The 71,390-nt window shown below is 44.3% G+C and overlaps 6 protein-coding genes across 7 annotated transcripts; 5 read left to right on the forward strand and 1 right to left on the reverse strand.

Moving 5' to 3' along the window:
* Positions 1 to 11,234: 11,234 nt before the first annotated feature.
* On the forward strand, positions 11,235 to 14,237 carry LOC125429379 (olfactory receptor 14A16-like; the record flags this gene model as incomplete). The annotated part of the gene is made up of 2 exons (XM_048490452.1): positions 11,235 to 12,153; positions 14,221 to 14,237. Coding segments are annotated over exons 1-2 (936 nt in total), but the record flags the coding sequence as incomplete, so codon positions are not given.
* A 3,257-nt stretch (positions 14,238 to 17,494) lies between these two features.
* Positions 17,495 to 19,903, forward strand: LOC125429381 (olfactory receptor 14A16-like). Its single transcript, XM_048490453.1, is given in 2 exon segments — positions 17,495 to 18,387; positions 19,888 to 19,903. Coding segments are annotated over 2 exon segments (909 nt in total).
* An 11,219-nt stretch (positions 19,904 to 31,122) lies between these two features.
* LOC125427967 (olfactory receptor 14A16-like) lies at positions 31,123 to 33,094 on the forward strand. The gene is made up of 3 exons (XM_048487534.1): positions 31,123 to 31,133; positions 31,400 to 32,124; positions 32,880 to 33,094. The coding sequence occupies exons 1-3, from the start codon at positions 31,123 to 31,125 to the stop codon at positions 33,092 to 33,094; spliced, it is 951 nt and encodes a 316-aa protein (XP_048343491.1).
* Positions 33,095 to 40,288: 7,194 nt separating this feature from the next.
* LOC125429721 (olfactory receptor 14I1-like) lies at positions 40,289 to 43,830 on the forward strand. Of its 2 annotated transcripts, XM_048491088.1 has the most exons (2): positions 40,289 to 40,304; positions 42,908 to 43,830. In XM_048491088.1, exons 1-2 carry the CDS (start codon positions 40,289 to 40,291, stop codon positions 43,828 to 43,830), a joined length of 939 nt encoding a protein of 312 aa, XP_048347045.1. The 2 variants fall into 2 exon arrangements, with proteins under 2 accessions (XP_048347045.1, XP_048347046.1); XM_048491089.1 differs by lacking the exon at positions 40,289 to 40,304 and having other exon boundaries at positions 42,898 to 43,830.
* Positions 43,831 to 54,659: 10,829 nt separating this feature from the next.
* Positions 54,660 to 55,604, reverse strand: LOC125427968 (olfactory receptor 14A16-like). Its single transcript, XM_048487535.1, has one exon. The coding sequence runs from the start codon at positions 55,590 to 55,592 to the stop codon at positions 54,660 to 54,662; it is 933 nt and encodes a 310-aa protein (XP_048343492.1). The 5' UTR covers positions 55,593 to 55,604.
* Positions 55,605 to 66,271: 10,667 nt separating this feature from the next.
* LOC125427969 (olfactory receptor 1G1-like) lies at positions 66,272 to 67,204 on the forward strand. Its single transcript, XM_048487537.1, has one exon. The coding sequence runs from the start codon at positions 66,272 to 66,274 to the stop codon at positions 67,202 to 67,204; it is 933 nt and encodes a 310-aa protein (XP_048343494.1).
* Positions 67,205 to 71,390: the final 4,186 nt, after the last annotated feature.

A 71,390-nucleotide genomic window follows, 5' to 3' on the forward strand; every position in this document is an offset into this window, starting at 1 on the left:
TAAAATTATTTTCGTTGGTACTTCATAATTGTAATTTTGCTACTGTTATGAATTGTACTGTAAATATCTGATATGCAGGATATATTTTCACTGTTACAAATTGTGATTAATCACAAAAACAACATACTGTGAAATATTTATTTCTAATTACAAATAAATAAAATTTTGTCTTGAAGCATGGGGTAGCATGGGTAACAGTCTTAATATAACAACAGTAAACTACATTGCTATATTTTGTGACAGTATGCGTGAAAAGCCAACGTCAGTGCGAAGGTTGAGATTGCTTCTTCCTCACCAGATCAGAAATTCTCGGGGCAGTCTTTGCAAGAGCACAACAAAGATCATCTTCCACAACAAGTCTACTTCTGTATTTAGACTTGTTAACCAACAAGCTGGAAAACCCTGTTTCACAAAGATATGTTGTTGGAAATGGAAGAAGGCACAACACAGTATCAGACAGAACAGGTTATGACTGCAAATCTTTGATCCAGAATTTTATAACTGGCATTGTAGAGAAATCAGTTCTCACTGCATTGCTCTTAATAAGTTCAATGAACTCCTCTTGTGCTGTCTCAGGAACATCTTCAACTTTTTCTGTGAATGGGCTTCTGGCAAGTGCAAATGGGGTGTCAGGTAGATTTGGAGCTCCCGCAGCTTTCCCTTCCCAACAGATGACCCCCAATGTGCAACCTACCAGCTGGCTATGTGTCAGGATGCTGTTAGTGTGTGCACTGTCCTTCAGTCTTTCCTGCCTGTCAGCCCTGGCTGTCTGCCTGGGTTGGGGAATTTTGGTTCCACGTTATCTCTACTTGCCTGTGTGAAACTATTCTTTGTTTAATGTCTTGTGGCGGGAAGGAGGCTTGCTACTGTTTTAAAACTATTATCAGTGTTCTGAGTCTCTCAGAATTCGCATCGCCTGTATTCGACTTTGACTGCCAGTACAATAAAGAACTGTGAGAAGTTACTTTTGCCTGGACTTTCCTAGTTCGTTACATTATGGGAGTTCTCATCTCTCAGTGTAACTTTTGACATTTGAAGTACAAGGTTACCTGATGTCTCACCATGGTCTCGCGCCCACAGATCCTAATAAGTTAGGATTCAGGGGTTAATTCAACTCGGAATATGCGGTTAGGATGGAGACCTCCATAGAGGGTCCCATTCATCCTCCCCTTGACCTAACTCACCCAGAGGAACCTGATCTGGAGCCTGATCCAGAGCCAGAACCTCTGTCTTTGGTTGCACTGTCTCGACCTCGTATCAGCCGTAGTGTTACCTTCCTGGGATTGCAGGAGCAGGTTGAACAGGCAACTCTGATGGCAACTCGAAGAACCCTGTCAGCATGCTGTCTTCCCCTGAACAGAGAGCAATGTGACACGGTTGGAGGGGCTGCCATGGATTGTGAACCGGTGACGATGCATATTACTACCCGCCACCGGATGGATTACAAACCTGTTATGAGGATGGTGACTGAGGAGTTTGGACTGTCTACTATACACGGCACCACACGCGAATCTCTGGAGAGATTCCTTGACCTGTGTTTTGAGGAGGCCATGGCTACAGAACACCTACAGAGCACCGGTGCCCAACCCAATGCTTCTCAGACAGCACATTACCGTCAAGGCTTGGATGAAACTAAATCCTCCCGTAGAGGACCTCAAGCTCCTTGGCCTGATAACAAGGAGGACTGGGATTGGTTGGGGAATCTAGATGCTTCACACCCAGCGCCACTTCCCCCTGATGCTTTTGGAGTTGAGGAACCAGCAGAGCCACTGGATCCTCCAGGTGTAGATCCTTCCCATGAGGAGGACATCCCAGAATGGCCAGAGCCCCAAGATGACCAATGCCTGCGTTCACTTAAAGTGCAACAGTTGACGTTGGAACGAGCCAAACGTGAGTGGCAGGAGGCCTGCGAAGCCTTGATTGATTAATGTGTTTGCCAGCGGCTTCAGCTGAGAGAGGAATACAACAAGGAACGTGAGGCATTATATCAGCAACTGCAAAAGGATTGGGAACAACAAGAACGCAAAATCTTGCAGAGCGTGGAGCAATCAAAACAAGAACTGCTCCGGGAGTTACAGCAACTGCACTCCTTGAACCTCCAGCAATCCAAAGGTTCCGCAGCATAGAGCGCTGAACTTCTCCAGATTCAATGTGAACGTGTTGCTCTAGAGAAGGACCAGGCTGAGCTGCGCCAGAAGGAATGTGACTTAGTGGCCATTGAAGCTCATGAACATGCCACAGCAGCAGATCTCCAATGTGAATTGATGGCTTGGGCAGAAGAGTTGCATTCGGAACACCAACGTGTAAGCGCGAGCCAGCTCCAGGGGTGGCAAGACACATCTCAACCACAACTATTGGATGACCAACCCACCCAACAGCTACCACTATGCCACACCCAGCCTGTCCCGGACCGACGTGCAGCACCCCTTTCTCCGGGTCCCCAGGGTCGTGGTTTCACCCATCCACACATTCCAGCGCGTTTCGATGGTACGGCTTCTAAGTTGCCCTACTTCATCTTACAGCTTGATGCTCACATGCAAGAATATGATGACATGTAACGTTACAAGAGAGAGAAGGTCTGTGATATTGGGTCGGTCCTGGACGGAGAGGCAGCAGAATGGTTTGTGGAACTGTTTGAACTTAATGTTGAGGAGCTTAATTCGGTTGCCGACTTTCTGCAAGGCTTGCGCCTGTGGTTTGAGGATCGCGATGCCTTTGACAATGCTAAGAAAACACGCAAAATGCTTCAGCAAGGTAACGAACCATTCACTGAATTTGCCCACCAGTTCAGAGTGCTCGCTAGCAAGATTCCTGACTGGCCTAATCGAATTAAAGCAGAGATGTTCTATGATGCCGTCAACCCAGAAATTCGAAGTTGGGCAGTGATGAACAATGAGCCCCGCACTGTCGTGGACTGGATCGAAGTCGGTAGTGTTATTGCAGCCAGACTCAATCGTTTGAAAGGATTGGGGCCCAAACCCCAGCCAACTAGACACCCTCCACCTCCAGCGAAGCAAACCTCTGTTTCAACTGCTGCACCAGCATCTACTACGGAAACAGTCTCCCAACAGCATCGCCAATTGGGACTCTGTCTGTATTGTGGCGAGCCTGGTCATATGGCTGCTACTTGCCCCAAGAAGTCTAAGCCTGCAAGCGGGGCTCCACTGGAGAAGGCAGCGGCCAAGCCAGCAAGACATGTGGCAAGCCCAAAGTCAGCCCAGGGCACGTCCAAGGCTTTAGCTGCAGAGGAAATCGATTTCCCCAAAGAGGAAGAAGGTCTCACTGGATCAGGTCTTTCTACCGTGGTTCCTGAATCCACAGAGCCCCCGAAAGATGCGGTGAGTGATGGTGGCGCCCCCATTACCCTAATGACTACACTTTCTAATCCGGCCAAGAACACTCATATTTTGGCTCGTGCACTTGTGGACTCAGGATGTTCCCATTGCCTTATGCGACCGCAAGTAGCAGAGGAACTTGGATTACAATTAATCTCCTTGCTCAAGCCCATTCCGTTCACTCAAATGGATGGCAGTCTTTTTTTGGGGGGGAGGCCCGGCCCGTTTTAAGACTGAACCTGTCCTATTACGGTGTGAAGAGTATTGGGAACATCGTAGTTTCATTTTGGCCCCTGTGGCAAGGCATCCAATTTTTCTTGGCATGTCTTGGTTGGAATCTCACAGCCCCACAATTCGATGGGTATCCCGTATAGTTGGTTTTACTGACCCACCTTGGTGGGATCACATGCATGAAGGGGAACTGCCTGAGTTGACTGTCACTGCCTTGACTTCGAGTGTCACCTCGCTGCCTGAACTTCCTTGGGTGCCTAGGCAATACTGGGACCTTTCCAAGGTTTTTGAGGAACAAGAGTGTGATTAGTTGCCCCCCCCCCCATAGAGACACTGATTGTAAAATTGAATTGATCTCAGGGGCTAAGCTTCCCAAGGGCTGTGTTTATCGAATGAGTCCCACTGAAGAGACTGAGTTGAGACCATTTCTGGACAAAAATCTGGCTTGCGGTTTCATCCAGAAGGCGACTAGAAACACGTATGCCGCACCGGTTTTATTTGTCAAGAAAAAAGATGGCTCGTTGAGATTGTGCACTGACTATAGAGGGTTGAATGTGGTGTCGGCCTCCAATAAATACCCTTTGCCCCTGATCAAAGACCTTTTGGATGCATTAGGTTCCGGTCAGATTTTCACCAAGTTGGATTTGAGAGAGGCTTATTATAGGGTTCGGATTGCGGAGGGTTATGAATATCTCACAGTCTTCAACACCAAGTTTGGACAGTTTGAATATCTCATAATGCCTTTCGGGTTACATGGGGCCCCTGGGGCTTTCATGTCTTTGATCAATGAAGTTTTGCAGGATTTATTGTTTAAAGGTGTGGTGGTGTACTTAGATGATGTTCTGATTTACTCGCGTAATGAAGAGGAGCACGTAGAGATGGTTTGGACTGTCTTAAAGAGACTGCTGGATAATTCCTTATTCGTGAAGATGTCTAAGTGTGCCTTCCATCAGGATAAATTTGACTTTCTGGGATATCGTGTGTCGGCAGAGGGGTTGGAAATGGATCCTGCTAAGGTGGAGGTGGTTGTAAATTGGCCCGTTCCTGCCACCCGCAAGGAACTTCAATCGTTCCTGGGATTTGCAAATTTTTACCATGACTTTATTCCGCAGTTCGCCCAGATGGCCTACTGTTAACTGACTTGTTGCATACTAAAGGCAAGGGTCCACAAGCCGCTAAGCCAGGCCCCCCCTTAATTGGACTACTAATTGCCAGCAGGCGTTTCAGCAGCTCAAGACTGCTTTCACTTCTGAGCCTATTCTGGTCCACCCCAACCCTGCTCTGCAATTTGTGGTACATGTGGATGCTTCCGACAAAGCTCTGGGGGTGGCCCTGTTACAGCTGGGTTTGGATGGAAAATTGTCCCCTTGGGCCTATCTCTCCAAGAAATTTTCTGGCCCTGAATTGAACTGGACAGTCAGGGACAAAGAGACTGTGGCCATTAAAGAAGCCCTCAGCACTTGGCGCCATTGCTTGGAGGGGGCTGACCATCCTTTTCAAGTTTGGTCAGATCATAAAAATTTGTCAGCCCTCTCTACCCCCCATAAAATGTTGGCTAAACAGCTACGGTGGGCTGATTTCTTTTCCTCTTTCCAGTTTACTGTACATTTTTTCCCGGGAAAAACCAACCAGTTGGTGGACATACTCTCCTGCCTTCCCCGTGGGGCGGAAACTTCCTTACATGCCATTCTGCATACTGTGCTTTCTCCAACACAATTGGGCTCAGGCCTGTGCCCAGCTCAACCCACCGCCGACTCCTCTTGTATCTCCAACGCCCCCTATCTATCCTGACATTGCCTCGCCTCTTTTGCAAGACTTTCTTCAGGCGGGGAGGAGTCCCGTTTCAGAGGGTGAAGGGGGCCATCCCTGTTTGCAGGACGGAGCATGGGGGAAAGGGGATTGTTGTTATGTGCTGCCGCACCTCCAAAAACAGTGATCTTTGCTGGTCATGATGCTAAACAGGCAGGACACTTTGGGTTTTTTGAAAACGTTGCATCTGTTACGACGCCAATCCTAGTGGCGGTCCATGTGTAAGGACATTGAGACTTATGTCAAGGGGTGTCTTGTTTGTGCTGAGGCTAAATCCATCCCAGGAAAAACCCATGGGTTATTGCAGCCCATCCCTCCGGCCGACCACCCATGGATTTCATCACTGATCTCCCGGAAAGCCAGAGCAACACTGTGCTATGGGTGGTGGAGGACCTGTTTTCTAAACAAGCTCACTTTATACCTTGTTCCACTATCCCCTCCGCACCCAAGTTGGCGAAACTCTTTATTCAGCATATTTATGATTGGACTCCACTCCTTCCAAGATAATTTTGGACAGGGGTCCTCAATTTGTCTCAAAGTTTTGGAAAGCGTTCCTGGCCCTCTTGGGGGTTGAATCTGCCTTATTTTCTCCTTATCACGTGCAATCTGATGGCCAATTGGAATGTACGAACCAGACACTGGAGCAGTACCTACGCTGTTACACTATCACCAGGATAATTGGGCGGAATTGCTGCCATTTTCGGAATACGCTTATAACAATGCGGTACATAGTAGTACCCAGAAAACCCCATTTGAGATCGTTTCTGGTCATTCTGCCCAACCATTTCCTTTTTTGGGCTTGGACCCATTACAACCCCCTGAACTTGATGATTGGATCCAAACTATTGTCAAGGGCTGGGACTCGATTGGGATTGCTCTGCGCAAAGCCCAAGAGACTCAGAAAATGCAAGCAGATAAGCATCGAACACCATTTCCTTTGCAAGTGAATGACTGGGTGTTTCCACAAAGAATCTCAGGGATGTTCACAAATACTCTGAACTTGAGGAAAAGTTTATTGGTCCTTTTAAAATTGTACAAGTGATCAACAATGTGACTGCTAAACTAGACTTGCCTAAATCTCTCAGCAACATTCATCCTGTTTGTTATTCCAGCTTGCTCAAATGGGCTCCAGATTTCGATGCTTGGCATGGCCCCCTGAAACACCCTCCTTCAGTTCTGATTGATGGGCACAAACATTACAAAATCGATGCTATCCTGGACTCTCGAATGCATTGCAAACATTTGCAATATCTCGTGAGGTTTCCCACAGGCCATGATCAGTGGGTCTATGCTACAGATGTTCACGCCCCCATTTTGGTTACTGCTTTCCATAAGGCCTTTCCTGACAAACCAGGGGGAGGAGGTTCTTAGGAGGGGCAGAATGTCAGGATGCTGTTAGTGTGTGCACTGTCCTTGGGTCTTTCCCGTACTGTTTTAAAACTATTATCAGTGTTCTGAGTCTCTCAGAACTCGCATTCCCTGTATTTGACTATGACTGCCAATGCAATAAAGAACTGTGAGAAGTTACTTTTGCCTGGACTTTCCTAGTTCATTACATTATGACAGAACAAACAGAACAAATACATCTCATCAAGAACTAAATCTGTCATGGTATTCCATTTGGTGCGGCTGCAGCTTGAATGCAGCCCGCCATTGTGGGATGGAGGGGGCCCTGGCGAAAGCCACGTCTTTGCCTTGGCAAGGGCAGGGATGCAACCTCAGGACCCAGTCCGAGTATGCACGAGGCCTGATTCCTGATTGGTGCCGCGTTCTTGCGGTAGTTGCTGGGCTGCATCATCAGCAGGCGCTGGTAGGTGCCTGTATTTAAGTGGTGTCCATGTGGGGCAAGCTCAGTCTTGCCTTGGATGCTGAGGCATGACCTACCCAGCCATCCCTGTTTTATTCGTTCTGTTACGGTGTTTTGTTTTGTTCTCCCTTAATGCACAGCCATGCTGCACTAATTGCCTATTTAGACTAATTACAAAAAAATAAAAGTGATAATACAGCAGAGGAAGAAGACTTCAGCATTGCTTGGCACTTAAGTGAAGTGAGCTCTTGGGACTTGGTTGCCAAGAACAGATCATACCTTAAGCTGCATCTCATTCCCATAACATTTTTGATTATCATTTGATGGAAGTTAGCAGAGTAAATAGTCGCAGACTCTCTATGGAATGGCATGAGCAAATGGATACGTTGATTTAAAGAGATGAAGCAGAAACCAAAACTGACCCTCTCTCTTTTGTCTCATATAATTAATGAGGTATATTCATTAGTCCAACGCCATATCTAGAATGAAGAAATAATATTTGATGTCTTGATGCTACAGTGAAAAGTGAGACAGTGACACTAAGGTCAAAAGGGCTGGAGACGAAAGAGGACTTCAAGGTACTCGTTCATATTTTATATTAGGAACTTAGTGTTTGAGTGTAGAATGATTACAGCAAAATCACCCAGAGATTCTTTCCAGCCTTTTACAATCTATCACTATATTATCTGGAAGCGTTCCATTAATCCTAAATTCCATTTATCCTAAATCTCTTCAAAAAATATTAAATTAACATCAGAGTGTCAGAGGAACTGGTCCAGTTCCCACAGTGCCAGACTTCTTATAGGCACTCATAGATTTTGTGGCCATTTCAGTCAAGCTTGGCAGCTTGACTACCAGAAATGGAAAGAGGCAAAGAGCTTTCAAAACATACAGGTTTATTCAGAATAAAATGGGCAGCATAAAGAAAAGTGGAGAGAGAGAACATAAGACTTCATAACTAAACAGCAGAATATACCCGAAGGGAGTGGTTGGTGTTCTCTAAAGGAGGGAGAGGGAGAATTCAAAACATGTTGTGTTGTATGGTTTTGGGGCTGTATGGCCGTGTTCTAGTAAGAACATAAGAACATAAGAACAAGCCAGCTGGATCAGACCAGAGTCCATCTAGTCCAGCTCTCTGCTACTTGCAGTGGCCCACCAGGTGACTTTGGGAGCTCACATGCAGGATGTGAAAGCAATGGCCTTCTGCGGCTGTTGCTCCCGAGCACCTGGACTGTTAAGGCATTTGCAATCTCAAATCAAAGAGGATCAAGATTGGAAGCCATAAGAGTCGACTTCTCCTCCATAAATCTGTCCAAGCCCCATAAAGCTGTATCTAGGTTGAAAGTGGCCATCCGCACCACCTCCTGTGGCATATTCCGGGAACAATCTTCAATCACACGTTGTGAAGAAGTGTTTCAACACTTCTTTATTAGTCCTAATTCTTCCCCCAGCATTTCTGGCAATTATATGCCCCTGGTTCCTAGTATTGTGAGAAAAGAGAGAAAAATTTCTCTCTGTCAACATTTTCTACCCCATGCATACAATTGCAACAGACTTCAATCATATCCCCCCTCAGACGCCTCCCCTCTCCAAACTAAAGAGTCCCAAACGCTGCAGCCTCTCCTCATAGGGAAGGTGCTCCAGTTCCTCAATCATCCTTGTTGCCCTTCTCTGCACTTTTTCTATCTCTTCAATATCCTTTTTGAGATGTGGCGACCAGAACTGAACACAGTACTCCAAGAGCGGTCGCACCACTGCTTTATATAAGGGCATCACAATCTTTGCAGTTTTATTCTCAATTCCTTTCCTAATGATCCCCAGCATAGAGTTTGCCTTTTTCACAGCTGCCATGCATTGAGTTGACATTCCCATGGAACTATCAACTAAGACGCCCAAATCCCTTTCCTGGTCTGTGACTAATAGCACTGACCCCTGTAGCGTGTATGTGAAGTTTGGATTTTTCGCCCCTATGTGCATCACTTTACATTTTGCTACATTGAACTGCATTTGCCATTTCCTAGCCCACTCACCTAATTTATCAAGGTCCGCTTGGAGCTCTTTGCAATCCTTTGCGGTTCTCACCACCTTACATAATTTGGTATCATCTGCAAACCTGGCCACCATGCTACCCACTGTGTTTTCCTGACATTTCACCTACAGTAGCCGTGCTTTCCTGACGTTTCACCTACATCAGATGATCCTCTGAAGATGCCAGCCACAGATGCAGGCGAAATGTCAGGAAAAAATGCTACTGGAACACAGTCCTACAGCCTGGAAACAACACCCCAGTGATTCCATCTGTGAAAGATTTCAACAATACAATTCAAAACATGCTTTTCCTTTCCACTTAGAGGGGCCGTGCATTACCCAGAGTGAGATTCTAGGAAGATTGTGGGTGAGAGATGATCTTTCGGGAAGACAGAGTCTGGTCTTGGTTCCTCAGAGTGCCTGGTTATGAATGGCTAGGAAAAAAAGTGTTTTTAATGTCATTGGTCCTACTGACCACTTGAGTTAGAATATGGAGCTGGGAAAAATCCAATTTGGGTTAGAACTTCCAAGGGGTGCTTGAGAGTCTACCTGGAAATGAGAAATGAGATGACTAGACTGGGTGGTGGACAAAGCATTAAAGTCCTGCTTGTCTGGGTGACTCTGGATGCCTGCTTTCATTTGGGGTGAAATTGATCATTTGGAAATTCTAAAAGGGGAAGGCAGCATTCACAGACATCAGCCTGGTTGAGTATAGAAATCCATGCATGTCCAAGACAGGCCATTCACAACACTACCCCAAAGCTTACCAAGATTGTATTGGCGTATTAGTTCCATATACAGTTTGCAAATCTTAACTCTTTACTAGCAGAACAAGTACTCCAAGAAGTGGGGACCTTAGTGCCCCATTTCCCTTCTCCAGTCTGCCAGGGATGGATTCCAAGGGTGGGGGCTTCCAAATAACTAATCACCATGTCAATGTGTTGGCAGGGCAAAGGGGGAACTGTCAATGCAGCAATAGCCTTGTGGAGCTGGGTTAGGGATCAGAAAGCTCCTGACTGCAAACGAGTCCTTCTGTGAGTTCTGAAACAGTTCCAGGTCCCATTTCCAGACTCTTTGGGCATGAAAGGGGTAAAAGCTTATGTCTGGGCAATCTCTCTTGTGCAGAGAACCAGTGAGATGCTGGATCCACCCATACAGTGGACCCTTGTGCTAACAATCCCATCCTTTCCTCATTCAATGCTAGCTATGCGGTGAAGATACTAAAGCAAGGTATTTTGATTAACTAGTCATTGATATTTCTTAACTGTGCAACTAGAAGAAATCTGCACGGAGTAGAGTATCAGACCCTAATTAGTAAAGTTGAGAAGTTTTGTTCTCCACTTTTCCTTGGCCTTCCCTTTAATCCCTTTGTAACAGCCGAATACCTATTTTATTAGCTGAAGCTAAACTTCAGCGGGCATTAACTCTCGCAAGATGCAATGTATTACCCTCAGCCCTACGCCAGGGGAGGGCTCTAAAACTTCCACATCACCAAACATATTGCATTTGCGTTATGAATTGCGAAGAATCTGTAGTGCATGTATTGCATTATTGCCCAGTTTATAGCACAGCTAGGGCCAAGCTTTTACCTCTCGTATTTGTGGGCACTGATTGTTTATCTGACTTGCAAACAACTGTATTTGTACTGAACAATGAAGATATGTGAACAATGAACAATGCATATTTTAGAGATGACAGCCAAGTTTCTTTGTCATATTATTACGACAAAGTCATTCCAAAAATTTGTAATTACTACTTTTATTATGACTTTTACCTAAAAGGAATATTTTATTATCCTTTTTAACCCTAATGTGTTATATTATCTTCAATTGTTCATTTATTTTGGTCTTACTATGCCATTAAAGGTGATGATGATGATGATGATGATGATGATAATGATGATGATGATGATGATGATGATGATGATGATGATGATGATGATCAGTAGAGGAGATTCTAGGCGGACCTACTAAGGATTGTCCTCTAAAACTCTTTCTCTACCCAGCCCTACAGGAAACCTGCTAATGCATATTGGAAGCAAAATGCCCAACCTAACCTCCACATCAGAATTTCTGCTCCTGGAATTTTCGAACATTCGAGAAACACAAATCGTATATTTCTTTGCATTCCTCACAGTCTACCTGACTGCAGTGACTGGCAATCTTCTTATCATCCTTGCTGTAGCCCTGGATCACCATCTGCACACTCCCATGTACTTCTTTCTCATGAACTTGGCCATTCTGGACCTTGGCTCAGTTTCTGTCATGGTACCCAAAGCCATGGCCAATTCCCTCACGAACAGCAGGTCAATTTCTCATTCAGGATGTGTAGCTCAAGTTTTCTTCTACATCTTCCTTGGAGGGTCAGACTTTTTCATCTTGACAATAATGGCACATGATCGGTATGTCGCTATCTGCAATCCATTGCAATACGAGACAATTATGCACAGAGGAGCCTGCATTCAGATGGCGGTCGGTGCATGGATTGCTGGTATACTCTATGGTGTGTTAAATACCGGAGGAACTTTTGCTATCACCTTCTGCTCCAACATGATCAATCAGTTCTTCTGTGAAATACCCCAGATTCTTAACATTGCCTGTTCAGACATCTATCTAGAAGTTGGTATGCTTATGTTTAGCTGTTCCCTTGGACTAGGATGCTTCATCTTCATTGCTGTCACTTATGTGCACATTTTTGTAGCTGTGCTCAGAATCCCTTCTGCGCATGGACAGAAAAAGGCCATCTCCACTTGCCTTCCCCACCTCACTGTGGTCTCTTTGCTTCTCTTTACTGGCATCTTTGCTTATGGGAGACCTCGCAGTTACTCTTCATCAGACCTGAATGTTCTTTTTGCAATCATTTATGCTGTAGTTCCTCCATTGCTCAATCCATTCATTTACAGCATGAGAAACAAAGAAATCAAGACCGCATTGTTGAAGCTCTCCTACTGTGGGCATTTTTCTAAATTAATTGCTAGCAAAACTTTTCTACAAAAATAAGGCTGAATCTTCATGTGCAGAGAATTATTGTATTTTATTTATGCTTTAGCAGAGCCGTAGCAGGGGGGAACTGTGCCCGGGGCAAGTGTGTGCCCTGCGCCCCTGCCATGCCCCTGTCTGCCCCCGGCACACCCCGGCACACCCCAGAACTCCCCTGCCATGCCCCGCCATGCCCCTGCACTGGTGCATGCCCGGTGCAAGATGTCCCCGCCCGCTGGGTGCTACGCCACTGTGCTTCAGATGTAATACACAAGAAAGATTAGATTGATTTTTTGAAGTACTTGAGCAAGTGCAGTTAGAGGCAGGCATTTTTGCTTTTCCTCAGCATGCTCCTTTGGATGGCTGAAAATGTGGTTCTGAGTGCTGGCAATTTAACAAGGAATGGGATCCATCCCAACAATATGGCTGTAGTGAGGAGGGAGGAGATTTCAGAAAGAGATTTCAGACCAAATCTTGACCATTACATGACAATGGGAAATGGACAATAGATTACACATCATATCTGACTGAAATATATCACCTCATGAATAATATGTAGGATTTGATCTGCATGAAATATAATATAGAGACAGATTAGAAGAAGAAGAAGAAGAAGAAGAAGAAGAGGAGGAGGAGGAGGAGGAGGGGAGGAGGAGGAGCAGGAACAGGAACAGGAGCAGGAGGAGGTGTTTGGATTTATACCCCCCTTTCTCTGCTGTAAGGAGACACAAAGGGTCTTATAATCTCCTTTAAATGTTTGATTTCCTGTTTTCAGATGCTATTTTAGGGCAAGATTATAAGAAATCTAACTAGCAGAGACAAACTAAAATCCACGGATCCTTTGCCCTGATTGTCATATTTACAGGCTTCCAATTTTGTGGGTCTGATTTAGAAGATCTGCATTACATTATGATTGGGCTCTCTACATTTAGGGAATCAGGTTTGTTTCCACAGATAAATAAAAAAATCAGACCCCTGTTTGGTTCATCTGTCTGAGTCCCAATCTGTCATTCTTCCCATTGCTTCCATGATGAATCATATTGGTTTCCTATTAGAGAGAACAAAGAGGATCCCTACAGTTGTGACTTATGTTATCTGTCTGACCTTTTCCAGAGATAAATCCACACACTGGGGACCAACCAGTCGGCATACTTGTTGGGGCACTCTCAGTATTCCGCATTATCCCTTGGATTCATATGTTGAATACAGATCAAGAATGTTTATTGAACATGTCTCTGCACAGACTGAATGGCCCCTTCCGCACACGCAGAATAATGTGTTTTCAAACCACTTTCACAACTGGGGTGCTGTGTGGTTTCCGGGCTGTATGGCCCGGAAAAATCCACTTGCAAACAGTTGTGAAAGGGTATTGTATTGTCGAAGGCTTTCAGATCCTCTGAAGATGCCAGCCACAGATGCAGGTGAAACGTCAGGAGAGAATGCTGCTAGAACACGGCCATACAGCCCGGAAACCACACAGCACTCCAGTGATTCCGGCTGTGAAAGCCTTCGACAATACACTTTCACAACTGTTTGCAAGTGGATTTTGCTATTCCGCACAGCTTCAAAGAGCACTGAAAACAGTTTGAAAGTGCATTATTCTGCGTGTGCAGAAGGAGCCAATGTGTCTGCCAAGGAGAACCAGGTGTGGTGAGAATACAAAGGCACATGATAAAGGAACCAGTTTTCCTGTTTTCCCATTCACATGTGTTCTGTGAAGGCAGCGATTGGAGGTCACAGAAACAATCCAGGTTGCTGTCACACCTTTGCAAGGAGACAACTCTCCTTTTGAAAATTGTCCTGTAACACATGAATAGCTACGCAGGCAAGGCTGAAATAAACCTCCACAGCCATACTGATGTCCCACAATATGACCAGCTGCATCTGCATAGCTATGCAGCTGCAAGCTACAAAACATTTTTTCAAAGGGAAAAGAGGTCACCCTGCAGTGGCCGGGCAATGGTGGGCAGCTTCTCCCTCACCATGGAAGATGGAGTGGAAGGGAAGGAAATAAAGCACCTCCTGCCTGGCCGTTCGCTCAGGAGCAGCTCCAACCTGGGATTTTTCAAAAGGATTGCTTGTTTAGCAATAAAAAAATTGGGTTGGAGGAAATAACATGGGGGCAGACATGTTTTGGGGGGTGGGACCTGTGTGAAGTACTTCCCCCCAAAATACAGGTTATATAGCATCCCACACCCATGTTTGTTGGCCTGTGCAGAATGGGTCATAATTCTTCCTGGCCCTTGCCGCATGGGTGGAATATGGTGGCCTGGGGACAGCAAAAACACAGTCCCCAGGCCGCCATTCGCACAGGGGGCGCAGCTGCTTTGCAGCTGCGCCGACCTCGCACCGCCCGACCGGCGCCAAACCGGTGTTTCCAAACCACGCTTCCCCAGCGTGGTTTTTTGGAAACGCCGGCTGAAAGCCGGTGCCATGCGAACGGCAGCGGCTTCCAGGCGCTTCCCCCCCACTCCCTTCCTTCACTTACCTGCTCTCCGGCCCTCCGGCACATTGCCGGGCCTGGGGACACGCCCCCCTGCTCTGCGACGCGGAAGCAGGCGCGCACGGCAGGGGAGGCGTGTCCCCAGGCCCCGGCAACGCGCCGGAGGGCTGGAGAGCAGGTAAGTCGACCGGGCGATGGCGCCCAGCGGCGCCGTCTTCCCGGTTCTTTCTGCAACGCCGGTTCTTTCTGCAACACCGGTTCTTTCTGCAACACCGACCCAAGCCCTTCCGCCTCCGTGTGGAAAGGGCCCCTGAGACATATTTGGTCTTACTTCATGCATAGCCATGTGTTGCTAGTGGTCTATTTCTGCTAGTTATAAAAATAGAAGTAATAATGCAACACAGGAAGAAGACTTTAGCAACACTTGGCAGTTAAGTCAGGTAAACTCTTGGGAGCCAATTGCCAGGAACAGAATGTCAAGTAAACTCTGCCTCATTCCTGATTCCTTTTTGATTACAAGTACATGGCAGCAAACCCTCTATGGAATGGCGCAAGCAAATGGATGCATGAATTTAAATAGCTGAGAGAGCAATCAAACGTTATCATCTCTCTTTTGTCAAGGACCATTATGACAGTTATTGATTCATTGGTTCAAATCCACATCAAGGATGAAAAAAAATAGTATTCTGTGATTTGATCCTACAGCAGACACTGACACGGGGAACTTAAGAGGAAAAGAACTGGGGAAGAAAGACGACTCCAATGTATTCAGTCATGTTTGATATTGAGAAATTTGTGTGTGAGTGTAGAATGACTGCAGCAAAATTACAAAGAGATTCAAAGCAAAGCAAAGCCTTTATTGGCATACATAAAACAACAGCAACAAAACACAGCAAACATAAAAAAATTTAAAAGGCAAAAAGGATAACCTCAGATACATACATATTATTACTAGCTCTGAATTATTTCCATAACAAAGCTTGCAACCTCTTCACAAAAAACAGAATCAGAATTGTTCAACAAGAGAAATAATCTAATTGAATCTGTTAACTCAGATTGGAAGAGAGGGTGTAGATTGACATATTTAGATCTAATTTTAGCAAATTTAGTGCAATGTAACAGTTTAGCTGGTGGAGCCAATGTTTCAAATCTACGCCTAGAATTACAGCTACAGAACCTTTTAGATTTTTCCAGGTTATTAAACCTGCCATGTAGTAAGGCAGATGGCATAAAATTGAATCTAGCAATTGTGAAGGCTCTCCTTGAGCAGGGGTTAGTTAGAAAATGTAAGTTGTGGGCCATACGACCCTGCTCAAATGGAATTAAAAATTGGGTGGGAGAGCAAGTTCTTTTAGCTGCTAGATACAGTTCTGCAAATTCCCAATCTAAGAGTCGGTCTTTGAGTAGTTTGTACGCTTCTGAGCAGGAAAGAGAGTAGAGTGATTCGAGAGACAAACTGATAGATACAATTTTCTTTTCTTTTTAAAAAAACATTTTTATTGATATTTTGGAATTATTACAGATTTATATTGTATATTTTGTATTCATCCTCCATATCCTTTCCCCCACTTTCCCCCCTCCCCTCTGTTCTTCTTTTCTTTAGATGCGCAGCAGCAGGTCCATTCTTTTCAATCTTCTTGTCCATTTTTCTTCTGTAATTCCAATTTCGTTTAGCCAGTCTTTGAATTCCATCCAAATCCACTTCATATCTTTTTGTTTTTCTTGCCATATTTGATTTCTTGACATTATGTCAAACATTTCCAATTGTATTTGCTCCCATATATATTCCAACCATTTCTGCATTGTCCATATTTTTTTGTCTTTCCACCCCAGTGCTATTACTGCCTGGGCCGCTCTGATCATGAGTTTGAAAAGCTTTCTCTTTCTTTGTTCTATTATTGTGTAATCTGATATGCCTATAGATAGATAGATAGATAGATAGATAGATAGATAGATAGATAGATAGATAGATAGATAGATAGATAGATAGATAGATAGATAGATAGATAAACCTTTATTAGGCATAGATGCCTATAAATAATAAATCTATATTTATCTTTATTTTTACCTTCACATATTTTTCTATATATATTATCACATTTTCCCACATATTTTTTACTTCTGTACATTCTAGCCACATATGGGTATATATTGCATTTTTCTCCCCACAATGCCAACATTTAGGACTGAGTCCACTTATCATATATGCCAACTGTTTCGGTGTTCTATACCATTTTAATATTAGTTTCTTCTCCAGTTCTGCATATTTATCTATTTTTATCTTATTTATATTGTCTATAGTCCGTTTAATAAGATCTATGTCACAATTTTATTTTCAATCAGAGAAAACCAGGGGTTAGCCTGTGTACAAAGAGATTCCTTCCAGTCCTTTTCCATTTTTTTGCTATATTACCTAGAAGTGTTCCATTAAAGCTAAATCCTCTTGGAAAAAATGAAACTGGCATCAGAGGGTTCCGGTTGCCATGGTGCCAGACTTCTTAGATGCACTCATAGACCCATGTCCGTTTAAGTCAAGGTTGGTAGTTTGTCTCCAAGAAATGCAAAGTGGTCAAGGGCTTTCAAACCATACACATTCATTTAGAAATCTCCATTGAATAGACCACAGTATGGTTCTGGGGAGACCTGATGAGGATTGTTCTCTAAGGCTCATTCCGCATATGCAGAATAATACACTTTCAAACTGCTTTCGATGCTCTTTGAAGCTGTGCGGAATGGCAAAATCCACTTTCAAACAGTTGTGAAAGTGATTTGAAAACACATTATTTTGCATGTGCTGAAGGGGCCTAAAACACTTTCTCTGGTCAACCCTGCAGGTAATCTGCAAGTGAATATGGGAAGCAAAATGCCCAACCTGACCTCCACAGCTGAATTTCTGCTCCTGGAATTTTCAGACATCTGAGAAGTACAGCTCTTGTACTCCTTCATATTCCTCACAGTATACCTGACTGCAATGACTGGTAACCTTCTCATCATCCTCGCCGTAGCCCTGGATCGCCATCTGCACACACCCATGTACTTCTTTCTCATGAATTTGGCCATTATGGACCTGGGATTAATTTCAGTCACGTTACTCAAAACTATAGCCAATTCCCTCCTGAACAGCAGGTCAATTTCTTATTTGGGGTGTGTCGCTCAAGTGTTCTGCCTTTTCCTGTTCGTAGGAGCAGATTTTGCCATTCTAACAGTAATGGCACACGATCGTCACATTGCGATCTGCAATCCGTTGCAATATGAAATAATTATGCACAGAGGAGCCTGTATTCAAATGGCAGCCAGTGCATGGATTGCTGGTCTACTTAATGGCATGTTACAGACTGGAGGAACTTTTGCCATCACCTTTTGCTCCAATATAATCGATCAGTTCTTCTGTGAAATACCACAGATGCTCAAACTCTCCTGTTCAGACTTGTATCTGGTGGAAGTTGGCTTGATGATACTCAGCTCTTTCCTTGCATTAGGTTGCTTCATCTACATCATTGTCAGCTATGTGCGGATTTTTGAAGAAGTGCTCAAAATCCCTTCTGTGCATGGCCAAAAAAAAGCCATCTCCACTTGCCTTCCCCACCTCACTGTGGTCTGCTTGCTTATATTTACTGGCATCTTTGCCTATTTGAGGCCTCAGAGTTACACTTCATCTGACCTGAATGTTATTTCTGCAATAATTTATGCTGTAGTCCCTCCCTTGCTCAATCCGTTCATTTATAGCATGAGAAACAAAGAAATCAAGACTGCATTGCTGAAGCTCTCTGACTGTGCACATTTTTCTAAAATAATTGCTAGGAAAGCTTTTCCTCAAAAATGAGACAGAGGCCCCTTCCGCACATGCAAAATAATGCGTTTTCAAACCACTTTTACAACTGTTTGCAAGTGGATTTTTGCTATTCCGCACAGCTTTAAAGAGCACTGAAAGCAGTTTGAAAGTGCATTATTCTGCATGTGCGGAATGAGCCAGAATATCCCTCAGCAAATATTTTTGGGGTGGGGGTGTCAGACACAATACACAAGAAATACTAGGGTAAATTTTTTTAAAGCACTCCAGAAGATCCCATCAGATGTAGAGGTTTTTTTAATTTCCCTTTCTCCCCAGCATATACTTCTGAGCATAGAAAATGTGATGGGTTTTCACAGTACAATATATGATATTGATAGATAGGCTGTCCATCAAAATCTGAACATGGCTTATGCTAAGTCTTTTTAAAAACACCATCGACAATGTGGATTTTGAATAAGCAAAGTCCATGGTGGCAAACCTTTGGCACTCCAGATGTTATGGACTACAATTCCCATCAACCCCTGCCAGCATGGCCAATTGGCCATGCTGGCAGGGGCTGAGGTTAGAAATCTGGCAAAGTCCATTTCCTTCGCAGTGCTAAAGGTTCGCCACCACCTCGCTCGGTAGTTATGTGGCGGAACCGCATTTCGAATATGTCGATTGAAAAAAAAAAAAAAAAAAAAAAAAAAAAAAAAAATCCTGGCAATCAATGGAATGACGGATATCTCAGCCAGATCACCCTCAGAAAGCCTTATTGATGTATGACATCTTATTGGAAATGCATAAATATATGAGAATGGCTGTATAACATTTGGAATATTTCATATTTGAACAAAATGAATGATTATCTGATGAGGTTTTTTTGAAAGTGGACTTTTCTTATTATGGCCTTTCCCCCATGAATTGTTTGCAATGTATCTTGCTACCTAATGCTATGGGTCCCCCCCCTTTTAATTCCACATCCCCCCCCCCGTTTGGTTTTGGGAATGTTTTCCCTTCATTTTAACCTTCCCTTCATCTTAACCTACTGCATCTGTGTATGGTTCTCCAGTTGCACAGTGGCAGATAGGAAGGCGCTCCAAAGGGTGATCACTACTGCACAGAGGATTATCAGCTGCCCTCTCCCCTCCTTGGAAGAACTCTATAATTCCCGAAGCCTAAAGCCCAAGATATTCTGAGAGACCCGTCTCATCAAGCACACTCTCTTTTTGAACTGTTACCGTCTGGCAGACAATACAGGTCTATAAAAACTAGGACAAATAGGCTTAGAGACAGCTTCTACTCTAGAGCTGTGGCTAAGCGTAGAACTCCATGGCTTTGTGTGTTGATGTGGGGTTATGCTTTGAACTCCATGGCTTTTTGTGTTTGGGAGCTGTATGGTAGGGATGGGCGGGAGAAAGGGGAAAGTGAGGATGGGGGTATGAGTCTGAAATTGTGTGCATCGAGTGAATGCTGCTGTAAAGGGCTGTTTCATTGTAAATTTTTAATGACAATAAAAAATGCTTATGCTTATGCTTATCTCTGTTGTTTTCCCAAGCATTTTACTACAATTTTTTAAAATTCATTTCCATGTCGAAGAAGCTTCCCAAGAAGAAGGAAGAAGAAGAAGAAGAAGAAAGAAAGAAGAAAGAAGAAGCAAAGAAGAAAGAAAAAAAAGAAGAAGAAGAAGAAAAAAGAGGAGGAGTTTGACGATTTATATCCCCCCTCTTTCTCTCCTGGAGCATGCGGGATCATGTTGAAACTGTATTTATTCTTTGCCAATTCCCACCAAACACCCTGACCCTTCATCCATGTCCCTATGTAGTCACTCCAACCTCTCAGCCAGCCTTTTTTTCCTCCTCCCCTTCCTCCCTCCAGAACTTTCTCCCTCTGTCATATTGTTTGTTTTTTTTCAATGTAAACATAAAGGCACAGAAACAAGCCAGGTTGATTTATCAGCTTTGTCAATTTCATCCCATAGTGACTGATGTCACATTAATAGTGCAGAGATACTCCATGTCCATACTGGGGAGTGAGTGAAATTGGTAAGAAGGAATTGATTGCTGCCTGATGAGCAGCAAGCTACTGCCAGTCCACAGACCACTGCATCTGCCAGATGCTGGAGCCTTGCTGGTCTCACATGCCAAGACCCAGGCAGCAAACTAGGAAGTGAAGCAGCCAAGCTGCATGCTCACCTTTGCCCGGCCAGCTGCAATATAGCCGCTTGTGATGAAGTCGCGAGCACGCATTTTTTGTTGATGCTAAGGACTTTGATTCACGTGGGAGGTGACCACCCAGCCCTGAAGTGGGGGGGGAAATTCTAAGCCCAGATATTTAAAATGAGCTTAACTTGCTCCAATTGTTTAAGCTTCTGTCAAGAGGGGTGTCAGGATCTTAGAAAAAAACCATAACCTTTAGACTTAGTTTTACCTGATGACAAGGTTGTTGGTACTTCAATATTTCCCACACATTGGTTTTAGAAATTAAATTTAGGCCCTGCTTTGTGCATGTAAAGCAGGATAGCATCATCTACAGCGTAAAGCAGAATAGGGAATCCTCTTGAATTCCACAGGGAAGGACCTACGTGAATCAGCTCCCCTCAGGTCCAGGCCTAAGTCATTTAAGAAAAAGTTAGGAGTGTAGGGTCAAGAATACAACCCTCTGTTTAACCCCCCTCTGTTGGATGGAATTTTGGCGGTGAGTGCTCCTTCATTGGTACATTTCACTCTAACAAGCAAGTTGTTAAGCAATGGAATGTAATAATGAGAGAAAGTAGTCTTTTTTTCTATACCCATCCCATTCTAACTTAACTTGCTCCAAAGGGGAGGTCTCTGGGAACAGAGTCGAGAAGGCAAGCACAGAGATCAAGAAAGGCAACATAGAGGTTTGAGCTTTTTTCTCTAGTGTATTTAGTCTGGCTCATTCCAAGACATGCAAAATAATGCTGCACTTTCAGAAAAGCTGCTTCTCAGTGCTCTTTTTGAAGCTAATGCAGGAATAGCAAAATTAAACTTGCAAAACAGTTGTGAAAGTGGTTTGAAAACACACATTATTTTGGCGTGTGTGGAAGGGGCCTTAGGAGTGTTCAAAACCAAACAGTGGTCAATACAGCAGAATTGGCTCCCCACTTAAGAAGCCAATCTGCTCATAGTCGAATTATGCTGTTGTCTGATATCCATGTTCAGGCGGTTTTAGCATACAGTTTCCTGGTAACTGATAACAGAATTTCTTCACTATCCCTCCTTTATTCCTACACGGATGGGTCCTGGAATTTGCCTCTTTTGGCCGCCATCCAGAAGTCTCCCTTGCCTTTCTACCTTGCACGTGTAAGATAGAACCTGTAGTTTGCCAGAATGACAGCAGCTGGAGACTACCAGAGATCTGTTCCCCTGGAGGAAATGGCACCACCAGAGGAAGGACTCCCATAAGAACAAGCCAGCTGAGATCACACCAGAGTCCGTACAGACCAGCGCTCTGCTACACCAAGCGAGTGGCCCACCAGGAGCCTTTGGGGAGCTCACATGAGGGATGTGAAAGCAAGAGCTCTTTGCTGCTGCCTGCTCCCGAGCACCTGGTCTGCTAAGACATTTGCAATCTGAGATCAAGGAGGATCAAGATTGGTAGCCATAGATCAACTTCTCCTCCATAAAGTGTCCCGAAGCCCTTTTTTAAAGCTATCACGGGTTAGTGGGCCATCACCCTCCTGTGGCAGCATATTCCAAACACTAATCACACGCGTTATTGTGAAGAAGTCATTTCCTTATTAGTCAGTCTAATTCTCCCCTCCCAGCATTTTCAATGTATGCACTCTGGGTTCTAGTGACAGGAGATTGTGAGAGAATTTCTCTCTGTCAACATTTCTACCCCAGCCATAATTTTATAGACTTCAATCATATGCCAGTCCAGGTGCTTCGGGGAGCAACAGCCACAGAAGGCTGAAGATTGCTTTCACCTCCTGCATGTAATGAGCCTCAAAGGCACCTGGTGGGCCACTCTGCGGTAACAGAGAGCTGGACTAAATGGACTCTGGTCTGATCCGGCGCTGGCTGGTTCTTATGTTCTTATGTTCTTATGCCTCTCAGATGTCTCACCTCTCAAAACTAAAGAGTCCTAAAAGCTGCAGCTCTCTCTTCATAAGGAAGGTGCTCCAATCCCTCAATCATCCTCGCGTTGCCCTTCTCTGCACTTTTTTTCTGTCTCGCCGATATCCTTTTTTGAGATGTGGTGACCAGAACTGAACACAGTACTCAAGTTCGCTGCACAACTTCTGCTTTATATAAGGGCATGATAATCTTTGCAGTTTTTTTATTATCCAGTTCCTTTCCCTAATGATCCCCAGCATAGAGTTTGCCTTTTTTCACAGCTGCCATGCATTGAGTTGGACATTTCTGCATGGAACTACTCAACTAAGACATGGAAATCCCCTTTCCTGGTCTGTGACTGATAGCACTGGACCCCCTGTAGTGTGTATGTGAAGTTTGGATTTTTTCTGCCATTATGTGCATCACTCTTACATTTTGCTACGTTGAACTGCATTTGCCGTTTCTTAGCCCACTCCACCTAATTTATCAAGATCCGGGTTGGAGCTCTTTCAGCGAAATCGCCTAGCGGTTCTCACCACCCTACATAATTTGGTATCATCCACAAACTTAGGCCACCATGCTACCCAGCACCCTACTTCCAGGTCATTTTATGAATAGGTTAAAGAACGCACTGGTCCCAAAGCGGATCCTTAGGGGACACACCACTCCCCAAGCATCTCTCCATTGCAAGAACTTCCCATTTACACACCCACCCCTTTGCTTTCTGTTCCTCAACCAGTTTTAATCCATAGAAGGGACTTCCCCTCTTATTCCATACGGTTGGTGAGTTTTCTCAATAGTAGTCTCTGGTGAGGAACTTTGTCAAAGAAATATTTTAAAATCCAAGTAGACAATGTCTATTGGTTCCCCCTTATCCCACATGCCTGTTTACACCCCTCAAAGAACTCTTCCCTCAGCAGGTCTTGCTTTTCTACATGTTCTATAATTTTATCTTTAATGTTAGATTCCACTAATTTACCAGGAACAGATGTCAAAACTGACTGGCCTGTAATTTCCCGGGTCCCCCCCCTTGATCCTTTCCTTAAAGATTGGTGTGACATTGGCCATCTTCAGTCTTCAGGGATGGAGCCTTGGATTTCAGGGATAAAGTTGCATATTAAAGTGAGAAGATCAGCAGAATTTCATGCTTAGATGCTCAGCTAGGAACCTCTTGGGTGAATGCAATCCTGGGCCGGGGATTTGGTAGGCATTTAGTTTATCAATGGCTGCCAGAACTTGGCTTACATGTCTACCACCATTCTCTTGCTAGTTCGCTTGGATCTAAGCCTCCCTAAGAAGCTTGGTTCAGGGCAGGAATTTTCCTCACCTCCTCTTGGGTGAAGACAGATGCAAAAGTAATTCTTTCAGCTTCTCTGCAATCTCCCTGTCATCTTTTAGCACACCTCATTGTTCCCTTTGTCACCTAATGGGCTCCTACTGCTTCCCTTGGCTGGCTTCCTGCTTTGGTGTACTTGAAGAATTGTTTGTTGCTGATCTTGATGTTCGCAGCCATGCGTTTCTCATAATCTTTTTTTTCCTCCCTTACCCGGCTAACTTTCTTCTCTTTTAGCCACCATTTGTATTGTTCCCTCTGGTATTCCCTCCCCAGTCAAGTTGGACTTCCATTTTCTAAAGACATCTTTTTTCCTATGAATTTCCTCAACCTCCCTTATTAACCATGGTGGCTTTCTTCCTGGACTGGGGCACTGCGCTTTTCCTAACCTCTTGGAACATAATTCCAGCTGAGCTTTTTATAACTGTGTTTTTAAATAACCCCCCAAGCATCTTGGACAGTTTTGACTTCTCTTGATTTTCTCTCCTTTTCAGCTTCCCAAGCACTCATCCCCCTCTCATCTTTAAGAAATTTCCCTTTCACGAAATGAAGGCGGTAATGTAACTACATTAGTAGTTGTCACTTTGTTCACATGCTGAGATACCAGAATCCCGATACAGAATGTGTGGTCACTGTTCCCTATCGGCTCAACAACACTGACTTCCGCACCAGGTCCTGAGTCCAACATAGAATTTATCTGGGATCACTCTCTCCCCTGGTTGTTTCCACAACCATCTGCTCTTAGCCACAGTCATTTAGGCATATCCAGGAATGCTCTCCTCACTCACTATGACCTGAACACATGCATTTTTTCCAGTTTATGCTTTGGGGATAATCGATAAGCACTTCCATTACCAACTACATTTTTTTGCTTTTGTTGACCCTCTCGAATTTCTTTTTTCCATCTCAGAATCTTCTTGTGCACTTTGAAGTCATTAAACTATCCTTCACCCCTAGGTATTGATATCCACTGAAATGCTTCTGTAGGGGGAATCAGCTCCCCTTTGCATTGTCTATTTTATGTGACACTGTGCCTTCTCTTGACCCTTAAATTCACCCCCAATCACTACCTCTATCCCATCAACATCCTGTAGAGCTCTGTAACCTGGGATAAACAGCATCCCACTTGGTCTCTCCTCATCTCCGCCATGTCTCTGTGTGGTTCTCTATGGTGTGGTAAACTCTGTGCAGAAAACAGAAATAAGAGTAATATTATATTCCTACTGAGATCTCCTCCTAGATGCCTGTCCCAGGATTTCCAGGAATTTCCTGGCCAGAGTTGGCAACATATTTCTCAGACAGTTGTGCCCTGCTAGCAGTGAAGCTCATGGAAGTCCCTAGCATGGCGATGATAGGGAACACCCTCCTTGCCTCTCCCCTCTTTAACATCTTGGGGAGCTGTGACTTCTGGGAAGGTTTTTTAAGGATAGATTTTTAATGCTGGACCCCAAGTGGTTTTTGTAAAAGCGCTGTAATTTTATAAGTTTTTATGATGTTATTTATATTAATTATTTATTGGTTATGTGGTATTTATTTGTTAAGTTCAATGCCTAAGACTCCTCAGGGATGGAAGGTCTATAAATATGATAATAAATAAATAATAAATAAAAATAATAATAAATAATAAATAAATAAAATTGTATGGTACGGCAATTTTCAGAACCAAGTTATTTGTCAGTTACACAATACTAGAATTGAAGATTAGCTTCCTCATGGGAAAAATTCACTAACTGCTAGAAGAGAGAGGGTTTTTTTTAACCACCTGGAGATACCCAGAAAGACAACACATAAAACTATATGAGATGAAGTGGCCAGATTCACCAGCAAACTCTGGTCACTGGTGAAGAAAAGTTGCACATGAGTTGACAGACATCTGCATAACATTGGTATGTTATCCAAGATACTTTATACTTTTGGGTGATCAGATAAATTAATTCTTACTCTACATACTCGAAATGCTCACCCAGGCATAGCCCTTCTGGGTGCAGCAGCATGGTAATGATGGCTGTGAGTGGCTAAGAGCAGTGGCTAAAGAGCAGGTGCACTCTGATCTGGAGGAACGAAGGTTTTGATTCCCAGCTCATTGCCGCCCGAGTTGTGGAGGCTTATCACAGAATTCAGGATTAGCCTGTCCACTCCCACACATGCCAGGCTGGGTGACCTTTGGTTTAGTCACAGCTTCTCAGGCTTCCTCTCAGCTCCCACCCACCTCACAGGGGTGTTTGCTGTGTGGGGAAGGGCAAGCAGATTATGAAGCCCCTTTGAGTCTCACTGCAGGAGAGAGAAAGGGGGGATATAAATCCAAACTCTTCTTCTTCTTCTTCTTCTTCTTCTTCTTCTTCTTCTTCTTCTTCTTCTTCTTCTTCTTCTTCTTCTTCTTCTTCTTCTTCTTCTTCCTTCTTCTTCTTCTTCTTCTTCTTCTTCTTCTTCTTCTTCTTCTTCTTCTCCTTCTCCTTTTTTAATTTCTTTTTTTACCTACTACTTGACAAACAAAGCTGGATGGACGTCTCTCAATGACCAAGGATTTTTCCACATGGTAACCAAGGATGCATTCTACAGCTGCTCTGCTTATTTCTTTTGTCCCTGTGTATGCTTGCTCCTTTACTCATTCAGTCATATAAGCTGTGAGGTCAGATCTTATCAAATAATATTCTTTGCATGGGGCCTTTTCCCCTGGTTAGTATCTCAATGGAAGACCATGAAGCAAGCAGCCAATGCATATGGCAGTGGTGAGGTGAACCTATGGCACAGGTGCCAGAGGTGGCACTCAGAGCCCTCTCTGTAAGGCACAGGCAAACAGAGTGCTCCCCCCCACACATCTATATAGGGCTGGCCTGGACCACTGGGCTTTCGACATTAGCATTAAACCCAACACCTAGTTTTGGGAAAGCAGTGTGGGTAACCCAGTTAAATGCTTTTAAACCCCTTCGAATTTTCAATGCTAAGAACTAAAGTGTGATCCTTCTTTACCTGGGAGTAAGCTGGGTTGCTGGCAAAGGGCATTGCTTCTGAATAACCCCTCCTAGGGTCATGATTGGAAGAGTTGCCTATGGTTGCTTCAAAGCAAAGCCACCAACTACCACCAAGTTTATTCGAAGGTAATGCAATTGGAGCCAACTGTTTTTTTCTAAACTGAAACCTCAGTATTCAGGTAAAATTGCCGTGTTGGCACTTGGCGATAAATAAGTGGGTTTTGGGTTGCAATTTGGGTACTCGGTCTCGAAAAGGTTCACCATCACTGCTATATGGAGGCAGGAAATAGCACTTCACGCGGTCTCTTGCTTTGAAAATGCAATTCGGTTACCATAAGTTGGTTGTGACTTGATAGCACTTTCCACCATGACCACCAGTGATTTTCAAGGAGCCCTTGCCCAAACTGAAGGGCTAGATGAGCAGGAAGCCCTCACCGCAGCAGAGGTCTATAGCACACAGGATCCACGCCCAAATTTAATTTAATTTGCAATGTGTCTACAGTCAGAAGTTAACCCAAAACCAACTTCACAGTTATCTAAATATTATTATTATTATTATTATTTATTATATTTCTAAACCGCCCTCCCCCGAAGGGCTCAGGGCGGTGAACAAACAGATAGATAGAGCACAATAAAATCAATAATCATTAAATAACGGCTCTATATACTTAAAACCAACCCCATTAAAATGCAGCGTTCTAACATCAATATATCGATGGTGTCCTATTAAACATCCCCTAACGGAAGAGGGGGAAGAAAAGAGGAGAAGAGAGACAGCAGGGTCCACAGATGTTAAAAAGGGAGATCATTTTTCCCCCCTCTGGTTAAATATGGCAGATCATTTTTCCCCCCTCTGGTCTATTATTTATTCTGCCAGATTAAGAGAATGTATTCTCTCATGGAGCAGCCAACAGAACAAAATAACTTTCTCCTATGGCACCGGGACCTACATGCAATCAATGCCATCTTAATCTTCTGGAACCCAGAGATTCATAATTTCTCCTCAGGTTTGACAAGAGGGGTCTGAGGGGCTTTATAGTACAGTGGGAAAGAACTCTGTTTCTTTGCTAACGAGTAAGGAATAAAGAGCAAATTTCACTTTGCAATGGAAAGGTTTTAGATACAGGAGATACCTGAATGCAAAGCTTCAGAATTGCTTGGAAAGGGAGAGGATCAAAAATAGAGTGAAACAGAACCCTTGTAATATTTATATCGCACTATGTTCCCTGCCTCTTAAATCAACATCATGGAGAACTGAGGTTTGGATAGAAGGGAAGAAGGTTCAATTTCTTTCACGTTTTGTTTTCCCTCTCCTCAGCAGTTAAACTTTTATGTACATTCAGCATTGCCATGTTTAGATCAGGTTCATGTCTGATGACAAGAGAGAGGCAAGCATGTGAGAAGTTGTTCATTGATGAAACTGTCTTGTTGTAGCCTTGAGGCTGGATGCCCCCCAAAACCTTGTCAGGTGGATTCCACATGGGCCAAAAAACAGCGGTGTGAAAACGGTGTAAAATGGCTTAAAATGGTATAAAAGGGCTTACACCGTTTTCACACTGTTTCAGGGGTGTAACAAGGCAAACTGTAGCCCTGGGCAAAACCTGAGTTGGATGCCTGCCCCCGCATGGGCGGCCACCCCACCACGACCAATTTTGTTTTTGCAGCAGGACATTGGTGCCTTCAGGGAGATGGGGCTATCCTTTTGAAGGTCCATAACTTTGGACCCCCTGAACCAAACTGCACCAAAATTGGGGGGTGCCATTAGGACAGTCTCCAGATGATACTCTGAAATTTTGGTGCTGATACATCCAAAAATGCACCCCCTGCAGGAACATCCCAGAAATTTGCCCAAGAATCTTTGTTCTGCATTGAGTTTTCTGCATTGCTGTCAACGGGGGTTGCAGGCTGGGGGGGGGGTACATTTCTGAAGGCACAGTCTCAAAACTTTCAGGGTCTCATCAGGAGACTTCCTTAATGATACCCCCCCGGTTTGGTGCAGTTTGGTTCATGGGGGCCAAAGTTATGGACCCTCAAAACTGTAGCCCCCATCTCCTATTAACTCCCATTGGAAACAATGGGGGATGGGGCACCCCCTTTGGGAGTCCATAACTTTGGACTCCCTGAACCAAACCTCACCAAACCTGGGGGGTAGCATAAGGACAGTCTCCTGATGATACTCTGAAATTTTGGTGCCACTAGCCTAAAAGCTGCGCCCCTGCAGGCCAAAAATGGAAAATTACTAAAAATACCCAAACACGAACCCTGCATTTTGATGCCCCCCACAAGGTGGTGCCCTGGGCAGCTGCCCACCTTGCCCAATGGGCATTACGCCCTTGCACTGTTTTCACACCGCTGTTTTTGGCCATGCGGAATCCGCCTCTGTCTTTGCTCCTTGTGATATAAAGAGAAGCTGGGGAGGCTCTTGAGATTTGGCAAGTGTCTGTCACACAATTGAGTGAGGAAAGAGTTAACTGTCTGTATGCTAAGTAGACACTGAGGCCACTGTTTAATGAGAGAGTAAATGGGCTAACCATTGGTCAGCTTAGTCGGACATAGCTAGCAAGTCTTATAGCACGTGTGACCAAAGTTATAAAGCTAACCCAGGGGTAGGGAACCTGCGGCTCTCCAGATGTTCAGGAACTACAATTCCCATCAGCCCCTACCAGCATGGCCAATTGGCCATGCTGACAGAGGCTGATGGGAATTGTAGTTCCTGAACATCTGGAGAGCCGCAGGTTCCCTACCCCTGAGCTAACCTGTTCCCTTTGTTCCAGCAGAGATAAGAGAAGGCCACGTGTAGAATGTAGACCAGACTTGCATCAGCTAGCTGGATGCAACTGACAGAAAGCATTTATCTTTTTGTAACCTTGTTTCCCATTATCATAGTTAGTAAAGTTTTTCTCTTTTTATAAAGCAACTGTCATTGACTCTGTCTTGTTTATTCCTGAAACTCTGCTAAGCTGTGGTTATAAGCACATAATTTTTCCGTCGAGACTCCTGCCTGAATCTCAGTTCCTGTAACAAGTGAGATTCAATACTCTTCTCCTACATTATTTTTATTTATTTATTTATTTATTTATTTTTAATTTATAATCAATTTTATATACCGCCCCTCCCCCGAAGGGCTCTGGGCAGTGAACAACACAATAATAACAGCAATGACATTAAAATCGCAATTAAAACAGCGGATTAAACAAAATTACAGCGGCATCCGACAAAACTTCATAAAACGTAATAAACCCACCCTGGAAAACAGACCCAAAAAGCTGAGGGCCCCATAAAATTAAGGGCCCAGAGTGTAAAAAAGGGGGGAGGAGGAGGAGGGCGCACATCAGCGGTCGGCCCCTCCAAACGCCTGGTGGAACAATTCGGTCTTACAGGCCCTGTGGAACTCTCCGCAGACCATTTGGAAAGGTGACTTGGAAAAGCCTGGGGGAGGGGGTTCTGAAGAAGAGGTTTTGGGGAGACATGAACAGAGGCTCCAGAATATTGGAAAGACCTATCTGTATCACTAAATGGTATAAGCAGAACAGGAATAACATAACATTTATGGAGGTGGAATAAAGGTGGAGAGAGATGCTGTTCACTAGGGTGTGATATGGTGATCCCAAACAAGCTGCCCACTCATGTGTTTACTGAAGAACCTTTATATTTTCAGGGAGTACCTATTTTAAAATAGTTGCTTCCATCATACGATAATACCCTGTTTCCCTGAAAATAAGACCTACCCCCAAAATAAGCCCTAGCATGATTTTTTGGGATTTTTGGAGGATGCTTGAAATATAAGCCCTACTCCAAAAATAAGCCCTAGTTACAGACTCCCCAGCGCAGCTGATCTGGCCTTGTGGGGTGAGCAAAATCATGGAAAAAAATAAGACAGCCCCTGAAAATAAGCCCTAACGCATCTTTTAGAGCAAAAATTAATATAACACCCTGTCTTATTTCCGGGGAAACACAGTACTAAGGGCTGCAGCGAGGAGGAACTGTGCCCTTTGAGTCTCCTTACAGGAAAGAAAGGCGGGATATACATCTCCCCTTCTTCTTCTTCTTCTTCTTCTTCTTCTTCTTCTTCTTCTTCTTCTTCTTCTTCTTCTTCTTCTTCTTCTTCTTCTTCTTCTTCTTCTTCTTCTTCTTCTTCTTCTTCTTCTTCTTCTTCTTCTCCTCTTCTTCTCCTCCTCCTCCTCCTCCTCCTCCTCCTCCTCCTCCTCCTCCTCCTCCTCCTCCTCCTCCTCCTCCTCCTCCTCCTCCTCCTCTTAACTGTAACAGAGTCCTTTCCCATGGGCGATTTATACCAGTTTTAGAGATTTATAGCAAACAGATCGTGCATAGTATATGTACACTCAGTATTACCATGTTTAGGCCATGTCAAATCACGTTCAAGTCTAAAAACTGGAGAGGGGTGCACGTGTGAAGTTGTTGACCATCCCCCCACCCCCCATTTTTCCCCTATTCAAAATGTCTAGATAATTCTAAAGGATTTCCATTATCTCCTGGTTCAACACTGGATTACCTGGGGAACTGGATTCAAAGAACAGGAAAGAATGTAGTGATTAACTGTTAATACAGCCTTCTCTATTTTGACCGACAGGGAACCTGCAGCAAAATAAAGAGGCCAAATGCACAATCTAACCTCTTTTTCTGATTTTTTGCTCTTGGGATTTTCAGACATTCAAGAACTACAGATCTTAAACTTCTTTGGGTTTGCAGCAATATATTTGGCAGCAATGACTGGTAATCTTCTCATTATTGTGGCTGTAGCCCTTGACCATCACTTGCACACCCCCATGTACTTCTTCCTCGTGAACTTGGCTATTGTGGACCTTGGCTTAATTTCTGTCCTTGTACCCAAAGCTATGGCCAACTGCCTCATGGACAGCCGGTCAATTTCTTACTTTGGATGTGCAGCTCAAGTATTCATGTATCTCCTTTTTGCTGGTTCAGATTTTTCCTTTCTAGTTATAATGGCACATGACCACTACGTTGCTATCTGCAGTGCATTGCAATATGAGACGATTATGCACAAGGGATCTTGCATTTGGATGGCAGCTGGAGCATGGATTAGTGGCCTCCTCTATGCTGTATTGCACACGGGTGGCACTTTTGGCATTACCTTCTGCTCCAATATTATCAATCAGTTCTTCTGTGAAATTCCACAGTTACTGAAGCTGTCCTGCTCTGACTTATATCTAGTTGAAATGAGCCTCCTTATTTTTAGCTTTGTCTTAATGATGGGATGCTTCACCTTCATTGTTTTAACTTATGTCAAGATCTTTGCAATCGTACTCAGAATCCCTTCAGTGAAGGGTCAGAAAAAAGCCCTCTCCACTTGTATCCCTAAGAACATAAGAACATAAGAACTAGCCTGCTGGATCAGACCAGAGTCCATCTAGTCCAGCATTCTGCTACTCGCAGTGGCCCACCAGGTGCCTTTGGGAGCTCACATGCAGGATGTGAAAGCAATGGCCTTCTGCTGCTGCTGCTCCTGAGCACCTGGTCTGCTAAGGCATTAGCAATCTGAGATCAAGGAGGATCAAGATTGGTAGCCATAGATTGACTTCTCCTCCATAAATCTGTCCAAGCCCTTTTTAAAGCTATCCGCACGTTGAGTGGCCATGCTCCCACCTCCTGTGGCAGCATATTCCAAACACCAATCACACGCGTTGGTGAAGAAGTGTTTTCCTTTTATTAGTCCTAATTCTTCCCCAGCATTTTCAATGAATGCCCCTGGTTCTGAAGTATTGTGAGAAAGAGAGAAAAAATTTCTCTCTGTCAACATTTTCTACCCCATGCATAATTTTATAGACTTCAATCATATCCCCCCTCAGACGTCTCCTCTCCAAACTAAAGAGTCCCAAACGCTGCAGCCTCTCCTCATAAGGAAGGTGCTCCAATCCTTCAATCATCCTCGTTGCCCTTCTCTGCACTTTTTCTATCTCTTCGATATCCTTTTTTGAGATGTGGTACGACCAGAACTGAACACAGTACTCCAAGTGCGGTCGCACCACGGCTTTATATAAGGGCATGACAATCTTTGCAGTTTTATTCTCAATTCCTTTCCTAATTATCCCCAGCATAGAGTTTGCCTTTTTCACACCTCACTGTTGTATCTCTGCTTGTTTTCACTGGACTGTTTGCTTATGGGAGGCCTCCTGCGAACACGTCATCTGATCTTGATATTGTATTCGCAGTAATCTATGCTATACTCCCTCCACTGCTCAATCCATTCATCTATACCATGAGAAACAAAGCAATGAAGGGTGCTTTGTTGAAGTTGTTCAGATCTGAACATTTTTGTAATCACTAACAAAAACTATTCCATGACACTGCGGCTGTGCAATCTACTTCATCTGAATGTTTGTCTTGAATGATTTTTAACCTTGGCTTTTAACACTGGTGTATAGAAACATTGATTGCAATGGAACTACATTGTTCTAGCTCAGCTTCCTTCCTTCCTTCCTTCCTTCCTTCCTTCCTTCCTTCCTTCCTTCCTTCCTTCCTTCCTTCCTTCCTTCCTTCCTTCCTTCCTTCCTTCCTTCCTTCCTTCCTTCCTTCCTTCCTTCCTTCCTTCCTTCCTTCCTTCCTTCCTTCCTTCCTTCCTTCCTTCCTTCCTTCCTTCTTTCCTTCCCCTGTGCTATCTAGCTTGCCTCCAGGCCAATCCTACCACAGAATATAACTAATTATTACATCAGAAGCAATTCATTACAGGAGGGCCAGTAACTTACGGAAAAAGAAAGGTTAAATGGAGTTGCTCTACTGGTCCCTGAAACTAGATCTGGGAAGAAGAGAAGAAGAAGAGGAAGAGTTTGGATTTATATCCCCCCCCTTTCTCTCCTGCAGGAGACTCAAAGGGGCTTACAATCTCCTTGCCCTTCCCCCCTCACAACAAACACCCTGTGTTGAGAGAGCTCCAAAAAGCTGTGACTAGCCCAAGGTCACCCAGCTGGCGTGTGTGGGAGTGTGCACAGGCTAATCTGATTCCCCAGATAAGCCTCCACAGCTCAGGCGGCAGAGCTGGGAATCAAACCCGGTTCCTCCAGATTAGATACATGAGCTCTTAACCTCCTATGCCATATAGAATATGTGGTAATATCAAGGCATTATTAGCTTTTACAAGTGCTTAGCAGAGATGAAATTTTGGTAAAGTGTGGATTCTCAGACCCAATGCACTTTTCCTGCAGCAACACTGCAGCTGAAGGAAACATAATTATTAAAGCCTGCAGAAGTTATTTTTAGGAAGGGGGAAGGATATCCTGCCCTCCCTACAAGCCTTTGTCCTGAGTCAGAAAGGCCCTGTTGGTGTTTGTTTTCATAACTTCAGAGCTACAAGGGCTCCTTCAGCAATTCCAAGGAATCCTTTCTGACTTAAGAAAAAGTGTGTGCAGGAAGGCTTGAGCCCTTACTTGCAAGCCAGCTCCATTTCCAATTAGGGGAAAAACACTTGGAAGTAAGATCTGGACTCAACTCCTCTATCATGTGAGAAGCCTGATACTTCATGTTCTCTCCTCTTCCCATTGTGCATGGGCCACATAATGTCAGGCCTGCACCATACTTGGCCTGGCAGCTCGCATGTCTGCACCAAGGTCACAGATGGCTCTGCCATTATCATCACCCGAGGCTAAGGAGGCCTTCCCCTGCTTTCATGTACTAGTCAAGAGAGCTTAAACGTTCATTCTTATCTGCCTTTCTCCAAAGGAGTGAACTGTCTGTCCTAAACAATGCCTCTGTTCCCACCGTCCTTTCAAATGCTGATATTAGGGGAATGTGAGGGTGGGGGGATTATGGGTTGAACTTTTCTGTAACTTACAGGTGTATACCAAAGACAGAGAGCCAAACTTTAGTATCAGCTATCTGAGCCTTGGGCTGACAAAGTTCCAATAAAGCTCTTGAAACCTTCTTGAGTCTTGTTTGATAACCGGCGTAGCAGACCCTTACACATATGTTGTAATGCAAAAACTGATTTTCTCAAAGGCTCATTCCGCACGTGCAGAATAATGCACTTTCAAACTGCTTTCAGTGCTCTTTGAAGCTGTGCGGAATGGCAAAATCCACTGGCAAACAGTTGTGAAAGTGGTTTGAAAACGCATTATTTTGCGTGTGCGGAAGGGGCCAAACTTACACATTCAGTTTCACCATCTTAAGTGCTGAAAATATTTTTTTCTTAGGAGAAGTAAATCTGTAAGGCTTAAAAAATTTTTTTGCACCACTTCCTGTTTTGTTTAGTTTCCTTTCCTTTAAAATTGTACCAATTTTCCGATTTTATTTGTATATTAACTGTATAATTGTATACATTCCATAAAAATAACAAAATAATAATTAACAACAATAAGAAAAAACAAAAAGACAAAAAGAAATGACATGGACATTTTAGTAATTTTTAAAATTGTATAGTATGATTTGTATTGTATTGGGTTTTATTGTTCTTGGTTTTATTTTGTTTTGTTGCATTTTGCAAGTTGCCTTGAGTATGGCTATAGAAAAGTGGGATATAAATACTTTTAATACAGGCAGGTGTTGCCCTACCCTTCATATCCTGCCATATTGAAATATGGATTTAATATGATTTTTCTGCAATAATGTACTGACAAATGCCAGCAACTGTGTGTGTAGCAGAATGTCCAAATCAACAATGGGCCAAGTGCAAAAAGGCCTACTAGCAAAATTAAATCACTGAATGAGTTATTCCAGCTAACAGAGACTGGAAGCCTCATGGACATGTATCTTGGGCCCTTTCCGCACAAGCGTTCTATGGTGACCTGAGGACGGCAAAAACGCCATCCCCAGGGAGCCATTCACACAGGGGGTGCAGCTGCTGCGCAGCCGCACCGCCCTCGTGCCGCCCGACCGGCGCAAAGCCGGCGTTTCCAAACCTCGCTTGGCAAGCGAGGTTTCCTGGAAATGCTGGCTTCCAGGTGCCTCCCCCACACTCCCACCCTGCACTTACCTTGTCTCCGGCCCTCCGGCACGTCGCCGAGGCCTGGGGACACGCCCCCCTGTCCTGGGACGCTGAAGCAGGCGCGCAGGGCCGGGGGCATGTCTCCAGGCCTTGACGACGTGCCGAAGGGCCAGGGACACGCCAGGTCGGCCAGGCAACGGCACTCCGCGGCGCCGTCTGCCTGGCTGTTTCTGGGACCGTTCGTGCGGTCCCAGGGGGGTTGGGTCAGCACGGAATGAGCCAACCCAACCTCCATTGACGCCGTGCAGAAACGGCCCTGATTACCACACCCTGCCAAGATTGCTGTAACACAAAGGAACTGGGATACACCTTGTCACAAGATTTCCATCTAAACGTCTTTAACAACCATCAACGTTTACAATTGTTCCTTCCCTGATCCACTCAAAGCCTCAGCCAAATTTAAATAACATATCTGGACAGAGGCTCCTAAAAGAAACTCTGCCTAAGCCATTCAAGGCAAACCCTGATCCAATCACAAGACAATTGATTCTACTGTCCCAACATTTAGAAAACAATAGATGAGCTATTAATTAGCTCAACCCAGCAAACCCAGCATGGAAATCCAGGAAGTTCCAGGAAGAGAGCTCCTAGCTCCTGCCCCAAAATATGCTATGGGTATAAAAGCACAGCGCACCCCAAGTTCCACGCTCGCTTGCTGGCAGGCTTGTAGGCTGTCTGGCTCACAGGCTGGCTTGCTGCTGCTCTTTACTAACTCTAGCGCTAGCTGGCTAGCTGGCTAGCTCCTAGTGAGCTCGCTGGCTCTTCCAGCTCTTTACTAGCCTGAACCTCTCTTTGGTTGGTTTTGAGTCACGATATTGTCCTTCACTTGGATTCAAATGCTGGCCATTTGAATCCTTGCCTTCTCCAAGAACTTCTCAGCTGAACCTAGGTAACGTATAAGTCCCTGCTACCCCCTTCCTAATCTATCATCTACTTTCCTACTTTCCACCCTTTTTATATCTCTTAGGCTCATCCCGCACATGCAGAATAATGCACTTTCAAACAGCTTTCAGTGCTCTTTGAAGCTGTGTGAAATAACAAAATCCACTTGCAAACAGTTGTGAAAGTGGTTTGAAAATGCATTATTTTGCGTGTGCGGAAGGGGCCTTTGGAACTGTGTGTAAGCTTCTCTATGTCTCACTGTATGAATGCTTTTCATCAAAAACTTATAAAAGTATTTGGTCTCTTTGTATACTCTGTGGTACGTTTCAAGCCATTTTCTGGTATAGTTGTTCTAAAGATCCCACTGCTAGCCTACCTCTTGCTGCCAAGCCGAGTTATTCCCCATCACCATTTTAAAACGCTTTAACTGTTAAGCTAGCGTAACACAGGAGGGAAGGCAGGTGTTACCAGGAGGGAGCTAGCAGTGTGTGAGACAGGCACATCCATGTCCACCTCCATCTACCGCCTAGATGTTGAGTTCTGCAGCAACAGTTTAGCTTACTGCTGCACCCTCCCCTTGGGATGTCACCCTGGTAGGGAGGCAGCTGCAGGTGGCTGGTGGTGGCAACAAAGGCAGGTGGGAGGCACAGGCTGCTGGGGAGGAACAGGGGGAGGAAGAGGCAGCAGAAAACACAATGCTTTAATCCCTTACTCCTGGGATAGGGAGGGAGGAGGCTGGCAGCCAAACACACCCCACCAAAGTTGCACCCATGGCTTGAGCCCCCCCTGCCCCCCTCAAGATGCCTATGGTTTAACAGCACCCATCCTATGAAATCCAGTATAGTATAGCAGTTACAGCTTCAAACAAGGGTCTGAGAGACCCAGGCTCAAATCCTCATTTTGCTATGGTGATTTTGGACCAATCCTCATTTTGCTGTGGGTGATTTTGGACCAATCACATACTTGCAGCCTAATCTAATCTAATGTGAATAGGCCCCTTCCGCACATGCAGAATAATGCACTTTCAATCCACTTTCACAATTGTTTGCAAGTGGATTTTGCTAATCCGAACAGTAAAATCCAGCTGCAAAGTGCATTGACAGTGGATTGAGTGCATTATTCTGCATGTGCAGAAGGGGGTCTATATAGTGGTTTCACAGATAAAAAGAAGAAGAGACTAATGTAAGCAAGTTGCTTTGGTCCCCGGTAGGGAAGAAGACTAGTTGGGTAGTATAGGCACAATATTAGCCACAGCGAGGTCTCCTCTGTTCTTTTCATCTTGCAGGACTTTAAATCTGATCCTAGTTTTTTGTGATTTCAAATAAATGTGTTTATGCGAGATTGCCATTCTCAGCGTCTGACACACTGACCACTGATGCCACTATTGTGGGTAGTCATAAGAACATAAGAACATAAGAATCTCTCCCTCTAAGAAGAGGAGGAGGAGGAGAAGGAGGAGGAGGAGGAGGAGGAGGAGGAGTTTGGATTTATATCCCCCCTTTAGAACATAAGTACAAGCCAGCTGGATCAGACCAGAGTCCATCTAGTCCAGCTCTCTGCTACTCGCAGTGGCTCATCAGGTGCCATTGGGAGCTCACGTGCAGGATGTGAAAGCAATGGCCTTCTGCGGCTGTTGCTCCCGGGCACCTGGTCTGCTAAGGCATTTGCAATCTCAGATCAAAGAGGGTCAAGATTGGTAGCCATAGATCGACTTCTCCTCCATAAATCTATCCAAGCCCCTTTTAAAGCTATCCAGGTTAGTGGCCATCACCACCCCCTGTGGCAGCATATTCCAAACACCAATCACATGTTGTGTGAAGAAGTGTTTCCTTGTATTAGTCTTAATTCTTCCCCCCAGCATTTTCAATGGATGCCCCCTGGTTCTAGTATTGTGAGAAAGAGAGAAAAATTTCTCTCTGTCAACATTTTCTACCCCATGCATAATTTTATAGACTTCAATCATATCCTCCCTCAGACGTCTCCTCTCCAAACTAAAGAGTCATGTTTGCATCTGTTCCAGTACTTACTAATTGGTACTGATTATCAGTTCATACTCATTAGTAACCTTGCTTAGATCTCCAAAGAACTTCGCTATGCAGAACTCTTGAGAACAAAAACTCTCCCAAGCGCTACATAGGCATTGATAGAACCCTTACTCTGTCTACATGGGCACAGAGCAGCTCCATATTTTCTAGGTGGATTTTTAAAAGGTTATATTTTGATCAACACAAGTAGATGCATAATTCCATTCTAAACTGAATGAAAGCTCCAACTGAAAAGGGGGAAAAAGTAAGTTATTAATTTATCTATCCCATAAGAATGTTCTTTTGGTGTTCTATCAACAATGTTCCATCCTCTGTTGGCAGCAGAGGGTAGGATTCACAACAATGGTATAGATTACAGGGGAAATGGTTCTGACTGGATACTAGGGACATTGAAAAAAAATTAAAGAGTTATGCAGCAGTGGAATCAGCAGTTTATGGAGATAATGAGTGCCCCCTCACTGGCAATCCTTAAGCAGCAGCTGGACAAACATTTGTATGGAATGCTGTAGACTGATTGTGTATTGAACAGGAGGTTGGGCTAGATGGCCTGTACTGCCCTTCCAACTGCATGATTCTATGATCATTCCTTTGTTTTCTCTCTTTCAACCCCCCTCCCCTGCTCAATTGTACAATGTAGTGGTATAATGCACTTCTAGTGGTCAAGACTAAGGCCCCTTCCGCATACGCAAAATAATGCGTTTTCAAACCACTTTCACAACTGTTTGCAAGTGGATTTTGCTATTCCGCACAGCTTCAAAGAGCACTGAAAGCAGTTTGAAAGTGCATTATTCTGCATGTGCGGAATGAGCCTATGTTACTAAATTACTATGCATATTCACTTAAAACTTATTGTCACAAATCAAAGGCTGATTCCGCATGGGCCAGAAACAGCAGTGTGAAAACGGTGTGAAAATCGTGTAAGAGGGTTTAAAATGGTGTAAAAGGGTTTATACTATCCTCTGAAGATGCCAGCCACAGACGCAGGTGAAACGTCAGGAGAGAATGCTGCTAGAACACAGCCATACAGCCCGGAAACCACACAGCACCCAAGGGTTTATACTGTTTTCACACCGTTTTCACACTGCTGTTTTTGGCCCATGCGGAATCAACCAAAGAGTTTCCAGCAAATAAGTCTGCAATTCTGAAAGAAAAATTTCCTGGATGTAAGCCCTGCTGAATTAAATAGGACTAACTTTTGAGTAGACCTGTTAAGGGTTGGTCTCTATATTGGGCCGTATCTCCAGAAGTTCCAGGATCTAAATGTTAGCCTCAAACTCAAGGGAAGGGCTTAGACAAATTCACTGTCCATAACTCATTCCAATCTCTGCTTCCGTTCGGCTACAGGGTGATAGCTAAACTGACATTTTCCAACTTGCTGTAAGGATAGCAAAAATTATATATGCTAAACAAATGGAAAATTCAAAAATGCTTACAAAATTATATATATGTGTGTGTGTGTGTGTGTGTATTTATTTATTTTAAAACAGACAGAAGCCTTTATTGGCATTATAATTTTCAATATTACAATTTTAAAAACAAAAAGGAACGTTTATCTATTAACTGAACCCACTAAAATACATTAAAATATGCATTAAATATCTACATACAGACCCTGCATATGGAACACAAAGAGAGCTAAATTAACCATGACTGTTTTGTGGAGAATAATTACGCTTAGCCAGGTAATGCTTCAGAAAGTTCGCAACAAATTAAATATTATTTCCCCCTTTGCTTCTTTTCCAGTGTTTCATTACTTTCTTTTCCAGTGTTTATTTTTGTTCACCATGTATTCTCTCAGTCAATGAGATCAAAGGGACTATCTATGGCTGTATAAATCTGATTACTTCAGCTTTTCAAGGTTGAGAACTAAGTCTCAGACCCTTTCCACACATGCAGAATAATGCACTTTCAATCCACTTCCACAATTGTTTGCAAGCGGATTTTGTGATTCCGCACAGCTGCAAAGTGCACTGAAAGTGGATTGAAAGTGCATTATCCTGCATGTGCGGAAGGGACCCTAGAGATTCTTTGCCCTGGTTGTGTGAAGGGCTGTCAGAGGAAAGTTATTATTATATGCCTCTTATGTCTGCCTTCATTAACATCGCTGTATGAAATGTGAACTAATAAAATAAACCCTGGATTACCCCTGGATAAGCAGGTGGCAGCTGTGGCCAGGAGTGCCTTTTATTAGCTTTGATTGGTTGGCCACTGCAGTCTTGACTGGGCAAAAAATTCCTGACTACTGTGGTGCCTGCCCTTGTTCCATCTATATTGGAGTACTGCAATGCACTCTTGTTGGACTTCTTAACTTAACATATTTAGCAGAGTAGCAGAAGAAGAGACCATTAGACAGTTGCTGGTTTTATATAAATGAGTTTACTTTCTATTAGGGAGGGTTTACATGGAAGAAAATAAAGAACAGCTTCATATAGTTACATAGCTTAGCACCATGTGATTTGCCTACCTAGGTTTTTCCTCGTGTGGTTCAAACAAAGAAACATACTTTATAACTTCTGTCTACGTGACTAGTCTCACATAGGCAATGCTGGGGTTAGCTGACCAATAGCTTAATCAATGGACTGGCCATAAAACTCTGACCTCAGTAGCTAATTAGCATGCACACAGTTAACCCCTTTATGTCTGAATTGTGACAGACACTTGCAAATTCCAACAACTCTGGGTGGAATTTCCCTTGAGGAGTGTTCAGAAAGTTCAATTGGCACACAATGTTGCAGCCCAGGATGTTGACTGGATTGGTAATAGGAAGCGTACTGCTCTGGTCCTGTTCCATTTTCACTGGCTTTCTGTAGAGCATTTCCAGATGCAATCCAAGGTGCTGGTGTTGGCCTTTAAAACTTGATATGACTTCAAACCAACATAACTGAGAGACTGCCTTCTTCCTTTAGACCAGGGGTAGGGAACGTGCGGCTCTCCAGATGTTCAGGAACTTCAATTCCCATCAGCCTCTGTCAGCATGGCCAATTGGCCATGCTGGTAGGGGCTGATGGGAATTGTAGTTCCTGAACATCTGGAGAGCCGCAGGTTCCCTACCCCTGCTTTAGACCCTACTTGTATGTTAAGGAGCAGCAGTGGCGTAGGAGGTTAAGACCTCATGTATCTAATCTGGAGGAACCGGGTTTGTTTCCCAGCTCTGCCGCTAGAGCTGTGGAGGCTTATCTGGGGAATTCAGATTAGCCTGTATACTCCCACACCTGCCAGCTGGGTGACCTTGGGCTAGTCACAGCTTCTCAGAACTCTCTCAGCCCCACCTACCTCACAGGGTGTTTGTTGTGTGGGGGGAAGGGCAAGGAGATTGTAAGCCCCTTTGAGTCTCCTGCAGGAGAGAAAGGGGGGATATAAATCCAAACTCTTCTTCTTCTTCTTCTTAAGGTCATTTGCTGAGGTACTACTTCAGGCACCCCAACATTTTTAGGTTGGTTGAGATTAGGTGAGCACCAATGAAAGAGAATGTCTTTTTGGCCACAGTATCAAAATTCTGCCAAGAAATTTTTATTTGTCTTCTTGGCCCCTTCTGCACACGCAAAATAATGCATTTTCAAACCACTTTCACAACTGTTTGCAAGTGGATTTTGCCATTCCACACAGCTTCAAAGAGCACTGAAAGCAGTTCAAAGTGCATTATTCTGCATGTGCGGAATGAGCCCTTCTCTCACTGTCTTCTGTGAGGAGAAAGTTTAATATCTTTCTCTCTTTCTCTCTTTCTTTCTTTCTTTCTTTCTCTCTTTTGTTCTTTCTCTCTCTCTCTCTCTCTTTCTACCTACCTACCTACCTACCTACCTACCTACCTACCTACCTACCTACCTACCTACCTACCTACCTACCTACCTACCTACCTACCTACCTACCTACCTACCTACCTACCTACCTACCTACCCCGGAGGGCTCTGAGCGGTGTACAGGGCCCATAAACAAGGCTGATAAAACAATAGATACAAATATAAACATTAACATTAAAACCCTCCATGATCCCTCATTGCTGCCCTTCCTGTTAATATTGATAACAATACTATTTATTTTAGGTTTTTTTGTTTCTTATTAATTATGCTTTCATCATGTTTTATTTTAATTGTTAGCTTCACAGAAATATGTGGCATACACATATTGTAAGCAAATAAATGCATGTATAGCTATAGTGCTCCAGGCTATCTCAATAGCAATAGTTTAACTTTTTTTCCTTTTTCCTCCTGTAGAGCATTCTGCAGTTTCAAACTGAGAGAGGAAATGTCTAACCGAACGTTCATAACTGAATTTTTGCTCTTGGAGTTCACAGATCTGCGAGAATTTCAGATTGTTCATTTCATCGTCTTCCTGGCTTTGTACTTGACTGTGGTTGCAGGAAATCTTCTGATCATCTCTGTGATAGCTCTCGATCAACATCTTCACACCCCCATGTACTTCTTTTTGATGAACCTAGCCGTAACAGACCTTGGCTCCATTTCTGCCACCATCCCCAAATCCATGCTCAATTCCCTTATGAATACTAGGTTGATTTCCTATTCTGGCTGTGTCGTGCAAGTTTATTTTTTTCTGCTGTTTGCAGCATTAGACTGCACCCTTCTCACAGTAATGGCCCATGACCGATATGTAGCTATCTGCAACCCACTTCGCTATGAAACTATTATGAATAAAGGAGCATGCATTCAAATGGCAGCCAGCGCATGGCTTAGCAGCCTTCTCTATGCTATGTTGCACACGGCTACCACCTTTGCCATGAAATTCTGTTCCAATATTGTTGACCAGTTTTTCTGTGAGATCCCACAACTAGTTAAGATCTCTTGCTCTGATTTATATTTAGTTGAAAGCATACTTTTGATATTCGGCGTTGCAGCAGCATCAGGCTGCTTTGTGTTTATAGTCGTAACATACATACAGATCTTCACTACAGTACTCAGAATCCCTTCATCCCAGGGGAGGCAAAAGGCCTTTTCCACCTGTATTCCTCATCTCGTTGTTTTCTCCATGTTTCTATTTGGTGGCATGCTTGTCTACCTGAGACCGATACCCCACCCCTCTCCACATACCAACTTGGCATTTGCCATCATATACTCTGTAATCCCACCCATGATGAACCCTGTAATCTACAGCATGAGAAACAAGGAGATAAAGCTTGCAATGTGCAAACTTTTACACTTGAAGTAGTTTTGCCAGAATACTTTTTAAAAAGTTTATCCTGTAAAAACATACTTAATATGCTTTTAATGAGGTTAATAATGACAAAATTAAAATAAGTAGAGTCCTGGCGGATTATACATTTAACCCACGCCATTTAACAAACAACATACTTTTTTTAAGAAATGCTACAATATTAACACTATTATAAATGCAATACTTTAGTGATATGACTGATGAGTTAAGCCCAGAATCTCTCCCTTTCTTTCCTGTAAGGAGACTCAAAGGGCACAGTTCCTCCTCGCTGCAGCCCTTTGAAGAAGAAGAAGAAGAAGAAGAAGAAGAAGAAGAAGAAGAAGAAGAAGAAGAAGAAGAAGAAGAAGAAGAAGAAGAAGAAGAAGAAGAAGAAGAGTTGGATTTATATCCCCCCTTTAGAACATAAGAACAAGCCTGCTGGATCAGACCAGAGTCCATCTAGTCCAGCTACTCTGTTACTTGCAGTGGCCCACCAGGTGCCTTTGGGAGCTCACAGGCAGGATGTGAAAGCAGTGGCCTTCTGCGACTGCTGCTCCCGAGCACCTGGTCTGCTAAAGCATTTGCAATCTCAGATCAAGGAGGATCAAGATTGGTAGCCAAAGATCAACTTCTCCTCCATAAATCTGTCCAAGCCCTTTTTAAAGCTATCCAGGTTAGTGGCCATCACCACCTCCTGTGGCAGCATATTCCCAACACCAATCACACGTTGTGTGAAGAAGTGTTTCCTTTTATTAGTCCTAATCCCCGCCCCCCCCAGCATTTTCAATGTATGCCTCTGGGTTCTAGTATTGTGAGAAAGAGAGAAAAATTTCTCTCTGTCAACATTTTCTACCCCATGCATAATTTTATAGACTTCAATCATATCCCCCCTCAGACGCCTCCTCTCCAAACTAAAGAGTCCCAAACGCTGCAGCCTCTCCTCATAAGGAAGGTGCTCCAATCCTTCAATCATCCTCGTTGCCCTTCTCTGCACTTTTTCTATCTCTTCGATATCCTTTTTGAGATGTGGCGACCAGAACTGTACACAGTACTCTGCACCACGGCTTTATATAAGGGCATGACAATCCTTGCAGTTTTATTATCAACTCCTTTCCTAATGATCCCCAGCATAGAGTTTGCCTTTTTCACAGCTGCCATGCATTGAGTTGACATTCCCATGGAACTATCAACTAAGACACCCAAATCCCTTTCCTGGTCTGTGACTGATAGCACTGACCCCTGTAGCATGTATGTGAAGTTTGGATTTTTTTGCCCCTATGTTAATCACTTTACATTTTGCTACATTGAACTGCATTTGCCATTTCTTAGCCCACTCACCTAGGGTTGGTCAATACTAAAAAATTCGGTAAAATTCGGATTTGGGTATTTTGGGGCATAAAATGATTTGTATGCCCGAATCCGAATCATAGCCGATTCGGATATGCCTGAAAATTTGGGTAAATCCGAAAAATTCGGGTCCGTTATATTATTTTTTTGAATTTTTTGTGTTTTTACACGTTTTGGCCTGCAGGGGGTGCAATTTTAAAGCTAGTGGCACTAAACTTTCAGGATACCATCTGGAGACTGTCCTGATGATTCTCCCCAAGTTTGGTGCAGTTTGGTTCAGGGGGGGCAAAGTTATTGACCCTCAAAAAGGGTGCCCCATCCCCCATTGTTTCCAATGGAAGCTAACAGGAGATGGGGGCTACACTTTTGAAGGTCCATAACTTTGGACCCCCAGAACCAAACTTCACCAAGCTTGGGGAGTATCATAGGGACAGTACTTGTATGATACCCTGAAATTTTGGTGACAGTAGCTCTAAAACTGCACCCCTCACAGTCACCCAAAGAAATTTCCCCAGATTCTGTGCTCTGTAGTGGCTGGCTGGCTCCATTGCAGCCAATGGGAAATTTCTGTGGGAGGGCTGTGGAGTGCACATTTCTCATGGTAAACCCACAAAACTTTCAGGGTGTCTTCAGGAGAGTCTCTTCATGACACCATCCAGGTTTGGTGACCGTTGCTTCAAGGGGTTCAATGTTATGGGTAGGGTTCATCTCCCACTGCCCCCATAAGCAAAGTTCCTCAAACCTGGATGGTGTCATCCAAAGACTCTCCTGAAGATACCCTGAACATTTTGTGACTGTACCTTGATAAATGTGCACCCACCACCCTCCACCAGAAATTCCCCATTGACAGCAATGCAGAAGTCACTGCAGAAAAAAGAATCTTGGGCACCATCTCCTTAGCTCTCATTGGAAACAATGCGGGATAGAGGCCTCCCTTTGAGGGTCCATAACTTTGCCCCTCCCCCTGAACCAAACTGCACCAAACTTGGGGGATGCCATCAGGCCATCAGGACAGTCTCCTGATGATACCCTGAAATCTGGTGCCACTAGTTTTAAAAATTCCGATTTTCATGTTTCACCGCTCCTGCACATGAAGCCTGCTGGAGTGAGTGAGCGGTGAAACACGCAAACCAGCATTTTTAAAGCTAGTGACACCAAACTTTCAGGGTATCATCAGGAGACTGTCCTGATGATACCAAGTTTGGTGCAGTTATTCAGAAGGCCAAAGTTATGGACTCTCAACGGTGTAGCCCCCATCCCCTATCAGCTCCCATTGGTAACAATGGGGGATAGTTGCACCCCTTTTGAGGGTCCATACCTGAACCAAACTGCACCAAACTTGGTGGGCAACATCAGGACAGTCACCTGATGATACCCTGATAATCTGGTGTCGATACATCTCAAAATGCGTCCCCTGCAGGCACCCCCAGAAATTTGCCCAAGATTCTTTGTTCTGCAGTGACTTAGCTGTATTGCTGTCAATGGGGAATTTCTGGTAGAGGGCTGTGAGGTGGACATTTCTGAAGGTATGGTCACAAAACTTTCAGGGTATCTTCAGGAGAGTCTCTGGATGACACCATCCAGGTTTGGGGAATTTTGCTTCAGGGGGTTTAATTCTATGGGGCCCAAAAAGGGTAGGGCCCATCTCCCACTGCCCCCTGAAGTAAAGTTCCCCAAACCTGGATGGTGTCATCCAGAAACTCTCCTGAAGATACCCTGAAAGTTTTGTGGGTTTACCATGAAAAATGTGCACTCCACAGCCCTCTATCAGAAATTCCCTATTGACAGCAATGCAGCTAAGTCACTGCAGAACAAAGAATCTTGTGCAAATTTCTGGGGGGTGCCTGCAGGGGTGCATTTGTAGATGTATCGGTACCAATATTTCAGTGTATCATCAGGAGACTGTCCTGATGATACCCTCCAAGTTTGGTGCAGTTTGGTTCAGGGGGGGGCAAAGTTATGGACCCTCAAAAGGGTAGCCCTCATCTCCTTAGTTCCCATTGGAAAGAATGGGGGATAGGGACACCCCTTTTGGGGGTCCATAACTTTGGCCCCCCTAAACCAAACTGCACCAAACTTGGAGGGTATCATCAGGACAGTCTTCTGATGATACCCTGAAATTTTGGTGCTGATATGTTTAAAAATGCGCCCCCGGCAGGCCGAAACGTGAAAAAAACAAAAAAAAATAAAAACGCAATTCGGCTGGTGATCCGAATCCCATGGATTCGGATCTGTTAGGATTCGGACAGCACAGATTCGGACCCTGCTTGTCCGAATCCGTCCGAATCAGTGCAGATTCGGTAAAAATTCGGATTTGGACTGTCCAAATCTCCAACCCTACACTCACCTAATTTATCAAGGTCCGCTGGGAGCTCTTCGCAATCCTTTGTGTTTCTCACCACCCTACATAATTTGGTATCATCCGCAAACTTGGTCACCATGCTACTGTTACCCAGCTTAACAGTATACGAACTTATTTTTATATAGCAATGGGGAATTACTCGGCTTGGCAATGCAAGAGGTAGGCTGGGAGGGGATCTTTTTAGACAACTATACCAGAAACGGCTTGAAACGTATCTGCAGAGAATTCACAAGAGACCAAATTGCAGTTTAAATATTTTTATTTAAGTTCTGGTTGCAAACAATCACACAGTGAGACGTTAAGGCACATACACACAGTTACTAAGTATATAAACAGGGAGGAAAAGATAGGTTGGATGATAGAATGGGAGTTGGGGAAGCAGGGGACTTATACGTTACCTAAAACCTGCAGAGAAGTTCCAGGAGAAGACAAGGATCTCTATGCCAGCATAGGGACCCAAGCAAAGGACGATATATCGTGTCTCACACCAACTTGACCAAGGGAGTTTCAGGTTAGAAATGAGCACTGAGGCTCTGATGAGCAGAACTTTTATACTCCTTTGCGCAGGTAAGGGGGGAAATTCAAACTTAGGTTTCGTTTCTTTGCAACTGCTTGGGGTTTCCTTGCTGGACTTGCAGGGTTGAGCTAATTAGCAGCTCTATCTACTGTCTCTACTCCCCGGGACAATGTGGTCAATTGGTCCTAGATTATATCAGTGAAACCTTGAATGGTTTATGCAGAGGTGCTCCCTAAAGTCTCTGCCTTAAGTATTCAAATTTGGCTGAGGCTTGAGTGAATCAGGAAGGGATCTTGTTGTTAGGGAGATCATATCTGAGAGGTGGGGGAAATGCAAGGAAGAGGCAATTGTTTGGAGAAATGTTTTTCAAGAGCACAGTATCAGGGGCTTCCAAAAAAACAGCTTAGCAAGGTGTGGTGTTCAGGAGTTGTACAGATTCCATTATGTTAACGGAGTATTCTGGCAGGGTGGGATAATCAAAGATGCATGTCCAAGTTATGAGGCGTCCAGACTGTATCACTGGAGTAACTCATAGATCTAATCTCTGCAAACATATTGTTTTGCCTTAGGCTTGCTTTCAGCTTGGACACTTTGCTATTCACCCATACAAACACGGAAACTGGCATTTTGTAGCACACAGTATGAGAAATAATATTAAAATCCAATATTTCATAAGGCAGGGGATAAAGGCCATGCTAACACTACCCACCCCTACTTCCAGGTCATTTATGAATAGGTTAAAGAGCACTGGTTCCAAAATGGATCCTTGAGGGATACCACTCCTTACATCTCTCCATTGCGAGAATTTCCCATTTACACCCACCCTTTGCTTTCTGTTCCTCAACCAGTTTTTAATCCATAGAAGGACTTCCCCTCTTATTCCTTGATTGGTGAGTTTTCTCAATAGTCTCTGGTGAGGAACTTTGTCAAAAGCCTTTTGGAAATCCAAGTAGACAATGTCCACTGGTTTCCCCTTATCCACATGCCTGTTTACACCCTCAAAGAACTCTAGTAAGTTTGTAAGACAGGACTTGCCTCTGCAAAGGCCATGCTGACTCTTCCTCAGCAGGTCTTGCTTTTCTACATGTTTTATAATTTATTTTTAATGATAGATTCTACTAATTTACCAGGAACAGATGTCAAACTGACTGGCCTGTAATTTCCCAGGTCCTCCCTAGATCCTTTCTTAAAGATTGGTGTGACATTGGTCATCTTCCAGTCTTCAGGGATGGAGCCTGATTTCAGGGATAAGTTGCATATTAAAGGGAGAAGATCAGCAATTTCATGCTTGAGCTCTTTAAGAACTCTTGGATGAATGCAATCTGGGCCAGGGGATTTGGTAGCATTTAGTTTATCAATGGCTGCCAGAACTTCTTCCTTGTCTACCACTATCTTTGTTAGTTCCTTGGATTCACCTCCTAAGAAGCTTGGTTCAGGGCAGGAATTTTCCTCACCTCCTCTTGGGTGAAGACAGATGCAAAAAACCCATTCAGCTTCTCTGCAATCTCCCTGTCATCTTTTAGCACACCTTTTGTTCTTTTGTCATCTAACGGGCCTACTGTTTCTCTAGCTGGCTTTCCCTTCCTCTCCTATAGGAGACTTAAAGGGGCTTACAAACTCCTTTCCCTTCCCTCCTCACAAGAAACACCCTGTGAGGTAGGTGGGGCTGAGAGAGCTCAGAAGAACTGTGACTAGCCCAAGGTCACGCAGCTGGCGTGTGTTGGAGCGTACAGGCTAATCTGAATTCCCCAGATAAGCCTCCACAGCTCAGGCGGCAGAGCAGGGAATCAAACCCGGTTCCTCCAGATTAGAGTACACCAGCTCTTAACCACTACGCCACCGCTGCTTTTGAAGTTTACAAAATTTAGTGACAGTAGAAACTGGATTATTGGCAACCAAGTAATTCTGTATAGTGATGGTGAGGATTGTTTAAGGCTTAATGTTTCAATATTTGAATATCTTTAGGTTAAATGTCAACTAAATGAAACTGATACATAGAAAACCCCTATTATAACTGTGCAATCTAAATGGGTAGGGGGAGGGCTGAAACCACATTGGAAATGGCAGAAGGGTTGCTCTGGTGTCTGAGCCCCCAGGACCATGCATGATGGCATAGTTACCAGCCCAGAGAGGTTTATCCTGGCAGTGGGGCACCATGACACAGGAACCAGGAAGAACTTTCCATGCCACCATTCCTGCACTGCAGGAATCGGGACTCCAGAGGGTGTTCCAGAGGGATTCCCAGGAGCAAAGATTTCAGCCTGGGGAGGCCCCCTCCACTCACAACCAACTTATACTACCAAAAACTGTGGTGAAAGTCTGTGACACATCTGTGTGAAATATGTTTGTTGTTTGTCAACATGGATTTGGGGACAGTGGTAGAAAAGACACAGGTACCTCTCAATGATAAATACATTAAGAAAAAGTGCATTGGGGGGTGGAGATGATGCTTCAAGGCCATGGCTGCAACAAGACTATTCCCTATTACAGCTAAGAAATAAGCGGAGAGAAAAATCACAAAAAGTAAAATTTGCATGCCACGGTCATTAGAAAATGTCATTAGAAGAAAGCCTTCCACAGTAGACTGATTAGCCATTTGGTTCCTTTGAGCCATTCTGAGGAGAGAAAGGAAGTTCTTAATGAAGAACATGACAGAGTAGACAGTTTAACAGTGGAAGGTGCGTTACCGAAGTAGGATAAGTGCGGCTGCAACAGGCTTGGCAAGGCAGAAGAAACAACACGACACCATAAAGTGGTTTCACTTCCAAAGAAGACTTTATCTTTAGGTGCAAGTTATTTACAGGGTATCAGTAAACAATCGGGCAGCATGTTCCGCAGCAACTCAGAAATCTCTAGAACAAAGTACAATGGAACATGCTCTGCCTATATACTTCTGCTAACCAATCACAGTAAAGGTCAGTGATCAGGATTAAACTGGTTCTGTACAGTTGCATCAGGTTCTGCCTAGTGTTTCTGTATGACAGGTGCTGTCACCTAGATCACATTGATCTGTCTGCTCACAAGATGCACACCACATATTTTTTATTCCCTGACAGAACATCCAGTTTTGGAGAACAATTATTGCATCTATATCTTTCATTTTAGAAACATATTGTTGTTCTATCTATTTAATAGAGCTGTGCATCTGGAAAAAAGGCAAACTGAAACATAACCCAGATTTTCCCAGATTTATTCCCCCCACCTCCAAATTGTTAATTTAAAGGAGATGAAGAACAGACCCTGAAAAAAGGTGTTTCTAGTATTTTGGGGCTGCTTTGGCCACACTACCATTAAAAATGGGGGACCCCTCTCCTCCTCTCACTGTCACTCAATTACCTGCTGAGCAGTGCTTCCAAAGTCCACATGAGCTCAGAGCAGAGGTGGGATCCAGCAGGTTCCCACCAGTTCCCAAGAGGGGGTTACTAATTACTTGTGTGTGCCGAGAGGGGGTTACTAATTGGGTCTGCTTTTCCATTAGAAATTCCATTAGGTCCAAAAATCATAAAGTCCTGTGGTTTCCTATGTGGCTGGTTAGCGAAGGTAGAAAACAGGATAATTCTCCCTGTTGGGCTGTTTTAAAAACATATTTTAGAAATATGGTAAAGTTTCTTGTTTAAGGAAAGTATTCTTCTTTTGATTTCTAGAAACAAAATTAAGTATTTGAAAGTATTAAGTATTTGACAAGCAGTCAATTAGAGGAGAAGTAGTTGTTTCTGTTGGCAGTAGTTTAATGAGTTTAATAATGAGTTTAAATTATGGACAGAAAGATACCAGCTGGAAATTAGGAACTTTTTTTACAGTATTAGTTTTTTACAGTAACAGAGAAATTATTAATGCCCCGCCCCTGGAATGCCCGGCCATGCCCCCGTCATGCCCCGCCCAGCCCCATTGGCGCTACGCCACTGTTTGAATCCCACCACCATGGGAACCTGTTACTAAATTTTTTTGGATCCCACCCCTGGCTCAGAATCAGCAGGCAGCTGAATGTTGGGCTGGGCTGGACCCAGCATTCAGCTCTCCCCCACTGCCACTTGGCCTTCAGAGATGGTAGGGAAGCACAGAGATGAATGCTGATCTCAGCTCAGCTGATCCCAGCAATCAACTCTCTCCTAAGACTACTTGACTTTGGAAGCAGCTGGGGAGGCACAGAGCTGAATGTTAGACTCTGAGCCCAGCATTCAAATCTGTGGCTTGGCATTTTTGGGGCTTAGGTTTAAAAGATCCACAAAACTCGGAAGAAGTAAAAAAGAAAAGAAAAGCTGGGAGGTTGGCTTCTTTTGGCCTTTTTGAAAGATTCTGGGTCTTTTAAACACAAGCCTGAAAAATTCTGGAAAAAAAATGGTGCACACCCATAGACCCTTTCTGCACAGGCCAATTAAACCGGGATTAACCCAGTAAAAAACTCGGGTTGGGGGAGAACTTCGCACGGATCCTGATCCGAACGTAGATCTACTCCATGTTCCCCCCCCCACCTGATTTTTTTACAATCGCAGCATGTACAATTTTTTGTTTTAACACAAATTCTCAACAACCCCTTCTGAGGCTCCCATCTGCAGAGCTATGCAGGGGAAATGGGCTGTCTCATAGCCCACGGGGTCGGTCCTGCTTGCAGGCAGGAAAACAAAAAAGACAGGCAGGAAAGTGGGAGGGAAAGTGCCTTTGTGTGAAGGACAGCCAGCTGTGCGAAGGGGCCGGGGTGAGGGCAGGTTCATGTAACCACTTAACCACTTAACCACTTAACCACAATTAACCACTTTTATTGGCCCATGCGGAAATGGCCATAGTATCTAATCTAGGGCCCTTTCTGCACGGGCCAAATACAGCGCCCTGGGGACGGCAAAAACGCCATCCCCATGTAGCTGTTTGCAAGGGGGGCACGGCTGCTTTGCAGCCACACCGCCCTCGCTCCTCCCCAGCGGCTAAAAGCTGCTGTTTCCCAACGTTTTTGGGAAACAGCGGCTTCCAACCACTGCCATGCGAATGGCAGTGGCTGGAAGGCGCCATCCCTCCCCCCTTTCCCAATCGACCTACCTTCCCTGCAACCGTCTGGCGCATCGCCGAGGCCTGGGGACATGCCCCCCCTGCCCTGCGACTCCGGAGCGGTCACGCAGGGCAGGGGGCGTGTCCCCTGGCCTCGGCGACGCGCCGGACGGTCGCAGGGAAGGTAGGTTGATCGGGCGACGGTGCAGCGTGGCGCCGTCTTCCCGGTAGTTTCCCAGTCCGTTCATGCGAACGGTCCCAGGGGGGGTTGGGTCGGCATCATGTACCCCCAGCGTGGCCGTGTGGAAACGGCCTAGAGGTAATGATAGTACCTCCATACCTCTCCCCAAAATAAAATGTGTTCTCCAATCATTTGCAGAGAACATACCTATCTTTCCAAGACTGCTAAGCCAGGCACAAAGCCCCCATTTTCACTCCCAGTTGTTTAAGATCTTTCCTTATTATAGGAATCAAACAAATCTTGATTTTTCTGCGGCACCAGGAATGCTATAGATTGTTTAAGGAGAAAAATATTAATACTGAAAGTAGGATTCATTCCAAAGTTATTCTATACATAGAATCAAGAATGAAAAGGGATTTCTAGTGTAGTATTTAATGTACAGCAGGTCAATGTTCATTATGCTATTTGTTGCTAATTGTAACCAGCAACATGTTTCCATGCCACAACTTATTAATATGAAGGTGGTTCTTTCATCAACTGTGCTAACCAGATTTTCCTTTACAATGTATTTCAAATTAGTTTTGCAATGTATTTATTATTCCTGCATTCCAGAATTTAAAAAGACAAGTTCAAATAATGGGTTAAATTAACACTTCATTAATGACTGACCAGTCACAGCAATGCAATTGTCACTTCACAGCCTCTTCAGTGTGAGGTACTCTAATTAATGGTAACCATATAGGCTGCCATTCTTCAAATTAACTAGCTCACCAGATACAAATTTCAGCTCTCTTTTTTATGTTGATGATTGCTGCTTCTCCATACAGCCAGTTTGAAGGAGCGTACAAAGTAAATCATCATCATCATCATCATTTAAAAAACCTTTAATCGGCATTAAAAAATACAGAGTCAAAAACTAACAAACAGTGCAAAAATCTGAAATACAGGGGAGGATCAACATAACAGAACCCTTCCCAAGAAATCTGCAACCGTCTCCAATATCACAGATGAGCTATTATTTAACAAAAAACAAGGCCAAAGATTAGGAGTAGAATGCCTTAACAGAGGAGGGATAATATAATGTAAATCAGGTCTAAAATCAGATCCCATAAAGGTTAAAACAAGGAACGAAATAGTAAAAAGGCAGCACACAAAACTCAGCAAGAGCACAAAACTGTATAGCGTCTTAAAACAAGTATTCTAGAATAGCTGTCAGGCTAAAAGCAAACTGTCAAAAAGCAAGCATTTAAAAGAATCAACCCCTTGATAGGAAAAAAATGTTTTGATCTGGCACCTAATATAAAGTAAGATAGGTTCTCCCTTTCCTTCCAAGGCTCTGTCAAGACCACGCACATTTGCCAAATCTCCAGGAATTTACCAAAGCAATGCTTGCTGTGTGTATGTGTGTGTGTGAGAACCAGTGATTTTCAGTTCCTTTGGTTTTCTTTACCGAGGACCTACAAGAAGGCTTTTAACTTTTTTGATATTTTGCACACAGCCTCTTGGATATCCTTGTTTCTAAGGCTATAAATGATTGGATTCAGGACTGGGGGTAAAACAGCATACAAAACAGCAGACAGCAGGTCGACAGTGGGAGAGGAGAGGGCTTTGGGCCTCATGTATGAAAACACAGCGGTGAGAATAAATAAGGAAAACACTGTCAAGTGGGGAATGCAAGTGGAGAAGGCTTTGTATTTGCCTTGAACGGATGGAATCTTCAGCACGACGGAGAAAATGTAGCCATAGGAAACGAAGATGAACACAATGCAGAAGGAATCCAAAATGAATCCAAGAACAAGTATCAGGACTCGATTGGCTTCTGTATCCATGCAAGAGATCTTATGTAGCTGAGGGATATCACAGAAAAACTGCTCAATAATATTGGACCCACAGAAGTTTAAACTAAATGTAACGCCAGTTTCTATTATTGCATGGATCACACTGCTGGCCCAGGAAGCAGACGTCAGGTGAGAGCAGGTATTCCAGTTCATGATCAACATATACTGCAGAGGATGGCAAATTGCTACATAGCGGTCATAAGCCATGATGGTAAGAAGGGCTAACTCAGCACTCACAAAAGTCACCACTAAGAAAATCTGTGCCACACACCCATAGAAAGAAATCAGCTTACTGTTTGTTAAGGAGGTGGCCATGGATTTGGGAACAGTGGTGGAAATAAAGCATATATCTGAGAATGATAAGTTCACCAGAAAAAAGTACATAGGAGTATGAAGCTGGTGATTGAGGAACACCAGTGAGATTATGAGAACATTCCCAGATAGGGCTATGACATAAATGGACAGGAATATCCCAAAATGCACTATCTGTCCATTGGGGTCATCAGAAAAACCCTTCAGAAGGAACTCCATAACTGTGGATTGGTTTGACATGTGGTTTGTTTGAAATATTCTGTGAAAAGAAGGAAAGTCATGAATGGAGGAAAATGTTTAGTGAAACATAGTTGTCTACTTAAACTATTGGTGGTCAAGTCACAATCAATTTATGGCAACCCTGTAAGGTTTTCAAAAAAAGGCTCATTCCGCACAAGCAGGATAATGCACTTTCAAACTGCTTTCAGTGCTCTTTGAAGCTGTGCAGAATAGCAAAAGCCACTTGCAAACAGTTGTGAAAGTGGTTTGAAAACGCATTATTTTGCGTGTGCGGAAGGGGCCCAAGAGACAAAAAGAGATGGTTTTCCATTGCCTGTCTTTGCATAGCCGTTGTGGATTTTTTTTGTTAGTCTCCCAACTAAATACTAACCAGTGTTTTTTTAATTCATTCTCACAATTGATCAGCTTTTGAGATCATACAGTTGGAAGAGATCCCAAGGGCCATCAAGTCCAAACCCCTGCAATGCAGGAACACACAATCAAAGCACTCCTGTCAGGTGGCCATCCAGCCTCTCTTTAACAACCTCCAAAGAAGGAGACTCCACCATACTCCAAGGTAGTGCATTCTGCTGTCAAACAGCTCTTACTGTCAGGAAGTTTTTCCTGATGTTTAGGTGGAATCTCTTTTCCAGTGAGATCAGATCAAATGAGATCAGATTAGCTTGGGCAATCCATGTCAGGATGTTACACTATTATATTCTGGCCCCTTCCGCACACGCAAAATAATGTGTTTTCAAACCACTTTCACAACTGTTTGCAAGTGGATTTTGCCATTCCGCACAGCTTCAAAGAGCATTGAAAGCAGTTTGAAAGTGCCTTATTCTGCATTTGCGGAATGAGCCTTTGAATAATATTCAGTGTAATCCAATGCAAAGTTACATCCAATGGTGAGATTTAAAAAATTTAACAACTGGTTGTTTACAAGCAGCATTTTAACAATCGGTTCTGCAGAAATGGTGCGAACCTGCTAAATCCCACCATTGGTTACATCCAAAGTTACTGAAATCAAAGGGCTTAGAACAAAATAATTCTGACCAACACCCCTTTCATACTGGCTACTTGTTTTGGCTTCTGGAAGAAAATGGATTTTTTAAAAGATTTCAAACACTTGAAATATTTTTTAAAAAAATTCTTAGGTTTGCACCTAATATGGTGATGGAGTTTGTGAGGTAAGGGTGTGTCTCAGGGAAGCTAACAGCAATACTGTGAAGGAGTTCAGACCCTGTCAAAAGGCTAAACTCCTAGCAGAGTTACTCAAGATCACAGTTGAGACATCAGACTTACATGCATGTACCCGCCCTTTCGGAAGCCATATCATGTACCCCCTTTAGGAAGCAATGGTCATATCAGCAGAAGAGAATGATCACTTCCAGTTGTGACAGGTGCCAAGAAATCCTTGAAGGGTAGCTACTGAGCAGCAGAAGTAGTGGAAGGTGAAACTGGTAAAGATTCTTTTGTAGAGAATGGCAGTAACACTTTGGCTAACTCTGGTTAGTACTGTACAGAAGGTGGCAATGGTCAACTACTTCTGATCATCTCTTACCTGGAAAAACCTGTGGTGTTTAATTTTTGTCTTCAGAAACCAAAGCAGATTTAAGGAGACCTTATGAAAGGAATGCAAGATTTCAATGATTGTTTAACCACAGCATGCATTATACTACAGTTTAATATTGTAATATATCTATTGTAGTGCATTTATTTGCCACATCGACTTCTCTCAGCATCAAGAAAAGTACAGAAATCAAACTGAATGGCTATTTCCTGTTTTTTTCACCAAAGGAGGCTGATCCTTGGAATAAAGGAAAGAATTTAAATTATATTTTCATCTTTAACAGAGTAACACGAACAACAACACCAACACACAATATGACTGTGACGTTTTTCTTGAAGATGACAACAAAGAAAAAACCCTAATCTATTATCTGCAAGATAATAATTTTTTTAAGAAATTGCTATCGTGACATTATTATTATGCTTTTTGTCCAAGGTATGCAGTGTCATGTTTGAAAGTCACAAAACACTGTTTTGAATCCAACTTTTGAACTAAACAGACTTATTGACCCATTTTTTTAAAATCCATTTTTAAAAAATCCTCCCAATGTTTTATTTCTGTTAAATCTTCCATAAATCATAATTTTTCTATTATCAAATGGCTGGAGGACAAAATTTTTTCACCTGTATCTGTTTTCTCATTTGTTCCTGGAAGTAAGGAGATGGGCCCGCATGAGAGAGATTTAGCCATGCAAATTCTTATATGTGATGTAAGGGCTGACTCAGTAGAACTATGTATTATATCTCAGGAGCAGAAACAGTAGAACCAATTAACACTGTTGCTTTTCAACTCTCTGAAGAATTATCAAAATGGGGACTTTGCTGTTCAGAGATTTGGAGACAATACAGAGCAGCCAGTGGTGGGATTCAAATAATTTTTTAAGGAAAGAATAAAGGAAAGAATTTAAATTATATTTTCATCTTTAACAGAGCCCCCAGGGGATGGGGCGGTTTATAAATCGAAACAATAAATAAATAAATAAATAAATAAATAAATAAATAAATAATAAATAATAAATAAATAAATAAATAAATAAATAAATAAATAAATAAATAAATAAATAAATAAATAAATTTAACAACCGGTTCCAGTGTTGGGATTCAAATAATTTAACAACTGGTTGTTTATAAGCACCCCTTTAACAACTAGTTCTGCTGAAGTGGTGCGAACCTGCTGACTCCCACCACTGAATACAGCCATCAGGAGTGAAAACTGATAATGGAATGGAGGTGAATCCAATCCACTCAAGTTTCTAACTAGTGTCTATCTGAGTTACTTAGCACTTGTCTAACACACGAACAAATACCCCTCTAACATGTATGGACTTTTACAGGGTCTGTCTATTTCAGGTCATACCAGGCATTTGGCCATCATGAGTGAAAACGGATAATGGAACAGAGGGGCAAATTCTGTGGGCATCCATTTGAAGGTGAACCTGATGCCCACAGAACTAATGCCCAGCCATGCAAACTTCAGCAAGGTTGGCTAGTTCCTTTCAGGAGACACATCAACAGCCCTGCGGGAAATAAGTGCTCCCACCCAGAGCAAGACCCCCCACCGAGCCCCCAATAAAATCTCCAGCAAAGAGCTAGTTGGGCATAACAGCAAGCCCCATTGAAGTCTGTGGTGGGAAAAACAATTAATTTTTCCCACCATAGAACTTGCTGAAGAGAGCTGGGAGATTCTGTGCTCTGAAGTGGCTCCATTGAAGCCAATGGAGAATTTCTGGGGTGCACATTTTTCAAGGTAGAGGCACAAAACTTTCAGAGCATCTTCAGGAGACTCTCTTGATGACACCACCCAAGTTTGGTGAACTTTGGGGAGTGAGGCACTTATTTGGGGGGATCCATAACTTTGCCCCGCCTGAACGAAACCTTACCAAACTCGGGGAACATCATCAGGACAGTCCCTGGATCATACTCTGAAGTTTTGGTGCCATTAACTTTCAAACTTTGCCACAACTTGAAGAAACACCCTACAATACAAAAAAATTCAAATAGACCCGAATTTTTCGGATATACCCAAATATTCGAATATATCCGAATATGTGATTTGTCTTATTCAGGCCTACAGATAATTTTAAGCCTGAATAAATCCAAATTTCTAGGGTATTTACCAAGCCTATTTTATTTCCGCTCCATCTTTAATTAGTAAATCTTTATACCTAATCAAATTGTCACTGTAAGTTGGATTCATTAAAGAAGCTTCATATGGAGAGATCCAATTGGGGGTTTGTTTCACATTTATTTTTCTATATTCCTCCAAAATTTAAAAATTGATTTCCTTATTATGTGATCTGTAAACAACTTAAATTCTTTACCCTGAGCCGACCAGATATAAAAATGCCAACCGAAAAAAGGTCAAAGCCTTCTAAGTTCAAAAGTTCCTTTTTCTCCAGAAGCATCCATTCTCTGAACCAGACTAATCCTGTGGCTTTATGATAAAGCTCCAAATTTGGTAAATTAAATCCTCCCCTTTTTATATTATATTATCACATAATATCTAGTAGCTAATTCTCGGTTTCCCCTTATCCCAAATAAAGTTCACCAGGTCTTTTCTACATCTATCAAAAATTTTCTTGGGATACTAATGGGTAAGTTTTGAAACAGAAAATTCATTTTTGCTAAAATGATAATTTTCATTAGGGCAATTTTTCCCAAAAAGAGACAAATTTAACTTAACCCAATTACATAATTTTTGAAGCAAGCACCAAAGCATTCTATAAGAAAAACATTAAAGAGTGTACTTAAAAACATCCAGTAAAACATTTGAAATGTAGGCACAAATCAGTAAAAAGGAACAGAATGCTAGATATTATTAATAAAAAGATTGTCTGATAACAGTCTTATGTATCTAACTAGTGGGTTAGAAGGATAAGGAAGGATTGAAGAATCTATATGTAAACTGCTTTTCAGTCCAAGAAATAAGTTAGAGGGATAATGTTATACTATGTATATTATCTATAGGTAAAGGAATAGAATAAAAAATTAAATAGCTTTTTTCTTTTTCTTTTTAAATGCTGGTCTAAATAGTAATGTAAAATCATTTTAAAATAATAGGAAAAGCGGGCTGGAGGTGGGGGTGGGCAAAGAAAACCATTAGAAGAATTACATGCTAGGAAAAAGACAAAGACAGCTGTGAATCACCACGGGCTGCAGTTGCCACTTGGGGTGGGTAGGTGGAGCTGCGCCAGCTGCAGCTGCCCAAGTATGGGCGGAAGCAGAACCCTGGCCTTGTTAGGTCAGGGCAGGTGTCACTGGAAGAGGGAAGGCAGACCAGAGCCTTTAAAAGGCCAAGCCCTCCCTTGTACTGGCCATGTACTTCGGCCGGCCAGCAATTTGCCCATTCACCTCTTCCCTTTTGTACGGTCTTGTTAATGCATGTTATTCTGTCATAGCCACTGGGGGTTGGCGTATGGGTATTGATTTGGAAGGGCAGGGGAAGGGAGATAGGGAGCTATCTCTCCCCTCCTTTCGAGTGGCCAATGGCGGCAAGAGGCAACCGCCCTGCCGAACTCAGCAAAAGGGGAACACCTCTTGCCAGGAGCATCCGCCCGGCAGAGTCCCTCAGTGGAGCGAAGCTCCAGTACGAGGCAGCCACCCGCGGGAGCTTCACCACGATGCAGACACAATCAGATCAAGACCCACGCTAGGCCTCATGCTTCCATTTTTTGTTTAATAAAATGGCGATGGCTAATTGATTTATCCCAGCTAAGGTGTGGTGTGGTTATTGGGGGAGGGTCCACTCAGGAAGTTCCCACCCTCGAACGGCAATTGAAAAGTGGCTTCCTGAAAAACCTCTGGTCAAAAGTAGTCTCAAAAGAGCTGGGGAAAAGTGGTGGTGGTGAGGGAGCACAGTGAAAACCAAAGGCACAAAAATGCATGCAGAAATGAAGAGATAAAACAAAGCAGTATGGGGCCAGAACCAATGGGGGGAAAGTTTATGCAGAAAACTCTAAGGCCGTTTCCTCCGCCACTGAAGCCACAATGTAGGGGTTGAATTGGTCGGGTGTTACCACTGACGCCGACCCAACCCCCAACTAAGGGTACCCGTTCTCGCCACGTAATGGTCCCAGAAACCACCAGGAAGACGGCGCCGCTGAGTGCTGTCGCCCGGTCAACCTACCGTCTCTGCGGCCGTCCGGCACGTCACCAAGACCTGGGCACACGCCCCCTACCCTGCGTGACCTCTCTGGCATCGCAGGGCGGGGGGGCTTGTCCCCAGGCCTCAGCGACACGCCGGATGGCCGCAGAGACGGTAGGTCGACAGGTCAGAGGGGGGAGGGATGGCGCCTTCGAGCCGCTGCCATGCTCGAAACCGCCATTTTCTGTAAACCTCGCTGGGGAAGCGAGGTTGGAAAACGACGGCTTTACGCGACCTTTTGCTTCGGCAGGAGAGCATAAAGCGGGCGCCGCTGCTGGCAGCAGCTGCATGCCCCTGTCTGGTGCGAGCAGCTCCCCTAGGGGACGGCATTTTGCCATCCCCAGGAGCACTGCTTACTTGGCCAGCCCCCACGTCTTGCGGAAAGGGCCAGAGTCTGAAGAGAGTCACCATATAAAGAGGCAGCAAAGCTCTGAATGCTGGTGTTGTTGGGCAATCTCAGGAAATTATCTCAGCCTTAATATCCTCTTTGTTGGCTCATCTAAGATAACTAGTGGATCAGTATGTGAAAAAGGATGCTGGACTAGATGGACCACTGGGCTGATTCAGCAAGCTTCACTGATGTACCTATGATTTCAACCATTCTAGAGAATATCCCTTGGAACAAACCTCTCTCAGGGCGAGTTCCCTAACACCTTCCTCTCTTTGTCACTGCAGTTTACTCCCAACAGAACTTGGCTTAACAAGACCCCTATGGAATCAGTTTGCCTTTTATTGCCTCCGAGAGGTCGTGGTTTGATTTGCTGCCTGCAATACAGACAGTTGTTTTTCAAGCCCAGGTCCATTAAACACCTGGATCCAGAAGTTGCCAGCTGGGAAGCTCTGGTTTTTCTACAAAGGGATACAGGTTACTTAAATGGAATTCATCTGGGCAGACTTACTGGGGGTCTGGCTGGCTGTGAAATTCTGCTTTCTGCCTTTAGCCAAAATCTATGGAAAGGGTCAGACTGAACCTTCAATAGAGGTCCTTCGTGTTCACAAGTATCTTCCTTCTTCAGCTATCAAAGGTCCTCTGCCATTGAGGGAGTAAAGCTGAGGGATTGCATGGCACAAGGAAGTTTACTGGTGAGTAAGGAAAGTCCTTTCAAGAGGTGCCTTGTGAATGTCTAATGCTAGCCGGCTCTAAGAGAAAAGATGGCTATCGTATTGAACCGGTTTAATGTGAAGACTGCTTCAGGCTTAATCAGTCAAAAATCAAGCAAAGGAAAGACTTGGGTGCTGTGTGGTTTCCGGGCTGTATGGCCGTGTTCTAGCAGCATTCTCTCCTGACGTTTCGCCTGCATCTGTGGCTGGCATCTTCAGAGGATCTGATGGTAGGAATGGAAAGCAAGTGGAGTATATATACTGTGAGGTGAAAAGGTGAGGCCCTCTGAATAGAGTAGCCTGGCATGTGAGTCACAGAGGAAGGAAGGGAAGAAACCATGAAAATGAACAGAATTTGGCTGCCAGTGTTGAAAAACTCTAGAATCAAGACAGTGACGATCCTGGCTCAAAGGCTCCACACACAAAAACACAGGGACAACTTCTGATAGACTACTTAGCACTCAAAGGGAGACAAGACTTTTCAGGATACTACTATTTAGATCCATTCAACTATTGCCCTTGCTAGCTTCATTGTTACTCCCATGCTACAGACTTCTCTGTGACTCACATGCCAGGCTACTCTATTCAGAGGGCCTCACCTTTTCACCTCACAGTATATATACTCCACTTGCTTTCCATTCCTACCATCAGATCCTCTGAAGATGCCAGCCACAGATGCAGGCGAAACGTCAGGAGAGAATGCTGCCAGAACACGGCCATATAGCCCGGAAACCACACAGCACCCAAGTGATTCCGGCCGTGAAAGCCTTTGACAATACAAAGGAAAGACTGATTATCAGTCTCCCAATATCTTCAGCAAGGTTCAGATGGTTGTATTCTCACTGGCTTGGAGCAGATACAATCCAGCAAAAAAAACAAAAACAAAAATGAAACATGTCCTTCCAGAAGTGGTAGGAAATTCTTCCAGGGCTGCCCACAAGCATGAAGAAAGAAGTCCTCTCCCTCGAACAGAAGCTGACTGCATTGAAATGGGCAGATGAAGTTTTTCAGGCCAATTTGGTAAATAGTATCTTCTGGTACATACTATTCCATGAAGCCTCTGTTAAGAGAGAAGATATTTTTCCTGCAGATATTGTTAAGGTCCAGATGAAGAGGGTAAGTTGAGACTGTCAGTGGGAAGAGACGGTGTGGGAGAGGGAAGATAATCCACATTTGGTCATTTGATCTGCGATGACTCGCAATTGAGTGTTTGAATTGCTACCCCTACATTGACTATAGATCAGTGATGGAGAACCTTTTTGAGACCGAGTGCCCAAATTGCAACTCAAAACCCACTTATTTATTGCAAAGTGCCAACCCGGCAATTTAACCTGAATGCTGAGGTTTTAGTTTAGAGAAAACTGGTTGACTCCCTCTTCCTCCACCCCACCCGCTCGAGCAGGGGCCAGCAAGTTCTGCACGTACTGCTCTGTGCCTCTCTAGCATCTCTGCCTCCTCTGTGCCCCCCCTCGGGCAGCAGCCACCTGGAGCACAGGCACCAGGCCTGCCAGCTGAGTCCTCCTTGCTCACCACAGTGCGGGCATGTCGTGCTCAGTGCCCCAGGCCAGCCTAGATGTGTGTGTGTGGGGTGTGTGTGTGATTTTCCACCCCCCCCACATGACGAACTCTGTGTGCAAGTGGCCGCAGAAAGGGCTCCGAGTGCCACCGAGTGCCATAGGTTCGCCATCACTGCTATAGATGAGCCACCTGTTTGTGAACATTTACTCCCACAGACGAAACTATCTGGGATGAAAGAGTCCACTTTACAGAACGGTTCTAGGTTATTTGGGAGGGAAAGCGTCAGATCTCATTCAGACAAATGCTCTCCAAAGCAGTTCTTCTCAACCTTTTGGGCAGAATGATCCATTGTCTAAAACTGAAATGGGTAGGCATGGTGACCCATCCTGGGCTGCTCCAACTTTTTTGGCACTCTAGGGCTCATTCCGCACATGCAGAATAATGCACTTTCAAACTGCTTTCAGTGCCCTTTGAAGCTGTGTGGAATAGCAAAATCCACTTGCAAACAGTTGTGAAAGTGGTTTAAAAATGCATTATTTTGCTTGTGCGGAAGGGGCCTAGGCAACCTATGCCATTGATACTCATTGAGTTCAGAGTTCCATTTTCTAGTGGGCAACCACGTATTTTGGAGAAACCAACAAAGATCCCACCAGTCTGCTTCAAAGCAAGCAGCATTTCAAAGGCATATCCCTTTGCCCATGGAAATTGCAGTCCAACCTTGACTCACAATCCCCAACATGCCCTCCAGTCCCTAGTGAGTTTCTAGAAAACTATCTTTAGTAGCCATAAAGACATGCTTTACTTCACTTTATCAACCCGCATGCACCTACAGGAAAGAAAACATAGCAATGAATGTATGGCTGATTCCACATGGGCCAAAAGCAGCAGTGTGAACATGGTGTAAAAGGGTTTTAAAATGGTGTAAAAGGGTTTATACTGTTTTCACACCGCTGTTTTTGGCCCATGAGGAATCAGCCTTTGACATAGAAGATACTGTTTCCAGCGGCAGGCCTTGATTTCCAAAATGCATGTCAAAGCTTTGGCACTAGTTCAACACTGAAATTGGTTGTTCTAATAGGCACTATATTTCTCCTCCAGATATTGTTAAGGTCCAGACGAAGAGGAGAAGTTGAGACTGTCAGTGGGAAGAGATGGTGTGGGAGAGGGAAGAGAATCCATATTTGGTCATTTGATCTGTGATGACTCGCAACTGAGTGTTTGAATTGCGACCCCTACATTGACTACAGATGAGCCACCTGTTTGTGAACATTTACTCCCACATACGAAACTATCTGGGATGAAAGAGTCCACTTTACAAAACGGTTCTAGGTTATTTGGGAGGGAAACCATCAGATCTCATTCATACAAATGCTCTCCAAAGCAGTTCTCAACCTTTTGGGTAGAATGATCCATTGTCTAAAATTCTATATAGGAAAATAAACTCTAAAACTCTAAATAGGACTCTATATAGGAAACTGTGTTTACCTCTTACTGGCGGTCAAATGTCATGAGACTTTTTGTGATTTATATGCAATTGGTTGCATTCACCACGCATGACAACATGTTTGCTCTAAAAAGCAGAAACACCAAGGAAGGTAAGAACACATCAACATGTCATACTTTACAGCTTTAGAACAGTGCAAGTAATGTCATCATGCTGCCCGTCAAATTGGGTTGTGTCATGATCAGTGGTGGGATTCAGATAATTTAACAACTGGTTCCGGTGGTGGGATTCAAATAATTTAACGACTGGTTTTTACAAGCACCATTTTAACAACTGGTTCTGCCGAAGTGGTGCGAACCTGCTGAATCCCACCACTGGTCATGATGTTCCAAGAACCAACACAACTAATAGGGGCGATGGTAACACAGGTTCAGGGTTGAAAACTAATTTTACGCTCATTTTTGTTATTTGTATGGAAATAAATGTGTACTGTGGGCTTTAAAGGGCCCTACCTGTAAGTGTGTTAATGTTTGTGTGTGTATATAATTATAGGTATATAACATTGTACATTATATTTTTTCTAACATTTATGTAATTTTCATAATTGAAACTTTTAACCCGCAATATGAATTTAGTCTTGACCTTTGGGTACTTAATTTTGTTGTTCTAGAGTTAAGTGTTGCCCCCTTTTCTATTTGCTTTAGGGTTTGTTCAAGGGCATCATAGTCCTGCGAAAAAAATTGACCCAAATGGTCCCAGGAAACTCCAGGACACTTCTGCCGAAGGGAGAAGCCATTGTTGAAATTTGCTTTCCCTCCTTTTATCGTTCATTGTAGGTCCTAATTGTCGGGCATGTAGAAGTGAGAACTTCTGATCACGACCGGTTCCATAAATGTTATTTTTTTCCTCTCTAGCTAAACCATGGAGAAAAAGAACCAAACATTAGTCTCTGGATTCATCCTGCAGGCAATCTTCAACCAAGCAGGGCACGGAAACCTTGTCTTCTTTGTCCTCCTCCTCGTATATATGTTGAGTCTTGTGGGAAATCTGATGATTGTCTTTGTGATCTGGTGTGATTCACATCTCCTCCACACACCCATGTATTTCTTCCTCAGTTACCTTGCTCTGGCTGATGTGGGTTTTGCCTCCTCCACTGTCCCAATAACGCTACGCAGCCTAGTTTCCTGGGACAAGATAATCTCCTATGGTGGGTGCTTTTCTCAGCTGTATTTTTTCTTGGCTTTTGGCAGTAGTGACAGCTTTCTGCTTGCGGCTATGGCCTATGACCGCTACATGGCTATCTGCCACCCCCTGCATTATATTGCCTTGATCAACCCCAAGCGATGTCGCTTGATGGTCTCTGGATGTTGGCTCCTGGCCTTTCTACACTCCGTGCCATATGCATTGATGGTTTCCCATCTCTCATTTTGTGCATCCCGGGAGATCCCCAATTTCTTCTGTGATGTCAATCCACTCTTGGGACTATCTTGTTCGGACACCAGTACCATCAAGATGATGCTATGGACAGCAGGCACGTTATCTCTTGCGGGACCCTTTCTGCTTGTTGTGATCTCCTATGCACGCATCTTCCTGACCATAGTGAAGACTCCATCTGCAAGCAGCAAACGCAAGGCCTTCTCCACATGTGGTTCTCACTTGGCCGTGGTTATCTTATACTTTAGCACCCTCATCTGGGTCTATTTGCTGCCTACCTCTGGGAATAAGACCCTGGCTTCTCTCATGTACACTGTCATTGCCCCGATGCTGAATCCCTTCATTTACAGTCTGAGGAACAGTGAGATGAAGGGTGCCCTGAAGAGACTCACTGGCCGGATGCGAGTCTCTGTAGAATAACTGGAAATCAATTAAGTTTCTCCTAGAACCACCAACTTTTTATTTGACCCTTTACACGTATGTGCAGACAGCAGCCATTGACAATTGTGATCTCTATTATGTGAAAAACTTAACCGTGCTAATCTGTATACACAGGGCTGGTGCTCAAAGCTGAAGAACAGGCCAGGTCATTTGTTTCTTGAAACTGTCTGTTTCCACACAAGTCACCTAAAACATTTTAAAAACATTTTAGATCCCTTGAAATAACAGGATTTTTTGTCCACACTCACAACTTGGCTGGGTCCAGCTTTAAATGGCAGGCTTCAAAGCTGCAATTTAAAGCTCCACCCAGCCAGGCTGAGCCCAGGGTCAAACGGAACACTTGCTCCAACCCCCAAACTCCCCTTGACCTTCAGAGGAAGAGCTGGGGGTGGGGGTGGGGGTGGCAGCAAAGGCAGCAGTATAAAGTTGAAACTGGTCAGAGTGAGTGCTCATTTTGACCCTGGGATGAACTGGGTTGGGTCAAGCTTTAAACTGCAGCCTTCAAGAGTGAAGTTTAAAGCTCAACCCAGCCCAGTTGAGCCCAGAGCAGAGGTGGGATCCAGCAGGTTCTCACAGGTTCCCGAGAGTAGGTTACTAATTATTTGTGTGTGCCGAGAGGGGGTTACTAATTGGTGATTTTGCCACGTGATTTTTGCCTTAGTTACGCCCCTCCTCTCAGCAGTAGCGCGCAGAACTTGAAGCAGTCTAGCAGGAGGTGCACCGGTGTGCGTGGCAGCCTGCGCCTGCGTGCATTCGTTTCCCGCCCAAGGACCGGTGCACCGGCTGCGTCCTTGCCACAGCCCCTCCCAGGAATGCCCCACCCTGGAATGCCTAGCCACACCCCCGTCGTGCCCCGCCCAGCCCCATTGGCACTACGCCACAGTTTGAATCCCACCACCATGGGAACCACCACTGGCCCAGAGTCAAAATGAGTACTCAGTTGATTGACTTAAGCGTTATGCTGCTGGGTCTTCCCCCAAGATCTACCTGACCTTTAGAGGTGGAGCTTGGGCAATGGAGGGATTCAAACAATTTAACAACTGGTTGTAAAGAGGGGATTGGAATGTGACACTTTTTCCTAACGCCTGTTTTGCTGTTTCAGTTTGTGCTATCTCTTCCTCGGCACTATTCTGGCCTTGCCTGTGAAAGTTTCGGAGGAGTCTAGACCAGAGTTCTCTTGATCACTGTCTATACTTTTGATATTCAGTTCTGTCAAGGACTATGACTAATCTGGCCATATTATTAAAAAATCTTTCTGCTTTTATGAAGATTCTATTGTACAGACTCAGTTTGTTACACTGGTTTTGATGGTGGGATTAAAATAATTAAATTAATTAAATTAATGGGTGGGGTTGCAACCTCCAGTGGCACCTGGGGAACATACCGTCTCACCCCATATGTCCCACCCCTTCGTGACCATCTCACCCCATATGTCCCAGGTAGGCCTCTGCGGTCGGCAGAGGCAAATTTACTGGTGGCCCCTGGCCCCTCCATGATGCGGCTGGCCTCTACCCAGGCCAGGGCTTTTACGGCCCTGGACCCTGCCTGGTGGAACACTCTTCCATCAGAGGTGCAGGCCCTGCGGGATCTTGGTGAATTCCGCAGGGCCTGTAAAACAGTTCTGTTCCACCGGGCCTTTGGGGAGGCCAGCCACGGACTCCCCCTCTAGGATGCTCTTGTGTTGTGTGCCATCATTGATATGCCTGATACCATCTAATTAGCACTGTCCCCGCTCGGCCTTGGGATTGGGCGCCACATATATTATTGCTGCTGCTGTGTTTATGGTTTTAGATTTGTAAATTGTTTTAAATTACCTTAGTTTTATGTGTAAAATGTTGTTTTTAGCCTGCTGTGTTTTAATGCTATTTTGTATTGTTGCTGCAGGCCTGCTGTACGCCGCCCAGAGCCCTTCGGGGATGGGCGGTTTAAAATCCAACATATAAATAAATAAATAAAAATACATATACCTGGGGAATATACATTTCAATTCTCTCGTTTTCTTATTTAATCTTTTTTTCTGTTTAGATATAAGTCAATATTATTTACTGTTGTACTTTGTAATGACTATTTGATTTTAAATGCAATTCTGTAATAAATCTCATTAAAGTAAAAAAAGAAGAAGATCTTGTGGTACTTACCAAACTTGCCTCTTTTTAACCCGAGAGAGCAAGAAATGCAAAAGCCAAGGGGAAGGGCCCAGGCCAGAAACCAGAGGTGTAGCTAGGGAAAATGGGTCAAATCTGAGTTTTTGCCTCCCCCCCATGGGCGGCCGCTCTCCCCCACCACAGCCAAACAACCTAGTACACAGGTGTCAAACTCGCGGCCCTCCAGATGATCATGAACTACACCCCACTGGCCCCTGCCAGTAGAGCCACCGCTCAAGTGCTGGGAGGGACCGGTGGGAATCTGTAGTTCTCAGGAACATCCGAGTGGGTCATGGAGTTTGACACCCCTGACCTAGTAGCAGTAAAGCCCATTGCTGGGGAGATGCAATGAGCCCTAGAAAAGGGTAGAAGAGGAAGGACCACCCCATCAATGGGCTTTAGTGGGGCTGTAGCAACCTCCATTCCACCCTTGCTCAAGGTGTGACACTTACGTGGGTGTGCATCTGTGGCTCAGGCATGGGACAGGTTGAAGAGTGTGGCTTGAGGTAGGAAGGAAGGTGACGATAGGTGCAGGGTGGAGAGGAGTGGGGTAGGCGTAGGGTGCCAAAGTGAGGGCTGGAGTGGAGGAGGATGGAACAGAGTGGCTTGGGGTGGTGGGAGGGTTGAAAGGGCAGGCTTGGGGTTGCAGATGGGGAGAGAGTGGAATGGGAGGCTTCAGGTGGGGGATGTCAGAAAGCTAAGGGTTCTGGTGGGGCAAGGTGGCGAGGCATGAGAGAGTGTTGAAAGGTGGTGGGGTGGAAGGTGGTTAGGGGTGGGGGATGGTTGTAGGAGAGCACAAGGGTAGGTAAGGTTATCAGGTGAGGGGTGGAAGGTGTGGCTAGGGGTGGTCGATGGTTGGAGGAGAGCATGAGGGTGGGTAGGGTTATCTGGTTAGTGTTGGGGTGGGGCAGGGTGTCAAGGTGGTAAGGTGATGTTTGGGTGGGGAGAGTTGAAAGGTAAGGCTTTGGGTGGTGGAGGGTTGGAAGGTGTGGCTACGGGAGGGCAGGGTTGGTAGGTGGGTATGAAGGTGGGGGGTTAGCAGGTTAGTATTGGGGTGGGGGAGAGTGACAAGGTGAGGGATGGGGTGGGAGGGTTAGAAAGGTGAGGCTTAAGGCAGGGGAGCATTAGAAGTAAGGATTGGGTTGGGGAGGATTGGAAGGTGTGACTAGGGGTTGGGGAGGGTTGGGAGTTAGTATTGGGGTAGGGGAGGGAGGCAACGTGAGGGTAGGGGTGGGGAAGGTTAGAAAATTAGACTTGGATGGGGGAGTGTGGGAAGCTGTAGGTTGGGGGGCTGGCAGGGCTCGGGCTTCCTCGTGGGGTGTGGGAAGGTAGGGAAGGGTCTGTGGGCTTGCTGAGCATGGGAGGGAGAGACCAGGGGGAGACCGGGAGAACTGGTGGGTGTAGGAAGGTGGGGGCTTTCCTGGCAGGGTGCAATGGTTGGGAGGGATCTGGCATGGGGCCGCCTGGGTGCACCTGCTGGCAGCTGGAGCCTGCCTGGATGGCAGCGTGGAGGGCTCGCAGGGCGGCGGCGTAGATGGGCACTGCAGTTTGCCAGGCTGCCAGGGCTACTGAATGGCTGGCTACTGAATGGCTGGCCACTTCCCGCTCCTTGGCTCTGGCACCTGCTCAGTGTGCACCCCCGCCATATACATGGGACAACTATTGGATCAGTATATGTAACAGAATGCTGGACTAGATGGACCACTGGGCTGATCCAGCAAGCTCTTCTTGTGTGATTTCCAGAGCGCATCCTTTGATGTGAATCTCTCTAGAGCTCAGTGCTCCTGCCACCTTCCTCTCATTGTCATTGGGACTTGTTTTCAACAGAGGTTGGCTTAATGAGACCCCCATGGAAATAGTTTGCCATCTATTGCCCCCCGAGAGGTTCTGGTTTGATCGTATGCAGTGCAAATGGTTGTTCTTATAGCGCAGGTTTTCTACTTTGCAGGCACCACAACCTGCTTTGGGGCACATCGACTGGTTCATTTAGACTCCTGTTTCCAGATGTTGCCAGCTGTGTG

This window comes from Sphaerodactylus townsendi, linkage group LG03 (genome assembly GCF_021028975.2).
Source record: "Sphaerodactylus townsendi isolate TG3544 linkage group LG03, MPM_Stown_v2.3, whole genome shotgun sequence".
In the NCBI taxonomy this organism is placed as follows: Eukaryota; Metazoa; Chordata; class Lepidosauria; order Squamata; family Sphaerodactylidae; genus Sphaerodactylus; species Sphaerodactylus townsendi.

Bases quoted from the DNA above. Each gene is read 5' to 3' on its own strand.
- LOC125427969 (XM_048487537.1), top strand. From the start codon at position 66,272: ATGGAGAAAAAGAACCAAACATTAGTCTCTGGATTCATCCTGCAGGCA.
- LOC125427967 (XM_048487534.1), top strand. The intron at 32,125-32,879 runs CTAAGAACATAA...GTTTGCCTTTTT, and splicing joins AGCCCTCTCCACTTGTATCC to CACACCTCACTGTTGTATCT.
- LOC125427968 (XM_048487535.1), bottom strand. From the start codon at position 55,592: ATGTCAAACCAATCCACAGTTATGGAGTTCCTTCTGAAGGGTTTTTCT.